Source organism: Candoia aspera, chromosome 2, assembly GCF_035149785.1.
Source record: "Candoia aspera isolate rCanAsp1 chromosome 2, rCanAsp1.hap2, whole genome shotgun sequence".
Classification (NCBI taxonomy): domain Eukaryota; kingdom Metazoa; phylum Chordata; class Lepidosauria; order Squamata; family Boidae; genus Candoia; species Candoia aspera.
The window spans coordinates 125375105-125447193 of NC_086154.1; the positions used below are offsets into that span (position 1 = coordinate 125375105).

Sequence of the window (72089 nt, forward strand, 5' to 3'; positions counted from 1 at the left end):
AAAGTTCTACAGGAAGATGATTATAATTAGATTTTTAATTATTGTTATTATTAGATCGGACATATTTATTTCATATATTTATATATTTACATTTATTGAATATATTTACTGTATATTATCTAGTAATATATATTTATATATATTTGGCAGTGAACATACCTAATATTCCTGCCTTCTATTTTATATTTAACGTTTATATTATCTTAGGACAATGTTCCTCAACCTTGGTAACTTTGAGAAGTGTGGACTACAACTTCCAGAATTCCCCAGCCAGCATAGCTGGCTGGGGAATTCTGGGAGTTGTAGTCCACACTTCTCAAAGTTGCCAAGGTTGAGGAACACTGTCTTAGGATGAAAGTTCTGACAGCAAGAAATGGCTGCCATCCTCCAAAGCCAGAGATTGCTCCCTGCCTCTTTCCCAGGTGCTCTCTGACCCTCAAATCACCTACCGACTCTCTTAGGTAGAACAACCCAGTTATGGTATTAAGTTACTGGGTTCTTAGGAAGCTGCCTCTAAGACCCAGGTACGGGTAACCAAAACACCTGGTTGAATGAGACAGTCAGTTCTTAGAAAGAGGAAAGAGATGGGGAAGGCGGGGAGGAATAGGAAGAGAGTGGGAGAAAAAGGCATTTCATTTAAAAGAAACGTCGCCTCATCTATAGTGAAAGGAACAAGCTAGAATCCTAAAGAGGAATGCAAGAGACTTCCCATCGGCTCCTGGGCTTGAGCACAATAGCTGTTTTCCAGGCCCAGAATTACTTAACTCGGCGAGAATTCAAACTCCTCGGGTAATAACAGCAAAATCATCAACTTTGCCACAAAGAACTCTTTCAGCAGCTCCACAGGCCCGGGACTGGTGTCAACGCAGGGGGGAAAAGGGCACCGTAGGACGTGTCATAGATGGGACCTTATTGGGTGCCCAATCTTCCCCCTCCCCTTGCTACTCCCACTGGGGGTCCCACAGCACCCAGCAGGCTTCAAACCAAATGGCTGGTTTCTTGCAGTTGACGATGAAAGGCAGGAAAGTAGGAAGCTTCTGAGCTCCTACTGGAAGATGGTGGAATTAGAAGCTGCTCACTGAGGGAAGAGGTGGATGAAATGGGACTGCAATGACTCCTCTGAGCTAGGAGGAGGTTGAGAACCTGTGGCTGAACTACACCTCCCAACAGGCTTCCTCACAAATTCACACTGGTGGGGCTTCTGGGAGTTGTTGTTCAAAAACCACCGGGGGAAGGACGGAGGTCTCTCATCCCCTGCTCTTGATCAGCAGCAACATGTCTAACCATTTGATAGCTAAAAGGTATCACAATCTTTCCTGCCAAAACGTGTACTGTAGCTTTGCATTTTTTAAGCAACCTTTTTTATGATCTACTTCAAAGGAGCACACATTATGAAGTGTATCTAAATTAAGGTTATTTATTCTAGCGGCTCATGCAGCTTCCATATACTGAAAAGGGAATTAACCAACTTCATCCTTGTCTGCTTAAGCCTGCAATCCAAATATTTTAAGGAAACTAAGGAAACTAATTGATCACCACTGTCAATTTTAACAACCACCACCAGTTTAAAACTTTATGTCCTGCTCCCAATGTCTTTGATACTTGTTAGCCAGAACAGCAGGAAGAAAGAACAAGTTTGCTTTTTTACTCTCCAGCCTTCAAAGTAAAAGAACTAGAAACTTAATACACATGTAAATTCAGAAAAAAAAAGATTCAGGAAAATTTCATTAAATATCCATACGAGGGTCAGGTAAGTCCAGCCCCTCACCCTCCAGAGATAAGTTTCCTGCTACAGCTTTTGTCTCAGTGAATACTTGGTGAAAAAATTTTGTACCCACCCTATTGTAAATCATCTCCTGGCAGAGACGGTAATTGCATTTTTTTTTTCTGAATGTCCCTTGAAGAGCATGAGTTAGAACAGGAAAGGAGAGATTTTAAAAGTTCCAGTTTTTGCCTTGGCAGGGCAGTGCTAGTGCAGGAAAGCCACGGCAAGTTTGAAAGAGCAGATTGTTTTGCTTTTTTATAAACATGTAAGTAGCAGTTCAAAGAAACCTTGAAATTATTCTCATATCAGAAGGGCAAAGCAGATAAAAGAGAACTTGGTTCAGCAGGAATTATTGGACAGATCTCACCCTGCCCAAAAGAAGATCGAATTTTTACAAACTGAAATAAAAAGTAAAACAGAAAAAAAGTAATGAAGATTATTACAAAACACATACGTATGGTCTCTGTTGAAACCCACCTTTTTCTCTTTAAACTTAAGCTGCAATTTTGGACATGCTTACCATCCTTACAGAATACAACTGTAGTTACTTCTGCACAGACATATGTAACATCACAGTACTGATGTAGAATGAATCTGAGAGTAGTTGGGACGATTTGTTTCAGGTGTAATGTGAAGGCAATTAAAGGACAGCAACGTAGGATGAAGTGCATGAAAAGAAGAGGAGACAGGAAGAACAGAATATGGAGCCAAGTCAGTTTCAGTAATGGCAACTGGGATACTTCGCATCACAAACCTGAATATATTGAAATTTCTCCCCCTGGCCTCTTCCCTCTCCTCCAAAGCAGGCGAATTTTGAGGGCTGGTGGGCACATTTGGAATTTTTAGGGTATGCTGTGGACACTTTCAAGTACTTGCCACTACTTCACAAAGTCACTACCGTACGATGCTGCACGTAGTTGTGGTTTAGTTGTTTAATTAATTTCTAGGCGGCCTGACTCCATCCTGTCTCTGGGTGGCATATGACCTAAGGCAATTAAAAGTAGAATCCTACGAAGGTTCTATAGAACCAACATCTGGAAGAAGAATCCCAACACCACCCAAATAAACATCCCATAAGGGATCCACCAGCCACTTCCAGTCCCAGGCCTGGGGGAAGAGTCAGATTTTCAGGGCTTGTTTTATATGGGACGCAGTGGTGCTGCGGGTTAAACCGCTGAGCTGCTGAGCCTGCCAATCGGAAGGTCGGCGGTTCGAATCCGTGTGACGGGGTGAGCTCCCGTTGCTAGTCCCAGCTCCTGCCAACCTAGCAGTTCGAAAACATGCAAATGTGAGTATATTAATAGGTACCGATTCGGAGGGCAAGGTAACGGCGTTCCGTTTAGTCATGCCGGCCACATGACCACAGAAGTGTCTACGGACAAACGCCGGCTCTTCGGCTTTGAAACAGAGATGAGCACCGCCCCCTAGAGTTGGACACGACTGGACTTAATGTCAAGGGAAACCTTTACCTTTACCTTTGTGGGGGTACAGATGTCCATGAAACCCTTCTTTGGTCATCAGTGGGCTGGCTTTCTGCTACCAAAGCTTATTTTGGGGAAGGGATGGTGGCAAGGAGGAACAAAGCAATAGGCTGCAGTCACTCACCATCACTGTTAATGAAGAAAGCCTCTGGGTCTCTACGTGGTCCACAGGCCTTCTTCTAAATGGAGGTGACGATAGAGGTTAATGCTTTGTTTTGCGGCTTGTCAATTCCCCATCAATTTAAATATTTTCTTTAGATATACCCAACTACCCACCCCCCACCAATAACAGACATAAGTTAGATCCAGACATGGGGCAGGGAGCCCCAGAGCAGTAGTGGAAGTGTCTTTAGGCAACCTAGTTATTGGCACCAACTTGCCTCCCCCTACCTTATTTAACATGATTACTTTAGCAAAGCACCTCCCCTACCCACCCCGCAAAGCCTTAAAGGCATGAAAACTCAGGGTCTTCATCTGACATGGAGTACAAGGTTATTAGTCAGCTCCTGAGCATGAACAAAGTGCATTCATGGAGTCATTCTAAGGAATATTTATAATGGTGTTTAAGCCCACATCACCCAGCTTCCTGTCTCCACTTAGAGCAGCCTCTAATGCCCCACAGGAGCCACTAAACCTTCCTGTAATTCTTCTCTTTGTTCTCTGTACACCCCCTTAGCTATTCAAAGTTAAATGCCTGCTGCCAACCCACCCTGCCTTCAGATGGCATGCTATGACTCAGCAACAGGAAACTAGAATGAAGTCAGCTTTCTACCCACCAAAAGCAAAATGTCATTGTCCCCAGAGAAAAACATCCCTTCTCTCCCACCTTCAATGTCTTTCTTTCCCTCACCACTTGTTCTGCAATCAGAAGGGTTCAAGCAGCCCTGAAGGACCCTGTCCTGGTCTTTCAAGTAAAGAAATAGCTATTCTTGCTCAAACTTAGGCCACCCTTTGTAGACACACTGTGAATGACCAGTGGACATCTGTAAGATTTAGACACAAAGCAATCCACCTGTTGGTCACCTCTGCTGCTACAATGCTACCAATTCATCTCTGAGCACCTTTGATAGCACTCCTTGGTCCAAGAAGAAGCCTGGGAGCTCGGCACAAAAGTCTCCTCCCCTTCCCAGTTTTACAAGCTACATCCATGTAGAAAATGTTCCTGCCAAATGAAACAAGGTATAACAAAAGTGACATTAAGGATCTGAAAATATTAGCATTTGGTGGTGTTTTCTCTCTTGCTGCCCAGATGAATTTAATCTTTTCTTTTCAGCCCCATTTGGACCCATTTATCTATTTGTTAAATGCATTTCAGTGCTCCTGCCATCCATTTGTATTGGTTTTTTAAATATTTGTCCTTATTTCAAGGGCATACACTATAGCATCTTTTCAAGCAATTCAGACATCATATTTGCTGTATTTGTTGAGCAAGCTAGAATTTTGTGGTTCGCACTTCATGCTTGACTTTCAAATTACAGTGGTGGATTCATTCATGCTAAGCCAAATGTCATTTCAACATCAGATACCACAACTAATTTCCTTTGTCGGAATACCCTTCACATATCTGTTTAAGTTCTTTTGAAGGCATCTTAATTGCTGGCCATCACTGTGTCCTGTAAGTTCATTGTTGCATGGTATGAACAAAAAGTCTACTCGACAATCTAAATGCATTAGTTGCTCTTACTCACTGAGTATAGAGGCAGAATATAAACCAAATGAATGAATTTTATTTGACAGTTCTGGTGGCAGTAAGGAGTGTCATAACCAGACATAAAATATTGAAGGAGATGGATATTGCGTCTCAGTAAAAAAAAAAATGGGGGGTACTTCAGGTACATTCATCTATGAATGTATCTGAGATAAGTGAGAATTCCCCATCCACCCATCCCAATCTCAGCCCCAATCAATTTGACTATTAGAATTAATTAGTTTTTATTCTCCTGTAGGTGGTTATTTCTAGACTTCTTTTGGCTTAGAAGCCCTCCACCTCTTAATACGTCCTCCCTCCTGGGTCCCCTGAAAAAGCCCTGATCATTTCTTGGGAAGCAACCTGGGTCATGAGTCAACCCTCACTAGACAGCAGCCATTTTATCACACCAGAGCAGAGGGAGATGAGATGAGAAGAGGGGAGATGCCATCAGTCTCCAGAAAGACCAGTCGTCTTCCAGAATGATATCAAACTGGCCATGATAGAAGTACTCCTTATTTAATGTTATAATACATGCCTGGACTTGTTCCCTCTTCCCTCCCATACCTTTTCCCTTTCGTATTTTTTTTAATCATAAGCCTGGGAACAAGGACAGGCTCCTTTCAAAAAAGTGTATATACAGAGTAGAATGAAAATGCTTTACAACAATAAACAAAGCAAATACCACTACAGTAGCATGCAGGAGCAGGGAATCTCCAGGGAGAGTACCTCCAACCATACCTTTGACTACATAATGGGAAACACTGAGGCCAAATCCTTCCCAGCTCAAAATAAAAAGATGGGCTATTCTCAAAGAAGGATCCTGGGCATTAGATTGGCTGGGGAGAAGCCAGCTTCATTTGCCAACAGATTCCTCTCTTTCTCTGAGTAACGGCACCCCTAACTTCAACACTCTTTCTACCCATCCATGAATAATTTGCCTTTACTTTTGAGAATTAGCACGGTTGTAGAAATAGCTTGATGTTCTTCCCTTATTTTTAGCTATTGGTTTTGGCCTTGTAGGCACCTTACATAATGCCTTTGAAGTGGGGGAGGAGAATTTTCTCTGTATGTCTCAACATATTATACTGAACTACAAAGCAGCTAACTATGCTTTCTCCTAGCATGTTGTGCAAATCCAGCCCATGTGTTAATTTATGGTTCAGTTTATCACACGAACAGCAAAACCGGGATGAAGAAACCAAGATTAAGTTAATCATCAGTAAGCATGTCATATGAACATGGCCATTGTATAACTGCTTCTGATGACCTGAATCTGAATCTTGGAGACCAGGGTTTCTCAACCTTGGCAACTTTAAGATGTGTGGACTTCAACTCCCAGAATTCCCCAGCCAGCCATGAATTCTGGGAGCTGAAGTCCACACATCTTAAAGTTGTCAAGGTTGAGGAACACTGTTGTAGAATAACAAATGGAGATGGTTTTTGGAGTCAGTTACATTCTTGTCCCACAGGCAGGAGCAGGGAGAACATTATGAGGCCAAAGAGAGAGACAGAGGGGGGAAAAAACTAGTTAAAAGAGAAGGCATATTTAGCAACTGGAAAAACTGAGGCTTGAGTTCCAGGAATACTTTTCCTTTAGAGTAGAGAAGGATCCTTCAACCACCCATGGCTAAAATTGAATTCCTTATAATTTGTGTTTTGTCTTAGATTTGGAGGCAGGCAAAATCAACAACCTTCCTCTGCTTGCATTGCAAGTTAATCAATCATACTAAACGGTGATTGTGATCTCCATTCAGATCCTAGGATGTTCATTTGAGAGTTGGAGGGACTTTGTGAATGCATTGTTCCTGTTTCTGGTACTTCTGAGGTCCTGAAGGTAGAGAAGCACTCCTAATTATTTCTGCTTCTAAATTAGCTTTAGCTTCCTTTTATCACTTCAGGGTTAACATATCACTTGACATACTTTAACTAACTTACCCAGCGCTAGAATGTCTGGGTCACACCTCACTGCTAATCTGCCTTTGGTTAGTTTTGAAGCAATTCTCTCTTTTTCTTCTCCCTCTCCCTCCCAACACACAAGGTGTGTATGTAATTCTTGCACAGTTTTAGTCTCCATACACCTCATGAAGTAGACTGTGATCCAAGAAAGCTGGTAAGATAATACACGTAACTCTTCCACAAGATTCCTCCTGTTTTTGCAGGGTCAGTAAGGGCTGCTTTTCCTCCCCAATGAACACTAAAACAACATGGTTTTCCACACGGAGATTAATTAGACGTATATCACGTTTTTCCATTTTTTTTCCATTTAAAACGCTCAAGACTGCAGAGCATGCCACCACAAAATACGCTAATAATTAAACTACAGGAATAAGAATTCCAACAATGAAATACCCTCAGAAAAGTTAATGTGCACTTGAATAACAAATTAAATCCCAATTGATAATGGTTTGGTCCACTTCAGGGCAAGCATTTTTCTACCAAAGCAAGCACTTGGCCATTTCCCAACAAAATAGTGAAGTATCTTTGAGCCTCTGTGATACTCTGTACCCCAAGTGAATGTTGTAACTGTTCAGCAAACGCAGGAGACATTTTAAAAAGAAATGCTCACGCCAGCCACTGCAGATTTTATAGGTGCCCACACAAGATGGGTCACTGTGGCATCTCTTGCTTGGTATCTAAATACCTCAACAGTACTTTCTCAGAGACTTGAAAAAGCAGAAAGAGGCCATTTGCAGCATGAAGGGGGATGATGGAGTCCTACAGCCCTTTCTCTTTCCCTGATATGTGAAATATTAGCTAGGTGCCATAAGGACATTTGGTAGCCACATTTCTCCTGGGAATAGCACAGAACCTTGCTACTGCTCCTTGTTTGCCAGCCTTGTTCCATCCCCAACCATAAAGACCAAGATAGGAGGGGGTCCAGAGAATTAAGTCCACCAGAGAGCATCTTTGTGAGTGAGTGAGCCCAAACTACAGAAACCTCCTGAAAGTAGCAATACTCCCTGCCATGGCTCTGTCTAGACAAAACAACCGAATTTTAGACCCGAAGATTTAGACTCATTCTGTAATGGCTATTCCCAGATCAAAGGCTAAACAAACCTGGAGTGATAACATTTTATCATTTGAGACCAGCAGCCATTCCTGCAATTGGACTGAGAGAAAGCCTATGGGCTAATACGTATAGAGATGTACTGGGGCCGAATGCTGCTGGGGAGTTAAATCTCTGATCTGTTGGGTGCACTTGCTCAGGTTAGTCAATAGTTAAAGGAGGGGCCGTCATCCCATGCTGAGAGTCACAATCTGCTTTGTTGCTGCTTCAGATGTGCCTGGGCTGAACCAGGCACCCCAACCATGAAGGGCCCTGGGTAGCCAGGCTCCACCCTTGCCCCCCAGGAGCACCCACCTCTGTCATCAACCGGTCTGCACCTGTATTCTCTTCATCCTTAAAGATGATGTCAGGGTTGTAGTTGGGCACCAGGACCCTGAAGCGCTCTGAGCGGCGGCTGATTTTGCCCTCGGCTTTCCCACTGGCCCCCAGGGTCTGTTCCGCCACGTTGGGTACAAACTGCTTGTACTGCAGCGGGGCCAGGCTTCTGCGGCTAGACTGCTTCCGTCCCACTGGCCCCCTGCCTGGGCCACAGCCCTGAGCAGGGGACAGGAGGCAGCTGGCCAAGCAAAGCCCAAGCAGGCTGACCACGGCAAGCCTGCGCCAAGCCATCTCAGCCAGATGCCAACCTAGCCAGCCCTCTCCTCAGGTGCAATTCTCCGCTGGTCTCCAGGAGTGCAGTCAGCTGGGGTGGGCATCACCCTGACCAGGCTGGTGGGAAGGCAATGGGAATCCTCCACACTCCCATATCCTCAGAAGCCCACTGCTGGCAGGAAGGTCCCTCGGTGCCCCACTGGTACGTCTCCTCCTGCAATGCCACTGACTGGCCCCCATACACGATTCTGGCCCCTCCCCGTGCCAATACACAGTGCCCTTTCAAATCAGCCACCGCAGCTCCCTGCACTTTCCAGAGACCAGCCCAGTTATTCCTGCCCCCTGGCGTCTCTCCCTGCCCAAAGCCATCGCGGGGCCTCCTTCCCCAAGGGCAGGCTACCGTGCGACAGAAGCCCCAGACGCAGAGGCGAGCGTTGCCACCCTTTCCATTACAGGCGCAGAGGTGGCGGGCGCGGGGGAACCCGGCTGGGTTGCACCGTCGCTCGTGCGGCCCGGCTCCGCCTTTAAGCCCGGCCCCCATGAGTTGCTGTGCCGGCCACATCCCTCCCGGTGCCGCCTCTCCCTTAGGTGGCAGGAGCCGATTCCCGGAGGGAGGTGCACCCTACGGACACCTAGCGCGCACTCCCGTGGCGAGGACTCGGCCCGCCGCCTCCCTACCCCGTCTCCCGAAAGAGCGAGCCGCCTCTTTGCTGTGCCAGCCTGGATCCTGACGCCCTCTACTGGAGAGGCTGGGAGGCGCGCGGCTGTTAAAATGGTGGCTTTCGGGTTGAGATTTCACATTCAGAGTAGATTTCTCTCTCCCCGCCCCCATTCCAGCATTCCTGGGCACCCTGCATGCCAGCGCACCTCAGACCCTTTGCGTAAAGCCCCCCCCCGTCCCCCCGCCCAGGATTTCCTTCAGGGGAAGTAGGTCTCTAGGTCACCAGGCTGAGAGTCATCGAACAGAGCTGCCGTGGTTTCCTGCACTTTCAGCATTGTTTCCTGCATTCCAGGATATGAGAAAATAAATAACCAGAAGGCAGAGTATACCCTCCTGAAGCTGTCCTTTCTTCTCCTGACCAGAGAGCAGCACTCACTGAGCCTCCTTTCTGGCCAGAGAGAGATGGGGGAGGAGGAGAAATCTCCTTCCCCCTTTCTTGGATGATCGCTGAAGTTGGGCAAGTTGTCAAAATGATTATTTTAAAAGTTGCCTCTTAAGCAGCACTCTCAGATGCCCCTTTCCTTGGCTTTGCCTCGAGCGGTAAGTCAAAGCACGTTAGAGTTAAAGCCCATCATTTCCAGAACCTACTTGTTTCCCAGCTACCAGACTGTGTGTGTGTGGGGGGGGGGGGAGAGAGAGAAAGGAAGAACCTTCATTGCCAAGGCCTCACCCTCAAATATACCACTGCAGAGAAATGAGAAGGGAGGTCAACCTTTGGTACCCCACCAATCCATGATTTCATCAGTTTCTTGAATTAGGCCACTGCTACAAGGCATTCATAACAAGAGCCTAAATGATGATTGCTTCCTTTTCTTTCTAAGTGTCAGCGGGAAAAACCTCCCAGAAGAATTCCAATCCACAAGGTTCGATGATGCAGAGAAAAGAGTTTATTTGTAACGCGTTTGCAAAGGCGGGTCCCTCCGTGCAAGAAGGAACCCTGAATAGAGTTAACACCATACTTTTATACCCTCTCTGCCTGTTCTCCCCCTCCTTTGAAAGTTCAGCTCACATTCTTCCTGTTACCTTGAAGTAGCCACTTTGATTTACAAATTTACAATGCCAGCAGGATGTCAGGATGTTCCTACAATCCTTATCGTTGTTTTTGACTCGGATGGCTCACCAGATCCTAGTTTAATTTACATAAGGTCAGATAACTGTGATTGCCTTTTTGTCAGGAAGAGGAAAAACAGACATGTGATGAAGGTAATCAACACCTCCTTGAGACATGTATGGTTATCGATCACATCCTCAAGAATGTATTTAACTTCATCCTAATTCTAATGTTTGTATATATATATATCAGGGCCTGCATTTCCCCCTTCACACAAAAGTTTACACAATCCTAATAATCCCTCCCCCTTGCGTGACCTTGCTGGCGCCGGCTATTACCCACTATCTCAGCTACAAATTCTAAACCTAATGACTGTTTTAGCACCCATTTTCCTTCCTCCCCCTCCTTCCTTTCAGGCAGTCCTTTTTCTCTTTTAGATGAGTTTAAGGCACATTCAGGGGTTCTGTGAACCCCTCATTTTTCCCCCTCTCACAATCCCCCCTTCTACTACTGACTTATATTTTCTGCCTTAAACTCAAAATGTTTTTAAAAGATGTTTCTCTTCTATGTATTCTTTTGGATCATTGTCTTTTAATCTTTGGTACATAATCTTCTGGGGGGCCATACTTTCAATTGTGCTTTGGACAATATTTTTGATAAGCGGGATGAGACATGGGATACACAATAATCCTACTAGGATCAAAATTCCCATCATGAGAGCTTGCTTCCAGCTCGTGAACAGCCCACCTAAACAACAGCACATCCAATGCCATTCCACTCTCCCAGGCCACCCCACTAGTGGCATCCAACCATTCTGCAATTCCCTTCACAACATCTCCGGTACAGTTCATGAACCCGTTGGCCACAATAGATGATCCAATCCATATCCCCGTCAACCGTCACCTACCAAAACAGAAAGGATTCAAATCCCGCCAAGATTTGGCCTCTTGCCACTGTCCTCATCCGGCACTCCCCTAGGCACTTCCACCCCTTCTTCTTTCCGCCCACCTTGTCTCGATTTCAGATAACATCATTTAAGCCTTGTCAGCGGGAAAAATGTCCCTGAAGAATTCCAATCACCCAGGTTCGATGATACAAAGAAAGGAGTTTATTTGGTAACGCGTTTGCAAAGGCGGGTCCCTCCGTGCAAGAAGGAACCCTGAATGAAGTTAACCCTATACCTTTATACCCTCCTTGCCTGTCATCCCCCTCCTTGGAGGGTTCAGCTCACATTCTTCCTGTTACCTTGAAGTACCCACTTTGATTTACAAATTCACAATGCCAGCAGGATGTCAGGATGTTCTTACAATCCTTATCGTTGTTTTTGACTCTGATGGCTCACCAGATCCTAGTTTAATTTACATAAGGTCAAGATAACCGTGATTGCCTTTTTGTCAGGAAGAGGAAGAACAGACATGTGATGAAAGTAATCAACACATCCTTGAGACACTTATGGATATCGATCACATCCTCAGGAATGTATTTAACTTCATCCTAATTCTAATGTTTGTATACATATATCAGGGCCTGCATTTCCCCCTTCACACAAAAGTTTACACAATCCTAATAATCCCTCCCCCTTGCGTGACCTTGCTGGCGCCGGCTATTACCCACTATCTCAGCTACAAATTCTAAACCTAATGACTGTTTTAGCACCCATTTTCCTCCCCCCCTTGCCTCCTTTCAGGCAGTCCTTTTTTCTTCTAGATGAGTTTAAGGCACATCCAGGGGTTCTGTGAACCCCTCATTTTTCCCCGCTCACAATCCCCCCTTCTTCTACTGACTTATATTTCCTGCCTTAAACTCAAAATGTTTAAAATGTGTTTTTCTTCTATGTATTTTTTTGGATCAATTTCCTCTAATCTTTGGTACATAATCTTTTGGGGGGCCATACTTTCAATTGTGCTTTGAACAATATTTTTGATCAGCGGGATGAGACATGGGATACACAATAATCCTACCAGGATCAAAATTCCCATCATGAGAGCTTGCTTCCAGCTCGTGAACAGCCCACCAACAGCACATCCAATGCCATTTCACTCTTCCAGGCCACCCCACTAGTGGCATCCAACCATTCTGCAATTCCCTTCACAACATCTCCAGTACAGTTCATGAACCCCTGTTGGCCACAATAGATGATCCAATCCATATCCCCGTCAACCGTCACCTACCAAAACAGAAAGGATTCAAATCCCGCCAAGATTTGGCCTCTTGCCACTGTCCTCATCCGGCACTCCCCTAGGCACTTCCACCCCGTCTACACATACTTCACTGTCAAATGATCCTCCCGGTGCATCTCTTTTATTCCTTCTGGGTTTTAAAGCACCCCCTCTTTTGAAAGTTGTTTATCAGTCCACTCGTGACTCAGGCACCAGCCTATAAGGCTAACAGGTAGGCTGGATTTCAGAATTGTATTCTAATCCCTTTTCATATGGAAATATAAATTCCCTATTGTTCTAAATTGAGTGCATCTTCAAAGCTTCCCTTGAACCCTGTGACTCTCTTTTCCAGGTTCAGGGACCCGTATGGTCATCAAAACTGCAAGGTATTAGACAAAAAAAGTTCAGGCGCATTTTTTCTTTTTCTGCACAGTCCAGTGTCCAGCAGTATTTGGCAACACCAGTGTCTTCTTTGGGGTTTCTCCCAACTCAGTTGCCGACTCCCCTCCATCTGGTTTAACTTGATTTCCAGACTTAAAAGGATGCCTGCTTGTTCCAACAGTAGGGCTCTGTGTTCCTGTAGATAGGGGAGACAAGGACAAGACTTGCGCAGATAACTGTTTCAAATGCTGCAGACAAATTTCTTCCCCATGGCATGCATGTCTCCTACTTCTCCACTAAGAATTCCAAGATAGAGTCACCCATCTCAAATGAACTGACTCCTAGTCTTTTCTTAGGAGCAATCCAGAGACTTAGTATTGTCACTAAAAAGGCCTGTGTCCATGTTAATCCTGCCTTTGGTCCTAGCCTCTCCCAGTGTCCTTTTAGCCTATAAAACAATCACCACAAAAAGAAAGCATTGACATAAGAGCCCATCTAGTGTTTGGACTGTTTCCATAACCAAAATTGTCAAAACAAAAACAAAAACAAAAATTCAGATAGATCATACCAGTCCATGAAGGCTCTACTATTGTCCAAATTTTTCCCTCTCCTGTTTTTATCATCATGTGCTGTGTTGAGGAGTGATTAAAATTTAATCCATATAAAATTTATAAAAACACACACTCACTTTCCTAAAACTGGAATGCCAGGGGCAGAGCAGAGTGGAGCTGTGAGAGCAAAGGGGTGCCCCCCCCTTTCTCTGAGTCATTGCCTCTCTGAAACTGCCCACATTCCCCCCTTTTCACAAGAGGAGTAATCATTTCCTTCTTGGAAATGAGAAGGAAAGAGACATCTCTGAAACTTAAAAGATTGCCCCCGGTGTGTGTAAAGGTATTGTAAAAGGAAAAATCCTAAAAAGATGGGGGAGTAAAGGATCTTCTGTAAAGGCATTGCCCCTCCCCTTTGTCACCCTTCTCTCCCCTAATCTGGATTCTCAAGCTTGCAACAAGCAGGCAAGAGGCAGACTGAAGGGAGGAGTTTGGGTGAGATTGGGCAAATAATGAAACACACATACACCACACATACACCTCAAACAATTAAAAAAAGTGGGAAAGGATTGACAAAAACCTTTCAACTTTCCCATCATATGCATTCAAAGCACACAAATCACAACACACACACAAAACCAGAATAAATGGTGGATGCAGGCATGGCTAGAACCTGCAGCCTCCTAAGGAATAAACTCACACCATCTCTCAACTCTCTTTTCACAACTCAAAACAGTTTCTCAACCTTACGTGTACGCACACATTCAGACAAACAAATGCTCCCAAAAAGAAAACCGCACACCAATGCCTCAACAGGCTGTTGCCACATGCAATCCATCACAGCCCTGCAAGAACACAGAAGCTCTTCCTCCCTGCCTCTCAGCCAGGAGAAAGGAATGCTTTATTAGCTCCCATCAAGATGAATCTAGCTGCTCCCATGCCTATTGGAGACAATCCACACTCAAATGCCCTATTGTGATTTAACTCAACTCCCCTCCCCAGAGAGCCTGCGTCTCTCCAGGGCCTTTCCGCGCCTGTCTGTTTCTCGAGCCCTCCATTCCATGGAATACCTCCTCGACCCAATCTTCCGAGAACTCCCCCTGCCTCCCCCTCTTTGGGGCCGCAAACCTTGAGCTAAAAACGAGGCATTTCATCTTTCTTTCTTTTTCTTTCTTTCTTTCTCTCTCTCCTCCTGGGGTTGTTCTGCAAACACCCTGTTCATTTATGGGCTCTGCCAGCACCCCCCTTCTTCTGGCAGCTCAGTCTACCTGTGCCCTTTATGGTTCACATAGTTAAGCACCAAAACCTTCCTTTCACTGCATCTACCAAAGCATCGGTTCCCCAATGCTCCTTCATGCACTTTTTCCAGAATTCCCTTCATAACCTCGGGAGATACTACTTCTCCCCCTCCTTCTATTTGCCATCCTTTCTCCGTCTCTCTGCAACCTTCCTCTTTTAACCTTTTCTTTCCTTACTCAGTGGGTTTCCAGATTGGGCTCTCTGGAGGGTCCAAAATTGGCACCCCCACCATCTGTGATTCCAATTGGCCAGCGGCCTCCTTTGCCCATTATCTGCCCACCGATTTCCCACCACCTCTGAGCTATGGCCTCTCTGATGAGCTGGTATATGAACTACGGCAATTTTATGGGGTCGCATCAGCATCTCCAAAGTTCTTCCACCTGCTGGACATGCTCCACCTGTTTCCCATCAGCTTTTATAAGACCCCTTTCTTGCCAGATTTTCCCAAAAGTGTGTACCACCCCATAGGCATTCTTTCTCTCAAGTCCCCTCACCATCACAAGTTCATTCTTATTTCTTCTCCACTTTATTTAATTCACTTTTACCCAATTCCCTTCCACACAAATTAAATTGGTCACCTACTCACAGTACTGAACACATGGCACAATCGAATCCCATGTCCCTCCATCCACAGCAAATAACAGAAGGGATGGCATAGCCAAAAATTTGGAAGACCCGCAGCCTGGCCAGGACTATGGATTTCCAAAAACCTGAAGCATTCCCCTTCTACTGTGGAGGAGTTCAGTTCCCTAAAGGGACAGGCTCACGTTTAACTCCTTAAGGGACAAGCTCACATAGCTTCTCTCTCCCTTCCTTCCCTCTTCAGACTTTCTCTCCTCAGCTCAGGACAGATGCCCATGCCACACACACACACATGAGCACACACCCACTCTGCACCATTTCCCTCAACAAATATACATACCAATACACAGACAAAGACCTACAAACAGGAAACATTTTTTTTTACATACTCATACAAATTCTGACAGTCCTGAAGGACTCCCAGGATTGGTTTCTACTGGTTCTCTTCTTCCCCGCCATTTCCACACCTATCCTTTCCTCATCTCTGAGTGGCGGCGTCCTGCTGTGTTTCCTTTGTTCCATAACCTCCCTTATTGTTGCTACCCTGATCCTGCCCTTCTGCTTATGTTTTTCTCTGTTTCTTTTGAGAGATCCTCTATACTCTCCTCAGCCCATCTTGCTTACTGCCTTCTCTCACCCTGATCCTTGATCAGCACTAGCCCCCTCTCGACCTTCTGATTGTTTTACACCCAAGGTAGAGTCCTCCAGCCCACGCTGGATTTGCTTTCCAGCAATTTTAAGCCTCTGACTGTCGGGGGCAAAACCGGGCCGGCCTCCCAGCAAGCGCTGGCTAGTTTTAAAGTCCGACCTCAACCTATGGCATTGAGACGAGTTTAAAAAGGCATTCCTCATCGCTGCTGTCCTCTTTACTTACAAAAATGCCTGTGGGCGGGTCTGGCCCTTCCCAAGACACATGTTACCAGACTTCTACATAAGGCACCTGGTCCGTCAGACCATGCCCTTCCACATAATTCTTTAACTGAGTGATCCAATACCCATCGGACATCCCATTGGGATCCCAAAAGTAAGGGCGGTCGGGATCGACCAATGGGTATTTTGGCCACTGTTTTGTGCACAACCTAATCATTCTCACTTTCTCTAAGGCTTTAGTATACCTCCTTAGCCATGGCATGCTCCACTGGTTTATAACCTGTCCTAAGGGCACATCCGGATCTGGCCCTCTGCTCGGGGCTCCAACCCCGGCCTCCAGTCTCCTAGGTGGTTTGCTCTGTGCCTTCCCCATGACTGACCGTTTTCTCACTGCTCTCGCCCCGAGGACTCCAGCCCGCGCTGGATGCGAATTTTAAGCCCTCTCTTTCACGGCAAAATCTTATCAGACTCCCAGCAGACGCTGGCTATTTTTAAAGTCTGACTCCTTCTACACCCGTCCTCGATGGAGCACTACAGCCGACCTGAGGCACCGGACTCTCACGGCTACCTGCAGGAACTGCGACTGTTTAACCACCCACACCAAAGAGTCCCTTGGTCAGTCACGTCCTCCCGCAAGCCTTACAACTCACCTATTCCAGCTCTCGTCAGAGCCCACGACTGGCTTCCCACCAACTGCTTACCTCGCAGCTGGACTTTCCACCAACTGCGCAGCTGGCCTTCCTTCCGCGGGCCGACTGATCACACAGCAGCCGGACTTCCTCTCCTTTCTTTGAACCGTCTCGTTTAATCGGGGCCCTGGGAGTCGCTCCAGGAGGATCGGGCAGAGTCACCTCAGCAATGGGAAGCGGTGGCCACTTACCCCTCCCTGATCCTTCCAGACCGACATCTCCTCAAGGGCTCCTGGCTGGCTCGCCAAATTGTCAGCGGGAAAAATGTCCCTGAAGAATTCCAATCACCCAGGTTCGATGATACAAAGAAAGGAGTTTATTTGGTAACGCGTTTGCAAAGGCGGGTCCCTCCGTGCAAGAAGGAACCCTGAATGAAGTTAACCCTATACCTTTATACCCTCCTTGCCTGTCATCCCCCTCCTTGGAGGGTTCAGCTCACATTCTTCCTGTTACCTTGAAGTACCCACTTTGATTTACAAATTCACAATGCCAGCAGGATGTCAGGATGTTCTTACAATCCTTATCGTTGTTTTTGACTCTGATGGCTCACCAGATCCTAGTTTAATTTACATAAGGTCAAGATAACCGTGATTGCCTTTTTGTCAGGAAGAGGAAGAACAGACATGTGATGAAAGTAATCAACACATCCTTGAGACACTTATGGATATCGATCACATCCTCAGGAATGTATTTAACTTCATCCTAATTCTAATGTTTGTATACATATATCAGGGCCTGCATTTCCCCCTTCACACAAAAGTTTACACAATCCTAATAATCCCTCCCCCTTGCGTGACCTTGCTGGCGCCGGCTATTACCCACTATCTCAGCTACAAATTCTAAACCTAATGACTGTTTTAGCACCCATTTTCCTCCCCCCCTTGCCTCCTTTCAGGCAGTCCTTTTTTCTTCTAGATGAGTTTAAGGCACATCCAGGGGTTCTGTGAACCCCTCATTTTTCCCCGCTCACAGCCTCTTTATCAAAATCACAACATTCTGTTATACAATTCTTTTGTAAAGACATAACGGTGCACATTGAATACAACAGCAGATTAAAATGCAAAAACAAACTATGATTACAACTATAAGCAAAAGCGGTTTTATCCACCCAAACCCTGGTAACCAACTCCATAACCTGCTCTAATCATCATCTTTTCCCAGGTTCTTATATGAAAATATAAATTCCTTATTGTTCTAAATTGAGTACATCTTCAAAGCTTCCCTTGAACCCTGTGACTCTCTTTTCCAGGTTCAGGAACTATTATGGTCATCAAAACTACAAGGTATTAGAAGAAAAGTTCAGGCGCATTTTTCTTTTTCTGCACAGTCCAGTGTCCAGCAGTATTTGGCAACACCAGTGTCTTCCTTAGGGTTTTTCCCAACTCAGTTGCCGACTCCCCTCCGTCTGGTTTAACTTGATTTCCAGACTTAAAAGGATGCCTGCTTGTTCCGACAGTAGGGCTCTGTGTTCCTGTAGATAGGGAGACAAGGACAAGACTTGCGCAGATAACTGTTTCAAATGTTTGCAGACAAATTTCTTTCCCATGGCATACATGTCTCCTACTTCTCCACTAAGTATTCCAAGATAGAGTCACCCATCTCAAATGGACTGACTCCTAGTCTTCTCTTAGGAGCAATCCAGAGACTTCGTATTGTCACTAAAAAGGCTTGTGTCCATGTTAATCCTGCCTTTGGTCCTAGCCTCTCCAAGTTTCTTTTCAGCCTATAAAGAAAGCCTTTCACCTATTCTAAGAAACAGTTCACCCCAGGGCCACCCCCCTTCTGGAGGTTCATTCCCCTGGAGTTGAACCTGGTTGGTCTTTGGGTTGTCCTTTTGGCATATCACACATCTCTCACACACACCTGTTTGGCTTTCAAAAAGATTCCAGGACAAATAAATATTCTAGGCGAACAAATCTCTGAAGCATTTGTCCCATGTGACTAGATTGGTAGGTGTAGGTTTGGATATACTTAAGCACTACTTTGGATAAAACTAATTTTTCTGCCCTAGCAAAATACCACCCTAAATAAGTAGATTGGCCATCTCTTTACCACCTGACCCAATTGCTTAAACAACAAGGCTTTTTCAAAACCCCCAAAATTGTGTCAAGACTTTTAGAGCCAAACCTCTAATTTTAATAACTTCATTTCTCTTTTCTAATAAAACCATATTATATACTTCACTTGCCAATATTTAATTTCCCAATAACTTCCTTAAAATCAAAACTTGTAAAACAATCACCACAAAAAGAAAGCATTGACATAAGAGCCCATCTAGTGTTTGGACTGTTTCCATAGCCAAAATCGTTAAAACAAAAACAAAAACCAAAAGAAAACAAAATTCAGATAGATCATTCCAGTCCATGGAAGCTCTAGTAAAGGTAAAGGTTTCCCTTGACGTAAAGTCCAGTCGAATCCGACTCTAGGGGGCGGTGCTCATCTCCGTTTCTAAGCCTTGGAGCCGGCGTTGTCATAGACACTTCCGGGTCATGTGGCCAGGATGACTCACGGAACGCCGTTACCTTCCCGCCGAAGCGGTACGTATTGATCTACTCACATTTGCATGTTTTCGAACTGCTAGGTGGGCAGGAGCTGGGACGAGCAACGGGAGCTCACCCCGCCGCGCGGTGGGCAGCTCAGCGGTTTAACCCGCAGCGCCACACTAAACCCATATATTGTCCAAATTTTTTTCCCTCTCCTGTTTTTATCATCATGTGCTATGTTGAGGAGTGATTAAAATTTAATCCATATAAAATTTATAAAAACACACACACTTTTCTAAAACTGGAATGCCAGGGGCAGAGCAGAGTACTTCTCTGGAACTGCCCACATTCCCCGCCTTTTCACAAGAGGAGTAATCATTCCCTTCCACAGCAGAAAGAGAAATCTCTGAAACTTAAAAGATTGCCCCCGGAGTGTGTAAAGGTATTGTAAAAGGAAGAATCCTAAAAAGATGGGGGAGTAAAGGATCTTCTGTAAAAGCATTGCCCCTCCCCTCTGTCACCCTTCTCTCCCCTCATCTGGATCCTCAAGCTTGTAACAAGCAGGCAAGAGGCAGACAGTAAGGGGGAGGAGTTTGGGTGAGACTGGGCAAATAATGAAACACACATACACCTCAAACAATTTAAAAAATGGGAAAGGATTGACAAAAACCTTTCAACTTTCCCATCATATGCATTCAAAGCACACCAATCACAACACACACACAAAACCAGAATAAATGGTGGATGCAGGCATGGCCAGAACCTGCAGCCTCCTAAGGAATAGACTCACACAATCTCTCAACTCTCTTTTCACAACTCAAAACAGTTTCTCAACCTTACATGTACGCGCACATTGAGACAAACAAATGCTCTCAAAAAGAAAACTGCACACCAATGCCTCAACAGGCTGTTGCCACGTGCAATCCATCACAGCCCTGCAGGAACACAGAAGCTCTTCCTCCCTGCCTTTCAGCCAGGAGAAAGGAATGCTTTATTAAAAGGGCGATAGCTCCCATCAAGATGAATCTAGCCGCTCCCATGCCTATTGGAGACAATCCACACTCAACTGCCCTATTGTGATTCAACTCAACTCCCTTTCCAGAGAGCCTGCCTCTCTCCAGGTCCTTTTCGTGCCTGTCTGTTTCCCGAGCCCTCCATTCCATGGAATACCTCCTCGACCAATCTTCCGAGAATTCCCCTGCCTCCCCCTCTTTGCTGGCATGCTATATGCCAGCAAATTTGGAAAACACAAGAATGGCCATCAGATTGGAAAAAATCAACTTATATCCCCATACCAAAAAAGGGAAACACTAAAGAATGTTCAAACTATCGAACAGTGGCACTCATTTCACATGCCAGTAAGGTAATGCTCAAGATCCTGCAAGGTAGACTTCAGCAGTTCATGGAGCGAGAATTGCCAGATGTACAGGCTGGGTTTAGAAAAGGCAGAGGAACTAGAGACCAAATTGCCAATATCCGCTGGATAATGGAAAAAGCCAGGGAGTTTCAGAAAAACATCTATTTCTGTTTTATTGACTATTCTAAAGCCTTTGACTGTGTGGACCATAACAAATTGTGGCAAGTTCTTAGTGGTATGGGGATACCAAGTCATCTTGTATGCCTCCTGAAGAATCTGTATAACGATCAAGTAGCAACAGTAAGAACAGACCACGGAACAACGGACTGGTTTAAGATTGGGAAAGGAGTACGGCAGGGCTGTATACTCTCACCCTACCTATTCAACTTGTATGCAGAACACATCATGCGACAAGCTGGTCTTGAGGAATCCAAGGCTGGAGTTAAAATCTCTGGAAGAAACATTAACAATCTCAGATATGCAGATGATACCACTTTGATGGCTGAAAGTGAAGAGGAACTGAGGAGCCTTATGATGAAGGTGAAAGAAGAAAGTGCAAAAGCTGGCTTGCAGCTAAACCTCAAAAAAACCAAGATTATGGCAACCAGCTTGATTGATAACTGGCAAATAGAGGGAGAAAATGTAGAAGCAGTGAAAGACTTTGTATTCCTAGGTGCAAAGATTACTGCAGATGCTGACTGCAGTCAGGAAATCAGAAGACGCTTAATCCTTGGGAGAAGAGCAATGACAAATCTCGATAAAATAGTTAAGAGCAGAGACATCACACTGACAACAAAGGCCCGCATAGTTAAAGCAATGGTGTTCCCTGTAGTAACATATGGCTGCGAGAGCTGGACCATAAGGAAGGCTGAGCGAAGGAAGATCGATGCTTTTGAACTGTGGTGTTGGAGGAAAATTCTGAGAGTGCCTTGGACTGCAAGAAGATCAAACCAGTCCATCCTCCAGGAAATAAAGCCAGACTGCTCACTTGAGGGAATGATATTAAAGGCAAAACTGAAATACTTTGGCCACATAATGAGAAGACAGGACACCCTGGAGAAGATGCTGATGCTAGGGAGAGTGGAAGGCAAAAGGAAGAGGGGCCGACCAAGGGCAAGATGGATGGATGATATTCTAGAGGTGACGGACTCGTCCCTGGGGGAGCTGGGGATGTTGACGACCGACAGGAAGCTCTGGCGTGGGCTGGTCCATGAAGTCACGAAGAGTCGGAAGCGACTAAACGAATAAACAACAACAACCCCCTCTTTGGGGCCGCAAACCTTGAGCTAAAAACAAGGCATTTCATCTTTCTTTCTTTTTATTTCTTTCTTTCTCTCTCTCCTGGGGTTGTTCTGCAAACACCCTGTTCATTTATGGGCTGCCTTTTTGTTGACTTTTAAGCAAATGAAGCATTTCTAACACACACTATGGGCTATGGTCCACATAGTTAAGCACCAAAACTTTCCTTTCACTGCATCTACCAAAGCATCGGTCCCCCAATGCCCTCCTTCATGCACTTATTCCAGAATTCCCTTCATAACCTCGGGAGATACCACTTCTACCCCTCCTTCCATTTGCCATCCTTTCTCTGTCTCTCTGCAACCCTCCTCTCTTAACTTTTTCTTTCCTTGCTCAGTGGGTTTCCAGATTGGGCTCTCTGGAGGGTCCAAAATTGGCACCGCCACCATCTGTAATTCCAATTGGCCAGCGGCCTCCTTTGCCCATTATCTGCCCACCGATTTCCCACCACCTCTGAGCTATGGCCTCTCTGATGAGCTGGTATATAAACTACGGCAATTTTATGGGGTCGCATCAGCATCTCCAAAGTTCTTCCACCTGCTGGACATGCTCCACCTGTTTCCCATCAGCTTTTATAAGACCCCTTTCTTGCCAGATTTTCCCAAAAGTGTGTACCACCCCATAGGCATTCTTTCTCTCAAGTCATCTCACCATCACAAGTTCATTCTTATTTCTCCTTCACTTTATTTAATTCACTTTTACCCAATTCCCTTCCACACAAATTAAAGTGGTCACCTACTCACAGCACTGAACACATGGCACAATCAAATCCCATGTCCCTCCATTCACAGCAAATAACAGAAGGGATTGCATAGCCAAAAATTTGGAAGACCCGCAGCCTGGCCAGGGCTATGGATTTCCGAAAACCTGAAGCATTTCCCCTTTTACTGTGGAGGAGTTCAGTTCCTGAAAGGGACAGACTCACGTTTAACTCCTTAAGGGACAAGCTCACATAGCTTTTCTCTCCCTTCCTTCCCTCTTCAGACTTTCTCTCCTCAGCTCAGGACAGAGGCCCATGCCACACACACACATGAGCACACACACACTCTGCACCATTTCCCTCAACAAATATACATACCACTACACAGACAAACACCTACAATCAGAAAACATCTTCACATACTCATACAAATTCTGACAGTCCTGAAGGACTCCCAGGATTGATTTCTACCGGTTCTCTTCTTCCCCGCCATTTCCACACCTATACTTTCCTCATCTCTGAGTGGCGGCGTCCTGCTGTGTTCCCTTTGTTCCATAACCTCCCTTATTGTTGCTACCCTGATCCTGCCCTCCTGCTTACGTTTTTCTCTGTTTCTTTTGAGAGATCCTCTATACTCTCCTCAGCCCATCTTGCTTACTGCCTTCTCTCACCCTGATCCTTGATCAGCACTAGCCCCTCTCAACCTTCTGATTGTTTTACACCCAAGGTAGAGTCCTCCAGCCCACGCTGGATTTGCTTTCCAGCAATTTCAAGCCTCTGATTGTCGGGGGCAAAACCGGGCCGGCCTCCCAGCAAGCGCTGGCTAGTTTTAAAGTCCGACCTCAACCTATGGCATTGAGACGAGGTTAAAAAGGCATTCCTCATCGCTGCTGTCCTCTTTACTTACAAAAATGCCTGTGGGCGGGTCTGGCCCTTCCCAAGACACATGATACCAGACTTCTACATAAGGCACCTGGTCCGTGAGACCATGTTCCACAATATAGTCCTTTTATTGAGTGATCCAATATCCATCAGTCATTCCCTCTTTGTTCCAGTAGTATGGAGCTTCGGGATTAACCAATGGATAGGTGGGCCACTGCTTCATACACAACCTAATCATTTTTAACTTGCTTAAATCCCTAGTATACTTCTTTAGCCAAGGCATATTCCACTGGTTTATAACCTGTCCTAGGGGCACATCCGGATCTGGCCCCTTGCTGGATGCTCCTCCATTGCCAGCCTCCAGTCTCCTAGGTAGTTTGCTCTGTGCCTTCCCCATGACTGACCGTTTTTCACTGATCTTGCCCCGAGGACTCCAGCCCGCGCTGGATGCGAATTTTAAGCCCTCTCTTTAGCAGCAAGATCTTGTCAGACTCCCAGCAGACGCTGGCTATTTTTAAAGTCTGACTCCTTCTACACCCGTCCTCGATGGAGCACTACAGCTGACCTGAGGCACCGGACTCTCACGGCTACCTGCAGGAACTGCGACTGTTTAACCACCCACACAAAGGGTCCCTTGGTCAGTCACGTTCTCCCACAAGCCTTACAACTCACCTATTCCAGCTCTCGTCAGAGCCTACGACTGGACAATCCTCAACTGATCCTCAATCAGTTGGCCCTCCAACCAGTTGGTCTTCTTCGCCCGCTGCCCCAGCAGCCGGGCTTCACCTCTTTTCTCTGGACCGTCACTCTGTATAGGAACCTGGGTAGACAGTCCCGAGGGGTCTCGAACAGGGACGCTTCGACAATGGGAAGCGGTGGCCACTTACCCTTTTACTGGAACCCCTCCGGACCGGCAACACCTCAGGCTCCTGGCTGGCTCGCCAAATTGTCAGCGGGAAAAACCTCCCAGAAGAATTCCAATCCACAAGGTTCGATGATGCAGAGAAAAGAGTTTATTTGTAACGCGTTTGCAAAGGCGGGTCCCTCCGTGCAAGAAGGAACCCTGAATAGAGTTAACACCATACTTTTATACCCTCTCTGCCTGTTCTCCCCCTCCTTTGAAAGTTCAGCTCACATTCTTCCTGTTACCTTGAAGTAGCCACTTTGATTTACAAATTTACAATGCCAGCAGGATGTCAGGATGTTCCTACAATCCTTATCGTTGTTTTTGACTCGGATGGCTCACCAGATCCTAGTTTAATTTACATAAGGTCAGATAACTGTGATTGCCTTTTTGTCAGGAAGAGGAAAAACAGACATGTGATGAAGGTAATCAACACCTCCTTGAGACATGTATGGTTATCGATCACATCCTCAAGAATGTATTTAACTTCATCCTAATTCTAATGTTTGTATATATATATATCAGGGCCTGCATTTCCCCCTTCACACAAAAGTTTACACAATCCTAATAATCCCTCCCCCTTGCGTGACCTTGCTGGCGCCGGCTATTACCCACTATCTCAGCTACAAATTCTAAACCTAATGACTGTTTTAGCACCCATTTTCCTTCCTCCCCCTCCTTCCTTTCAGGCAGTCCTTTTTCTCTTTTAGATGAGTTTAAGGCACATTCAGGGGTTCTGTGAACCCCTCATTTTTCCCCCTCTCACATAAGGTAATGAAGCAGAACTGAAGGGCTGTGGTGTCAAGGTTGCTTTCTGACACCAAGCACCATGTATGAGTCTAGTTGTTTCAGAAAGAAAATGTTTCCTCCACTCCAAAAATATTAAACTGCCGTTTTGCAACACAAGTTGTTAAAGTTCACAAAAAAAAATAAAAAATAAAAATATAAATCCTGATTGCATCATGTAGCTCAGATGAAAATAGCTTTTACTTAATTTGATTGGCAGGGCAAGAATGCCTCACATCCACATTAAGAGAAGCCATGTAAAAATTTGGAGTGGCTGAAACAGTGGTGTGCAAACCCAGCCATGATTTATGTAACACGAACCCAGCTAATAGCGGCTTGGTCAACAAACCGTGGCCCAGGGCAAAATGTGACCTCAGTCCCTAGTGGGTTTTCTCATTTACAAACTTCAGCAGATAATCTAGTCCTGTTATTTCTATTATCTACTAGCAGAATATCATCTTTCTCCAACCTCCCAAAATGCAAAAGAAACATCCAGAGAAAGGATATTTTTTTAAAAAAAAGACAATTTATTGCTTACACAGCTAGGAGTCCTATGTAATAAGACCAGACATTCACTACATGACAAGAAAGAAAGATGGTCCTGTCTGAGCTGAAGTACAATGTTGTAGTATTTTCCACAACAGACAGATTAATGCACACTTTTTTCCTATCCAAATTTAGGCCAGCTTTACTCGACCTGGCATCCTCTGGTTGGTTGGGACTGCAAGTCCCAGAATTCATAGCCAGCACAACTTTTGAATATGTTGATTGAAAATTCTGGGAGGTGCAGTATGTTCATATCTGAAGGTAACTGTTTGGGCAAGGCTAAACATGGCTCTGTCTGAATGCAGGATTTGAAACACTGAACCTTCTTCAGCTCCAGCTTTAACATCTATGGAGACAAGTGACTTGCTGACATCACAATGTAATCTTCAGTCCTCAGAGTTATGCACAAGGGAATATGCTGCAACGATGGACAGAGCAGCTGTGAGTCTTGCTAACTCTACCTATCCCCCATACAACAGAAGCTTTGATGCTGGAAAAGAGCATGCTTGCAACTCAGACACCCTACATTATTATAAATGACTGTTCTGCTCAACGCTGGCCCCTCTGATAGCCGTCTCCCCATTTGTAGCCCAACTTGCTTGCTGTTCTCCTCCATAAAAATAAACAAAATGAAGGATTAAGCTTTGTGTTATTCCAGTGGAAGCTGAATATAAGGGAGCATCTGGTCAACTATCCAAGGACTGAGAGATTTCCAGTAGAGGCATTCACAGTAGATACAGACATGTGGCTAGAATGCCAGTCATGCAGAGGAAGCTGTAAACCTCTGGAGCAGGGGTGGCATTCCACGGCCCAAATGCCATTGATAAAAAGACCTCAAGCAATTATGAATAGTTGGGGGAGGAAGAATATAGTTCCCGCAATACTATTGCATAAATATTCACATATGCCTAAAACAGCCAATATTTACGGATGATGGGAACTAATCGGCCAGTAGTCGGTGATTATGGGAACTGGACAATGCCTATGGGATGCCTTTCCTACTGTGGCTAGAATCTCAGTGGGAACATTAGGCAAAGTGACTATGAAGTCCACCCAATGGGGAATTTACCACACAAAGCTGACATGGATGAGAAGAAGACAGAAGGGCTGTATGAATATTCTTGAAGTCTGTGCTTAGGACTCAGAATATTGGCTACTCCACAAGGCCATGGCAATGGTTTCTTACCAACTGTGCTTACCCATTCTGAAAAATTCACAAAGAAGAAATTGATTGGACCCAATATTGACACCTATTGCTGTGAAAGAGCAAAGCATAAAACATTACAGAAGACATTCTGAATGACACATACACTCAAAACTCAAACAATCCCCTCCACAGGCATACACACAAACATACCAAGTTGGCTGCTTACTGGAACACATGGCCCAATAGTGCCAACTTATATTGCACTTGAGTGAGGTATGAAACCGAGTTTAAACTACTACTCAGAACTTAAATTGGCCTCTTTGGGCGGCAAGATTTTGTGAGAGAAAGGAGGCCTGAGTAGGTAGGAACTTTAAGACACATGTAAATGGGGGGTGGGGGGGACCCAGATAATAGAGAAATGCAACATCTGTTACGATGAGGGACACCAGGCACTTTCTCTAGCAGGCTGCAGCTTTGCCTTGCTCCCTAAAATTAGTCCAGGGGCTCATTTTGCATCAGTCTCTGTCTTCTCCATAACCTGCTTCTGCTGCCTTGATTCTGCTGGGTTTTTTTTTCTTTTTTCTTTTTGATGAACTGCACATTCTCTTGCCCCTGACAGAAAAGCACCTTAAAAGAAGTCCAAAAAGTCTTTCTTGTGGTTGAAGCCTGTCATTCCTCAAGCTTCTGGGAGGCAGGAACAAGGGGCCATGCATGTGAAGGATGCTGCTTCCTCACCTCGCAGTTCTGTCAGGCTGTCAGTCAAAACCAGGATCAGAACAAGGAAGTTCCTGACCTCCTCCACCTTAACTCATTGGCTCAGAACATGAGCACAAAGCCAGAAAGTCCTATCCCTAGCCAGTGCCAAGCTCCGTCCAGGCACGAACCCTTATTTTAGCTGAGCTTGCTTGGTCGGTAAGACCGTGTCACAGGTAGGGGCAGCTTGTGGAGGCCTAGAGAAGAGGGGAAAAAAAGTAGTTGAACAAGTCAAGCCTGCAGGCTCTTCCCTTGCTATTTAGGCAACAAGAAAGCCAATTCAACACCGTATTTTAACAGCAGTTCCGTTAGTTCTTGCAAGCCACTGTGAAAAGTGACTTTAAGAGGGGACAACACATTTAAAAGAACCAAATAAGCCAGTTTGCAATCAAGGCGAAAAGGTCTTCTTCGTGGAAAGCAGGCCAACTTACAGTGCATGTTCCAAGCCTCTCCCAAAATCAAAAGCTTGGCACATACAAACGTGTACACATACACTAAGCCCGACTGGCTTAACCACAGCTTACTGAATAAACCACAGTTGGCTGGGTTCACATAACACAGTAAGTAAAACAAAGTACATTATGGCTCAATGTGACGGGTGAACCAGCTACTGGCAGTCCTGAAAGAGGAGGCTTACAGCCCAGTGCTACCCGGGAGGTATTCCCTTCCAGGTTGATCAGGCCACTTGCTTTCTGCCTCCAGCCCAGAAGAAGACCCAGATGCACTCACCAACAGCCCTGATGAGTTCCGCCTGCACAGCCCAGGTGAACTTCTTGACCAAGCAAAGAGTGGTGAGTCCGGCAAAGAGCATGTTATAGAGGAAAACAATGTAGAAGTTTCCCAACCAGTTAAACCTCCCGAAGTCTCCCAGCAAGTCAAATCTTGTGATCCCTGAAACAAAGAGTAGAGAGAAAGATGCTGACCGTGGACCAGAACCATACCTGTCTTCCAATTCCACACCCAGTCTTGGCTCTTGCAGGAGATTGGTTTGACAAGCGTGATGTTTGAAATCTGAGGCAGAATTGAGCATCTTTACAACTTTTGCTTTCATTTAAAAAAAAAAAATCTATCCCACCTGACTAATGCTTTCCAGGGGAGCTGAATTTTAATGCCCAGCCATTCCTTGTACCTCTTCAGAAGAACTGGCAGAAGTAAGACATTTATATAAACACACTTGCATTTGCAGTATCTGTCACAGTATTCAGGTTTCATCTGTGCAAGTTTTTTTTTAATTCCTATAGCTCCAGTTTTCACAATGAGGCCAAGAATTTATTGACTGATGTAGATCCAGGAAGCTATAGGTAACTATATGGATAAAAAGAACAAGACTCACCCAATGTACGAGACAAAACAGGGAGTGCAGAACTTAACACCAAGAGGGAGACGCAGTTCCCAATGATCTGCAGAGAAATACAGTTGAAAACAATAGCTTGCATTCTTGCCACTAGCTGCCCTCATCCCACACACTCAGTCCCACACAAGAATATGCCCTTGCTCTTTCTTCATCCGTAGATTCTCTACCTCACTCCAGCTACCAGGTTCAGTTTGCTCCCTCCCAGGAGGCAGGAGAGAATGCAGTCTAACTCTCCTCAGTTTGAGGATCTTCAGCATCTTACAAATCTTTCCTCTTGCATGGAGAGATAGAGACCAAGCCTTTAGCACTGAGCATCTCGCTACTGAGCATCTGCTCCAAAATGCAGGCAGCCGCTCCATCTGTCCCATCTGACAGCTGTACACCAGCAGCATTTGGCTTGTCAAACACCTTGCTCCTTCTACACATGAAGCATGAGAAATTTATTCCATAGTCCAGAACTGGGGCAAACCACAGCCAGCTCCCCACAAGACTATGCTGCCAAATTCAGTGGCCAATTTCCTCCCAATGGCTGTTTTTCAGACTGACTTTGGTATTCTTTGGAGATTTAAAGGGTAGGAAGGAGAGCAGAAAATCTCTGGATGGCAAATCATTCCCATCTTTTACCCCCATGACAACATTCCCGAACAGCTCCAAAATGTTGATATGGGAACATTTTTTGAGGGCTGGTGGAGATTGTAGGATGGATACAGGAACTGTTTGTCTCCAGCTCCTCTTATCACCCTTAGAACTCTGGGGGTGGGGAGAGGGGAGATGACACCACCCATTTCAGTGAATCTCCATATCTTTAAGCCACAGCTAGCAGACCCATGGAAAGTCAGTGTTTTTCAAACACTGCAGATGAGTCGCTGGCTTTTGGCCAGAGAGCATTATTAGGCAAAAAACACAAGGGTTCCTCTTTCAAACTGAGGGCCCTTGCCGGTGTCTACTAAAACGTCCCATTTGTCAACTAGGTCTCTTTGCCACTGCATGTGCCAATCTCTGTCGGAGACTGTCCCACAACCTTGCTTCAAAATTAAAAGCTTTCTAGCCATTACAATCCTGTCACCAGCTTTCCTGGAACAGTCTATTCAGACATTGTAACTGCTGAAAGGATTGTTCCTTTTTGCTGTATTTCTAGCATTCCATAATGCCACAAATTTCAACTAATGGTTTTGGAAGTTGTCAGCAGTGAAAGTATCTAATAATAAAATGTTGTAGGACAAAGACCTACCTTAGTCATGGCTGTGTCATGTTGCTCAGGCAGCAGTTTAATGAAGAGTGGCGAACTATAGAACCCCACAACAGAGGAGATCATTAGATAACTAAGAAATGTTAAGGAAGAACAGGTAAGCGTTGTCTTCAGCTTATGGAAACAATTAAATTTTCTGTTATGGATCATCAAGAAAAGAAACAAACAATAAAACTACCAATGTTATAAACAATTATGCAACCTTGTACAGTAGTAAAATTGAAGCTGAAGGATGGAAGGTTCAGGACAGCTAAAAGGAAAGACTGCTTTGCAAACGATAGTTTTGGTTTCAGCAAGACACCCACCTGGATGGCTTCAGAAAGGGAGTAGACCAACTCATGGAAGAGAAGGCTCTCAGTGGTTGCATGACGCTTCCAGTAACAGAGGCAGGATGAAGCAAGGCCAAAGTAGATTATTAATTACGAGAGGGTCCAACAAAGTGAAAGTAAACATGAAACAAACCAATGGGAAAAAGGGGTGTTTGCTTGTTAAACTTGGATGGCAGTAACTGTATCAAGAACAATGAAGGAGATTCCAGTAAGGATACAATATCAGAATGACCTGCATGGCTGCCCCAAAAGAGCCAAAGACAGAGAAAGAAACTTTTCCCAGGGGTGCATCCTGCAGAACGAGAGAAGTAATTAGGTTAGTTTGGGAAGGGAAACATTACTAAATCTATGCTTTACGTGTATCAAAAGCTCAGTGCTGCAACCCAAACCAAATTCTTGCTGCAGGATCCCCTTCTACAAATGTCCTGCTATTCCTTACCGTCATAAAGTTGGATTTTAAAGTGTGTTGACAAATGCCTGGTGAAATCAGAGCTTAAGTGCCCACATAGCTCTTTGCATTTTCTCATAATCAGGAGAAAGAGAATATGTGGGTTGCATCCCATTAGCCCCTCCCACTGAAGGAAAAGCTTCTATCAACTGGACATAGGGGAGACAGTGACCATCTCTCCCTGAAGTTCCCTAGACAGCTTCAATATCTATTCTGGATGATTGCAGAATTCTGAAACAAAATTAGAAGGTGCAGCAGGATTGCAGGGGAAAGGAAAGGAGGTGAAAGGAACAGACAGTTTCACCCTCAAGGAAACCTGCTTGCTCAGTGCAATATGTACAAGTCATCTACATACTACTAAAACTCTTGTGTCTGTTTGATATTTTGTGACCTTTAATTGGGTGAAACAGTGCATCATAGGCCAACAATTTTTGAACCAAGGTGCCTCAAATGGGCTAACTTACAGAATGTGTCCAAAATCCAGGACCCATGACTCCCATGGAATAGAAATTTGGCAAATTGTATAAAACATTTTATGACATATAAATTATCATAAAACATTTTATGGCATAATACAAAATGTCATAAAACATTTCCTGTTGTCAGGACCGGACCAAGAAATGACGCCGAGTCAGTGTATTCTGCACTCTAGTTCTTTATTGTTCTTACCGCATAGACAGAATCTTGCCAGACTAACTGACCTAAGCACAAGTGACCTGGGAGACTCTAGGGCAGGGCGACTCTGAACCTCCTAGCTTTCTCACAAACACTTTCCGGACTGTGAATCCTCTTATCTCTCTGGCATGCGCTCTCCTCTTCCTGAGAACTAGTGGCAGCGCCAGAATCCACCACACCTGTGGTCAACCCCTGATGTTTGACTGTGCTATACAGTTCAACATGGGCTACTTTTAGGGCAGAGACATCTCTGAATGTCTCCCTGAATTCTTAAGACCTTTTCCAGTACATTAGAAGCTCTGCCACTGTTGAAGGCATTGAGGAATCTGGTAAGGAAATATCTCTGAAACAACGACCCAACAGGTCACGGGTGGTCTAGTAGCATGAAACTGTCTGGAGCACAGGGTTGTTTCTCCACTACTCCTTGGTACAAAGGCTTATAGGATACCAGCTCTCCCCAGGGAAAGGAAGATAGACTCTGCATTCCTGAAATAGTGATTCTGGCCCAAGTTAAAGCAACTGAGTACCCTCTAAATGACCAGTAAGGACATTTTACCAGGTCATCCATGCTGTAGAAGCAAAAACGAAAACCAGGCAAGAGAAAAGCAGAGAGGCTGGCTAAGGAGGTGTCAGGTTCTTTCTGTTCCCTCACCTGAATTCCTCGGGGCATTGCAGCATCATCCAGCAGCAGCTCCAGAACATGGAAGCAGACAACTAGAACCGAGATGCCCTAGGAAATACCGTGCACATGTGTTAGGGGGAAGGCAAGAGAAGAGAGGTTTCCATGCCGCATCACCAGCTTGTACCTTAAACAGCTAAACACAACATTTGAAAATAATATCAGGCACTTTTTAGGCACCTTTGAACCAGGGTCCCAAGGAAAAAAATGTTCCTAGATAAAAACACTGACCAGTCCACAGGAGAAGAATCTCTTCTAGGGACACATCATAAGCTGCCTACAGACTCAGCATGATATAGCGAGTTGTCTTTCTGCCTCCAGTGAATGCTGTTCATGCTCATACCCTGCCCAACACATGACTTGCTTAACCAGGTTTTGTGGCATAAGTCATACAACTGGCTGAATTTAAGCCATAAGCTATGGCTTAGAAATCACAATGGCCAGAAGCACACATCACACTATACCAGGGTTTCCCAAACGGTGAGGGGTCCCACCCCTGGGCAGGAGCAGACAGAGTCCAGGGGTGTGTGAAGAACATTTTAGTTGTACTTTGTTACAATAAATCCACCTTTCCCAAAGTTTCATTGTATTGTTTTCATTGTACATTTGTGTTTGGGTTTTTAGGAGAGGTGTGTATAATTAAGATTACACTAAAGGGAGGTGTGATGGCAAAAAGTTTAGGAACCCCTGCACTAAACCGAAATTAAGCCAAACACTTGGCATGATGGGCTTAGTATGACAGGCAGAGACAACCATTCTAAGGTGCTTCAATGACTTTCTCTGGAGTGGCTCTTTGCTGCCCCCTAGTGGCTACTCCATTCAGGTATGGTACCATTAGAGCAGTTCTATTAGAGCAGTATCTCAGCCTCAGCATCTTTAAGATGTCTGGACTTCAGCTCCCAGAATGCCACCCCCAGCATGCAGAAACACTGTATCAGAGTAACTTAAACACATAAATATATGCACACACCCCTTATTGCTACTTCACAGTTAAACAATACTCTGTTCTTTGGCATAAGGGATAGACGTAAATAGAGTTCTATAAACACATTTAAAAAAAACTTCCAGTGATCATTTTCAGACTATTTTCCTGACTTCAGGAAGTTGACATGAAGACTAGAGATGCGGGGAACTGAAATTCCAAACATCTGGAATGCAAAAGTTGGAGAGGCTGATCTATATGAGGGATAGGCAAGAGGTCACCTTACGAACATTGCATTCTAGCATGGCCATGGTGATGAACAATGGGAATTGCTGTCCAGTATCAGCTGGATGGCTGCATGCTATTGGGGTGATAAGATGTTGTTTAAAAACTGATGCAGACCAAAACAGAAAGTCACAATTAATTTCAGCCCCAGAATTTACCGTCAAAGACAGCAGAGACAGCATAGCCAGTGGATAGCCCAAGTTCCTTTGCCAAGCAGAAGCTTTGCGGCGTGTTTCTGCCAAAGAAGGAGGGACAAAATGCACACTTACAATACATAGAAGTCAAATTGGATGAAGGATAACCATTTTCCATACCCTCTTGAGGCAGTTCTCACTTCCAGGGTGCCCCTTTCAAGCTGCCTTCTCTCCCGAGGAAACCAACCTCACTGTCATACAGCTAGGTCTACCTGCCTCCTGTCGTCAATAAAATCAAACCTAATAAAGAACAGGAGCTGATACTAACATGTGTTTTGTTCATTTCCATCTTCATTATTTTAAAAAAAGAAGAAAAAAATGGATGTGGATCCTGGAAAGAAAAGCCTGAAGGAAAGACCCAGAAGGAAGGAGAAGCAGCCATCATCAAAAGCAAAAAAGCTGTTCAGACAGATAGGTCTCCACACCAGACACTGGATATTACAGCCGCCCAGAGTCCCTCCTTTGGGGGGAGATGGGCAGTGATAAAAAAAACCCAGTCAATTAATTAATTAATTTTCTGCTCAACCTCACTGTGTTTTCTCAAGCCTTTCTCCAAAGCTAAGGGACAGGCATCTGTGTTATGTTAGTTCTCAGTATGCACCTGTGTATGTCAGGAAGGGAAAATAATCTGAGTAGATATACCCCCAGGCTAGCATTGCTATGTTGACTCTATCCATAATTAATCCAAAAAAGAAACGTACTGTTGGTGCAATAATGGACAGGACACAGGGGATGGAAAATAGGACTCTGTTTTGATAGAGCAAATCAGAGAGAGTTTTCAAAAATATTGGTTATGCAGAATCAACAGAGGAGCAACAGAATGGACAAAAGAGTTGGAGCAGCCAGCTTCTTTCCACGTTGCACTTTATCCTTACCCAGTGTTATCCTGTGTGCATGAATGGCTAGGTATTGTTGTCTCAACATTTCCATATCAAAGTTGAGCCAACAGGATGTTTGCCCTGTACAAAAGCAAAAAAAACAACAACAGTAAAGAAGTGGAACCTGGATCAGCCTCAGTGCCCACATACAGCATCTGCTTTTCACAGCACCAGTGTACATCCCTACATACAGGTAGTCCTCGTTGAGTGACTACTCGCTCAGCGACCGTTCAAAGTTACGACGAAGCTGAATGAGGAGGACTAAGTGCAGTTGCGGCCGTCGCAGCATCCCTGAGGTTATGTGATTGCGATTTGGGCACTTGGCAACTGGCTCACAATTATGACGGTCGCAGCTTCCTGCAGTCACACGATCGCCATTTGCGACCTTCCCTGCTGGCTTCCGACAAGCAAAGTCAATGAGGAAGCCAGCAGGAGGTTGCAAATGGCAATCATGTTGTAATGATTGCCTACTCTAATAGACTCAGACTCACAAGCAGGAACTTAATGATATCTGATTTATTAAAGAATAGTATGCAAATACAGAGAAAGCTGAGAATGAGTAAAAGCGCGCCAAATACAAACTAAAAACCCTCGGCTCAAACGTAATCCCTCCCCTCGCCCTGCCGATGCAAACTCCCCCCCCCCAGGTGCTGGTAACTGTTTCTGCTGATGTCCTGGGAAAGGAACCTTGAACACACAAGATAATCCAAACACATTCCAATCCAGCTGCTAACACATTACAATCCCACGAGATGGAATCCTCCTCCCCTCCCAGACGAAACACGCATCAGCCAAATGACATGCGAAATGTTACGATGTACCAGCAACATTGGAACGGTGAACATGACACACGTGGCTGTGGGATGCTGCAACTGTGGGATTCACCTAATGATGGCAACTAGGACTGCCACAGTAAGTCAGTGTGATCACATGACATCACACTTTACAGCCACATGGCTTAGCAACAGAGTTGCTGGACCCAATTACCGTTGTTAAGCGAGAACTACCTGTAATTGCCCTTTGGGGACATGTTAAAAATGGAGCTCTTTTGGAGAGCCCTCGTAGGCTGATGCATGTATGCAATCCATGACGACCACTGTACGTCAGCTCTGTCATTTCTGACTGGACTTTTACACAGAACTAATTACTACCGTAGAGGTCTTAATGATTTATACCGTGGAAATTTTAACTGGTCGGTGGTGCCTTACACCACTGAGAGTCTGATATAGATTACGATGGGATAGAAAATAGGCAAATGAATATATAGTTATTTCAGTTGTATGCTAAATCCAAACACAGGAATTCCCAAGTCTCTGTCCAGCCTTAACTGGGCACCTACCAGAGTTGATCTTGCGAGACACAGCAGCTTCCTCAAATCCCGTGCAGCTCAGTTGCTCATCTAAATCCTCCAGGAGCTGAAGAGACAGGGAAACATGCAATCAGCACCATCCTGGGAATAGAGCTGTTTGCTTTAACCATTCCAGAAAACCATGCCAACACAGTGCAAGCTGGCTGAGCAAGGTTTTTCCCCACCCTTACAGCCAGTGGGGTGGTGATGTTTCTGCTCTTTGCGGCCCCTCCTGCTGAAGCAGCTTTCAAGGCTTCTCCAGACAGAGTACACGCTTCCAAGTTTATTTCCAAAGTCACAGGGCCAAGCACTTTTTTCAAAACTCCTTTCAGCCTTAGCAGTGTATGCAGGACTAAATCTGGTTAAGAGACGCAGGCTTCGTGTATGTCTATGTGTAGGGTGTCTTTTTTCTTTCCTCATACAATAAAAACAATGCTATGATGTAGCATGTTTCAGAAACCCAGTTCAGCATTCCTAGATGCTGAGCATATTCTCCAGAGCAGCACTTGTGCTGAGCAGCACAAAGCACTGCCTTTCTATAGGTAGCGTCCAAGGCACACAAAACTGAACTTCAAGGATGGTCCTGCAACCCTCCTTGGCCTTGGTTCCTTTTAGATGTCCTGAGATCTCCCCTCTCTCTTCCAGGTCCAGGATCAGGGCCTGAGGAACAGGATATAGCCATTTGATGGAAGCTAAGCAAACCAGGTTCAGATTTGTCCCTGGATGGAAAATGTCACACCCCTCAATTTCCAACCCAGAAACAAAACTGGAGAATGGAAAAAATTATCAGAACAGCCTCCAACCACTTACTTCTGAGGCCAGGATTTCATGCCTTCCTAGATATTGCCAAACAACAAATCTCATCATCCCCACCATTGGCCATAGGCTAATGGGAACTGGAGTCTAGACATTTCCAGAGGGGCACGTGACTCCACTCAAGCAGCTTCCTTTATTTCTATAGCCTAGACCTTTTCTCTTTCCCAGCCAACTAGGTAAAGATTCAGGGTAGGTAGTTAAGAGCTGGATTAACTGACAGATCTGTGGGATTTGCAATAATGGCAAGGATTTCTATCTGTCAATTGTTTTAATAGCAGCAACAATAATATATTGCTTAATACAGCTTGTTTGGAGGAATTGGCAGTGGATTTTCAGGCGGAAGGATGTGACCTTCATTCCCTTCTAGCAGTCAGAACAAATTCTGGGCAGCAAGTTGTATAACACACGTCATAATACCTTTTGAACCAGATTTTAAAATCTGGTTCAAAAGATATTTTTTTAATTAAAAAAAAGAAAGAAATAGAAGTAGGTCTTGCAATCCTAATGTGTCCCCACCTCTGCTTTAAATTATTCTTACCTCTGGCTCTGCCTGTTTTACCTCCTTCCCAAATAATGGTTTGACCATTATTAGCTAGAAAGGAGATCATCCCTGCTGCTCGATTTGGTATCACAACTGAGGATGATAATGATGAGCTGTTAAGTTTCCCTACCCCTTTCTTGGAACTGACCCTAGAAAGACTGAAGTTATCTTACCCTGGGCTTTACCAGCAGCGTCCCTGTGACAGTGAACATCCGTGACAGACCAAAGGGTGTACACACTGTAAAGAATTGGAGAGAGAACAGTTGCGACTAGCTCCAGCAAAGAAATCCCTAATGACCTTCTCTTGCCAGAAGGTGGCACTGTTCTCCACAATCTAGGAAAGCTAATAGGACAGCAGACCCCTCTGCTTGTTTTGCTGTTTGACAATGCCAGAACACCATTATTTGTTCAGAGTCCAACACAGAGCGTCTCTGGAAAACTGATGCAACTCTAGGAATCCAGCAGGTCCAAAAAAAGAAATCAGTACCCAAGTCACCTCATTCTATGGTGCAAAAGTTGTTGGGTTGGGGCTCTTCAAGATGTTATCTTCCCATCCCATGTGACTTTTTAAGGTATGCATCTTCAAAAGCATTGTCCTAACAGACCCACTTGTAGTGTGGTAGATGGCCAAAACAGGATTGTCTGAGGCCACACAACTATATATTTGCATTATTTGTACTCATTTATTTCACAAGCAGAGACATACCTAGAAAAGATGAGCCAGGTGTGCCCTGAAATGGGGATGTGTGTTCAGAGATCTCCTTAGGTCAGGCACAACCTAGGGCCCTGATCTTGTGATCCACGGGCCTTCATTCAGCATGTCAGAGGTGTTATTTCTAGACAACCTGAGACTGGATATGTATCAAAACTACTGTATACCTCCCAAACAGAGCTGAACCTAATATCAAGAAAGAAAAATTCCAACCACTCCAACTGAGAAAATCTTGGCTCTGCCTAGTGGTTTGACGCACTCTATCCACTGCAGTCCTCAACCCTCACTCAAATCTAAGAGGTTTCTGGAGACCAAAAAGTTGTCCACTCTGATTTGGAGGAATCTTTTTAATTCCCCTTGTGTCCTTCCTATGGCTGAGCAGTAAGACTGGCTGAGAGTGACTGAAATTTAGTCCAACCCAATTGGAGGCCACCTGAATGAAAAAGTAAAGGTGAAACCCTAACTTTTAGATTCAGTGAGGAAATAGATTAGTCTCAAGGATGATTTAGGACTACTTCGCTCATGGAAGGCATTACAACACTTTTGTTTGACAAGCCCATCAAAATAAGTGGATGCACACCCATCTTATCTACCATTTCCTATAAATGGTTGCCTTATTCAAAGAGGAACTTTTTCTTTCAAGTGGTAAGATGGTGGGAGCCAACACAGCAACCTTCTCCTATGCCTTCCAGGTGCTTTAGAACATCTTTGCAACACTCAGAATTCTGCGCTAGGATAGCTGAACATTGGGGCTCTGACCCATCGGGTGATGATCACGCTGGCTAGGAATTCTGGAATTGTAGTCCACATGTACCCAGAGGGGGTTGGAGAAAGTTGCTGTATTGGGTCTCAGCTGACCAGCTGAAGACCTATGATCTAGGAAACAATAATACTTCTACCACAGAGCATATGCAGTGCACTGCAGAATCAATCATCAGTACTGACAATTCAAAGAACAATGCAGTGGGTGAGGAAAAAACACCTTCTCTGCCCCAAACTGAAGAAACAGACATGACTGAACTAAAAACTTACATAAGAGCAGAAGCACACCGAACAAGGAGATGCAGGAGTAGAGGTAGGGAAGGTAGTACTCCCAGAGATCTGTGGGAGAAGAAGAACAGAAAATAAACAGGTTATGGCCCAGAAAAATGGAAACAGGCCCCCCCAGACCTAGGGAGTATCAAGGATGTTACTGAACCTCAAAACCCAGCAGCCCCCAGTCAGCAAAGCCAAGAACAAGGGGAGGCCAGGAGCTGGAGCTCAGCCACGTCTGGAGGCTCCCAGATTGCCCAGCACTGAGCTGAGGATCCTACTGAGGAGCTAAGTACCCAACAGTGGCTCTCAGGAAAGCAGGAATTAACCTGTTGAACAAGGGGCCTCTACTCCAGTTCTTTCATTTATGTATAAGGTTTGTATGATGACTTTCACTCAGGAGCTGAAGGCGGCATATAGGGCACTCCCTCCTCCTATTCTTCCCCACAACAATCCTGTAAGTTGGGCTGAGAGATAGTGACTGGCCCAAAGCCGCCCACTGAGCTTTTGCGGCTGAGGGGGCCTAGCTCCTGGCTGTCCCTGGTCCTAATACAACTCCTTAACCACCACACCACACTGGTTCTTGCTCTCAAGCGTTTCTGAATTCAGCAAGGAGAGAAAAAGGTCTTTGTTGACCCTGTTAGCCCAGAAACTCTCTTCAGTGTACACAAATCATTCTCAAACATTCTGCCCCAGGGTTTATTGCTCCAACCTCCCAGGCAAGAGGATAAAACCCCACTGCTAGGAAGAACTAGTCCCTCTGAATCTGCAGGTGACCAACCATCCAGTCACGCATTTCACTTCCCCTGCTTAATTTTCACAAGGCATGCCCAAGGGGAGCCGGGCTATCAGAAGCTTGTTTATTCGCTGGAGAGTTCTGTCTACATTCAGAATGTGGGGCTGGAAGCACCCAGTTCCTTCCCAGCTCAGCTCCACCGATGAGATGATGAAATGAAATGCAACAAGACAGTTTATGCTTGCTGCCTGAAGGCCAGGCAACCTATCTCCCAACGCTGTGCCTGCCAACATAGAGTCAAGGGCATCGACCATCCTCACAGCTCCCTGCTCCTGAGGCTCAAATCTCCCCCTGCAGTGGAACATCTATGCCTGGAGTGGGGAAAGAGCCTCCCCACAGTAACTCACCGTAGAGGCTTTCCCTGCTGGCTGCGTCCTGGTCCACAATAGCAGACGCAACCCAGACCATTCCCAGCACCAACAGGGTTAGTAACAGCAGGACTACGAAGGTCTCATATACACGAGCCATGATCCCCTGGGAAGATTGAGAAAAGGGGGACGGTTATTCCCGCTCCAGAGCAGGAAGCAGGATAAGGATTGTCTAAGAGGCAGCTGGTACCTTCTTTGATCCGGCAAAGCCTTCCGACTCTGTGAAGAAGTAGGCAAAGGGCATGAGGAAGACGAGGGAGAGGTTGGAGAAGAGGAAGACAAGATTCCAGAGTCCTAGGAAGAGAAAAGAGGGAGAGCCATTCTCTTATGCCGCTGCTGCAGCTCCTTGAAGACATATCCCAGCTCACTCCCCTCCTGGCCAGCTCCTGCTGGCCCCCTTGACTTGGGCCACTTCTGGGGTAACACACAGGGCCCAGCCCTGCTGGGGAACCCATTCCCTCTCCAAGCCGGATCCCAGACACTCTGCCAAGCAGTTGCCAAAAGCCACAGCGTCACCCTCGAAGTTAAACATCCCAGCCACCTTTACAGAAAATAGCCAGGGCGCATTCACACACACACAGAGTTCAAACAGACGTTCTCTCCGTAAGCAGCCACTGTTCTGAAGTGGCTTCCTTCGGACTGAGCCAATTCCAGACGGACGGGGCGAGAGGGCCCGTCCTGCAGGGTCCCTCATTCCACAGCATAAATCCAGACAAGGCAACTGTGGGATTTTTAAAGGATGATAAACGCTGGGATTGGGGAGACACGGAGTGCTCTGAAGAGGGAAGCCAGGTTTTGGTGTTAATCTTGCTTTCTGTTTCTTAAAAGGGTAATGACTCCCTTGAATTGAGCTCGACTCCTGACTACAACCAGCAGCATTACGCAAGAGCATTGCCACACTCACATCCCAGAGCGCTTTCCTGAGGTCCCGGTCCAGTGCACCCCCCTCAGCCTCCCATCCAAGCACCAACCAGGTCGGCCTTTCGGCCAAGGTCAACTCGGGGCTACCACCAGCTAAGACTTGGTTTTAAAACTTGCCAGAGAGTTCCTCTCCCCCTTTCCGTCCCTCCTGGTACTCAAGTCTTCTCCGTAACGGAAGCCCATAGAAGGGGGCATGTTCCTCCCCCCTCCCCCCAAAGACAGAGAACATCCCTCCCCCGTGCCCCCCCAGGGAGCCCTGCAGGTGCTCACCGTGGATGAGGGAGCCGTTCAGCCACTGGATGTAGTAGTTCTGAGGGAAGGAGAGCAAGACTTCGTTGCTGACGATGGAGAAGGGCAGCAGCAGCACCGCCCCCAGGGACACGGCCAAGGTGAAGGTGCACAGCCACAGCCTGGCAGAGCGGCAGGGAAGAGAAGGGGGGATGGATAAGGCGCTTGCCCGTGTCCGTCTGCCCCCCTCCCCAGCCCTGCTTGCTGCACAGACAGGAAAGCCACGGACCTATCCTCATATTTACGGCTTCCTTCCTTCCTCCAGTCGGAGGAGATGGGTGGTGACAAATTTGATAAATAAATAAGTGAAATGAAATAAAAATAGGGATTGCAAAACATTCTCTCCTCAGTCAACAATGTCTGAAGGATAAGACACTTGGGCACGACAAGGAGAGAGAAGTTGTGTTCACCTCATAGTCTGGTTGACAAGGGGATCTCTCTCTCTCTCATTCTCACACACACACACCTCCCTGTCAGGCACAGTTCTTTAACTTGAGTCTTATCAAAATCCAGAGCAGTTTCAGTTAACAGAAGCCTGAAGTTGTAAGTGAAAGGTGAAAGGTCCCCTGTGCAAGCACCGAGTCATGTCTGACCCTTTTGGGGGGAATGCCGCTTTTGCGACGTTTTCTTGGCAGACTATAGCGGGGTGGTTTGCCATTGCCTTCCCCAGTCGTCGCCTTCCCCAGCAAGCTGGGTGCTCATTTTACCGACCTGGGAAGGGTGGAAGGCTGAGTCGACCTGAGCCGGCTACCCGAGAGAGAATCCAGCTTCCACTGGGATCAAACTCGGATCACGGGGAGAGTTTTGGTTGCAATACTGCCACCTACCCCTCTGCGCCACATGAGGCTCTTGTAAGTAAGGCTTTCAAATTTTAATTTATCCCAAGCAGCAATCCTTTCAGGTTTGGAGGGCAGCTGAAACATAACACTCTGGGTGAGAAACAGCCTATAACAGGGAGGTAAGATGATGCCACATGCTTATCATGCCATGTGAATGCCTTATGTATGTGGATCTGAATAAGCATGCATGCTTTATTTTTCTATAGACACACATACAGGTAGTCCTTGACTTACGACCACAACTGGGACAGGAACAGCCATCGCTAAGTGAGTTTGTTAAGTGAGTCACACCCAATTTTATGACTTATTTTGCTGCAGTCATTAAGCGAATCACCATAGCTGTTAAGTAAATCACATGATCATTAAGCGAATCCAGCTTCCCCCATTTACTTTGCTTGTCGGAAGCCAGCTGGGAAGGTCGCAAATGGTGATCACATGATGCCGGGATGCTGCAACCATCGTAAATACATGCCAGTCACCAAGCACCTGAATTTTGATCACATGACCGTGCCCCCCCCACTGCAACAGTCGTTAAGTGCGAGGACAGGTCGCAAGTCATTTTTTTCAGCCCCATCATAACTTTGATCACTAAATGAATGGTCATAAGTCGAGGACTACCTGTACGCAGAATCATGCCCTTTCTAATGCTTGAAGAAGACAGGGATTCTTGAAAGCCTGAGGGATACTTCATTTTCAGGACTGCCACAATACATTCTCTACCACTAATGTCTGGATCTACAAGAGAAATGCAAAATTCCTCATTTTTCCTCACATATGCAATATTCTGAAAATACCTTTGGTGTTCCTAATTGCACTAATAGAGGGATGAGGAAATCCAGATTGGACTTCTACAGTTTTACTGGATTTATTTCAATTTTTTTTCAAATGTTCCATAAAATGATAAATAGAAAAATATAGCTGTGGGAAGAAAGTAGGGGAAAGGGGTGTTATGAATATCTGTCTCAAGAGCAAGAAGAAAAAGGAGGGAACTTACGCAATCCGGTTGACCGCAGCATCTTCATCAACTGAGAAATAGAAAAAGCTGTCATTATTACAATTATTAAACTAAGTGCCCAAGCTGCCTTTCTGGCAAAGAACTCAAGATAACATCTGTGGTTCTTCTTGCCAAGCTGGTGAGGTGACTAGTCATCAACTCTGAGCTTCTCCTATTACCACCCACTTCCGTGGTGCAGTGGAGATTTGAACCTGTGTCAGCCGGGTTCCAATCTGACAAATGTTCCTCTTTTATTTGCAACTTACAAAGGCTATTCCCAATAGGAAGTACGGCATTTAGACTATACACTATTGCAAGTTTGTCACACGGCATTTTATTGAAGACCTGCTTGAACCCCAGTGAAACAAAGGCAACCTTTAAACCCACCTCAGGACATTTCTGGGCAAAGGCTGCCTTTAACTGGAGGACAAAACTACTCCATTCTGTTGGGCCCACCATTCTGTCAGGCTCTGTTGAAGTTTTGTTGATCGTCATATCCATCTTGGTGGGCAGCAGAATGAGAAATTGAGAGGGAGGGAGGGAAAAAAGGGCTGTGCGCACTTTGCAGGCAAGCCTCTTGTACCCCACAGTGAGTCCTTCCACTCCACCCTTCAGACAGAATGCTCAAAACAGCATTAACATCAGCACTCTGCCTTTTGGTTATACACTCACGCATCACACTAAACCAGGATGCTTAACAACATTCTGTGGAAAAATCCACAATTGGCCAGATTCACACAAAAAAGCTAAGCCATAAACTTTGGTTTACAAGTGCATCAGAACACAGTCAAAATAACTTTTACAATGTTCCACCCACTATAAATTTTGGTTCAATTTCTGGGCCTGGTAAGCCTTTTGCCTCAATCTTGTCTAAACATATAACTTAGAACGTGCAATGTCTCTTGACAACTTTACACAGCCATTGCCATCACAAGGCAGATGGCTGCCTGCTTAAACATGTGTTCAGGGAGCACACACACATTGAGCAAAGCATGTTGCTGAAACTTACAAGAGTACATAAATTCAGCTGAACTCTCCTGATGCTTTTAGTAATAGTAATATAACTTTATTGATTAGTCAGTTGACCATATCAAAACTGATGCTTCTAGATGTGGGGAGAACCCCAAAGTAACAGCTACAGCTTCACAAGGAGAATCAACAGTAGAGAACTTTAACTTGAAACTATTCTGGCATGCTCATATTTAGAGGCAAGCATTGTGAGGGAATCCTGGGGCTGTAACTATCTTGGAAAAATGTTTGTTTCAGTGTAGAGACAAAAGCAGAATGTCTCTGCACATAGATTTTAAAGGTGGCCACTCTCACTGTCTCCCCATATGCCTTATGTCCAGAAAGTTGTCTTCAGCATCAAAGTATAAGCCCAGCACCATAATGCAAAGCTTGGAAAAGAACTATATTCCCTTGTTCCCATGTTGTCGAGGCCAACTGCTGCCAAGGCAACTAAATTAACAGCAGCATAAACAAACTTTAATTTAAAGGATAAAAAGCCCTTCTACAGGGACTGGCTGCAAATACCTCAATGCTGTTGCAAAGCGGCAGGACTCTGGGGAAGAAAGCTTTCCATCAGGGCCCGAAGGGATGTATTGTCTCTGGAAGCTTCATTTGCAGGCATTCTGTTAAGAGTTGAAGCCTGAGGGAATGTCTTTGGATCATAACCAGAGGGAGCCAGCAGACTCCTCTCACCAATTGCTTTGTGAACAATTTATAGGCTCCAAGCAGTTCCAAAGAGACATTTGCCAATCCTGCTAAAATCAGCCTGATTTAACGGCAAGCTTGGGGTAGAGGCTCTGCGGCTCACAAAGAAGGAAGCAGAGAAAAGTTATGGAGCATCGTCAAGTTCAACTCTGGCTGACAAGGATGCTAATGATCAAACAAGCTATCCACTGCTAGAAGGGGAGTACATTAATTAACTGGGTTGGTGCAGAAGCATCCAAAACTTTATTACAGTGCAACCTTCTTCAACCTGATGTCCTCCTGATCTATCAGAATTACAGCTCCCATAGTGCTGACCTGGCACTGGTCTTTCTATTGGGAACTATGGGAGTTGTAATCCCACCCATGTACTTTCTGGTATACATTGAGTTGAGAGAAGCTGGCCTGGAAAGATCAAACCTTTGCCAATGCAAATGTTGCTACAGCAAAGATGTTCACTTTGAACACACACATACCCCAAGGCTGGGTTCCCACAATGTGCTAAGCCACCATGTAATCTGCCTTAGTGTAATATGTGAACTCAGCCACTGTGGTGTTTAAACCTTGGTGTGTGGGCCAAGTTATAGGTTGTTCAGCAAAACCAGGATTAAACAAACCATGATTTGGTGCAATGTGAACTCAGTCAACGTGTTACAATAACATTAGCTGAACAGGACCCAACTCTTGGAAGCCTCAAGATCAAGAGAAACTGCTAGCTTCATTCCCCAACTCTAAAAAGCCACATCCTGCATAATTCTACAACTTCAGTGGTGGTGTGGTATAGTGGTTTAGGTCTTGGAATGACACAGGGAAGATTCAGGTTCAAGCCTATCCTCAGCCATGGAAACTCACTGGGTGATTTTGGCCCAGTCCCTCTCTCTCAGCCCAGCCCACATCACAGGTTCGTTGCTCCTGGGAAAAATGAGAGGGAAGAGTGCTACGTACACTCCTGAAGATAAAGCATCTAACAAATTTGGGAATCCAACAAATAAATCAATCTACCTTCTGAACCCATGCATCCAGAACAGCTTTCCCAAACCTAGACACTTTCCAGATGGGTGACTTTCAGTTCCCAGTAGCTCTGGCCTTTGCTGAGTATTCTTGGCACTGAAGTCCACCCATCCACAGGGCATCCAGGCAGGGGAGAAATGGCCCTCACTTGCCCTCCCACCCAGTTACCTGTGGTGAAGTCAGTGTGCCTTTTGAAGTAGGTTAAGATGAAGTAGCACAGGACATAGAGGCTGCCAAAGAGAAGGGTGCAGATCTGTAGGAGGAGAAAGAAAAACCAGTTAGAGATGCTGGTCATGAGTCATCCCCACCTCTCCCCAGTGACTCTTGAGGATGTGCAGCCTGCTTCATCCAGAGCAAATGGAGCACAATTTGGGAAACTAGGATCATCATCTCCTCTATCCTAGCTACTGTACTCAAGAAAACAGTTCTATTCCCTTCATTGTATTCAATGCTTTCCTTTATCAACATTTCTTTATGAAACTCCTTCAGGCTACAAGCAGCCTGCAGATTTGAGAAAAGCCACATTTCTTCCTCTAATTACATCTGGGTTCCCTAACAAGCACTTTTTAACAATACCTGAGAAGGGGAGATGATTTAAAAGCTGCAGACAGCAAAGCAAAAACAAGGAAATATTAAGGCAGGAAACCGTCAGCCCTTTCTTGCAAACACAGACAACGTGCTGACATACAAGATATAGGTTGGCTCTAAAGATGCAAAAGCAAAGATGGTGGCAGAGATGGTGGCAACAATGTGATAGATCTGAAGGGCACCAAAACTGGAAAACCCGAGAAACCATGTGTGTGGTTGGGAGAAAGATGAGTAGAGCATCAACCTGGGTGACGAGAATTACAGCAGAGAAACTGTTTCAGGAAAGAGGTGAAGATTTCAGTTTCCAAAGAAGGCTTAGAAGCCATCCCATTCCCCCAGGTCAAGCTTACAACTGAAAGAAGGAGTGAAGTGAACGGAAGAAAGGAGTGAATAAGTTTCACCCTTTCTTAGTTCCAGTCTGAATGCTAAATCTCTGATTCTTTATTCTACATCCTAGCTACTCCATTGCCAGCTCATCCTCAACACTCAGGGTATCATAACTATGGGAAAGACGCAAAGCATTTTTTTAAAATGCACCTTTGATTAAAAGATTTGAGGGTGAAAAATGGTGGTTTCACCTATTCAGACATTTTTCCAAGCTACACTGAAGACTGGCTTCTCTAGAAACCTCCAAAGAAAATGTAAAACATACCCTCACAAAATGTGCATTGCTGAGAGCAGTATTCAGGACTTAAAACAAAACTAAGCACAAAATGAAGATCCCATCAGTAAACAAAGCGGGCCTAAATCTGAAAATCGAAGTGTACAAAGTGCTAAGCAAACAAACATTGCATAATAATCCTCCTCCTGCTATTTTTTGTGGGATGAGCATTAAATTGCTCTCAAGCCCCAACAGGCACCAGTTATATAACAAAGAAACACTGATGTGTCATGATCGGTTTGCTGGGCTGCCCAAGGACATTCAGGTGGTGCTCCTGAAACATACCAGGTTTAATTTAAAGGGTCACCTTTTTTTCATTCTTATGTTCCAAAAGCCTGTTCTTTAAGAAAGAAAGCAATCCACTGTGAGACAATTAAATGCTGCAGGCCCCTAGCCCACCTTGCATTAGAGACCTATTTTAAATTGTAGCAAAGGTTGTATACTATCCTTTTTCAATCTGGTGCTATCCAGATATGATGGATGAAAATATGATATATAAATAAGTAAAATAATCCATCAGAATGGCCAATGGAGCTGAACTCACAGAATCCATTCTAGAATATTTGCCCACTCCTGACTAACTATATCAAAGAATTGAGGTTATGAAAAAGAGACTGCTAGCAGGAAATAACCAATCCTTTTTCAACCCCTTCAAATTCTGCCAGCTTGTTTAACTTTCTGCAGCTACTGACTAAAGGTGTAGCATTTGTCAGCAAAACTAAAAATTCTGGCTTGCATCAGACAGCTCCTGCCCTTCCAAGGACCAGAGTAATAAGCACAGTTGGGAACTGCATCAGGGAATTCAACAGTTTAATCCTGTAAGAAAGATGACCATGTAAATGTGGTATCTCAGCTTTACATCGGAAAACAAGGTTCCAGGCTTTAGAAATGCAGAAGTTTTGGAAGCAGGTGAAGAATGAAGTTTGGGAGAAAACGGAGGAGACAGCCAAGCATTTTTTGAAAGCAGGAAGCAATGCCTCCAATTTTGTATCAATCTCTTTCCCATTCCCCTGATCTGCATGGAAAGAGGAACGAATAGCTTGTGGTGTACAGTCTCTTCTCACCAACAAGCAAAACAAAATTGCTCCAAGCCAGCTGGCATCCTGTAGCATGATGTAGTTTGGCATCCCTGCCTGAGAGATGACCTAGCAGAGTGCTATGCAGCCAAGCAGGAAGAAGTGGTTTTTTTCCACCTCCTCTACAATGCCCCGAAATTAACCTTGAAACAGAAAAGGAACATCCTTGGCTCCAAACCACAGGACCTGGGCAGTCTTTTATTTCATTTCCTCACTACCAGATGAGAGAGCCCCTTGCCAAGGAGAAGGCAGTCTTCCTTGACAAAGAATAAGGCTTCCCTTATGGGCTAACTTTAATGTAAACACAGATGGCTCCTGCCTTCCAAGCTTTCTTAAAAGAGAAAGCTGAATGCTGCATGGACAATTCATCAAGAAACCTGGCTGGGTTCAAACCCCTGGAAGAAGCTTGAGACGGGGCCAGAGGAGGATGTGTGCCAGGCATTCCTAACTAGAGCAGTTCACGTAATTACTGTACTAATCCTTGTAATCAGCATTATCATCCCTAGATCACAGGCTGGCTCACACCCTATGCTAACCCATGGTTTGCTCAGCCACAATTTATCAAAAACACTTCAGTTGCAGCATTAAGCCTTTGAGAATTTCTGCAACTGGTTCTACATCTGGTTCATCTCACAGTGTAATCCATTTAAGGGAACAGAGTTATTTCTGATTCTGCTGCAGTGTATCACAGCTGATTTTGTTTAAGGAATAGCCCTGACTCTGTGGGGTTCCCACTGGTGGGAGCCCTTGTTTCACTCCACTTCATGGGTCCTGGGTTCAAGGCAATCATCATCCACTCTATTCTTGCCATGCGTTTAGAGTTCAGTGCCTGGAGCGTGTCTCTTTCTGGAGATACTGGCTCAACACTATCCAGCCAGCCACTATATCAACATACCAACATGGATACCTGCTTGGGAAAAGGCCTAATTGTAGAATGTCATCTTCACAGCTCACAGAGGCTTGTAAACATAACAAAGGAATGGTGGCAACGTGTCCAGAAAAACTTGGGAAGATTGAATACTTTCCTTTGTATAATTTCCCACTCCTTTTTTTTGGAGATCTCCTTGCAAATATACATACTAAAAAAATACGGATAGGGTTGCTAGCCCTTTATTTTATTTCATTTTGTGTACAGTGAGAATTTTTAAAATTCCACATCGGCATAGCTCAGAGTATACGTCTCTCCTGGCTAGCTGGAGGGGAGCACTCTTGGCTCATAGTCCTCTTTGTGTTCCAGGCAGTAGAAAGGAAGACAGCTTTGAGTCAGGATCAAACCATTTACTGACAAAATGGAGTAAAAACACTGTTGATGTAAAGAGCCTCCAAGTGTGTGAGACCAACCTAGTTACAAAAAAGCAGAGAGCAAAAGACCAGAGCTTATTTACGTTTCTTTTAATGAACCTACGTCCAAGATGAAATCTGTAGTTTATAAACTATGATTTATGGCCTTATGTATTGCTTGCACTTACATAATAGACCATATATATTTGTGGATAAGCCAAGAATTTCAGGTGCCAAAATGCTCCCCAAAAATCAGGTTAAGCTTATTTGCTGATGGGCTCAGCTGTATGTATGGGAGTATTTTTTCAAAGTACCCATATTTCCTTTATATACTCGCATATGAGCCCATCCGCAGATAAGCCAACCCTCGAATTTTTAACCAGAATGCCATGAGAAATGCAGGTCAGCTTATCCACGGGTGGTGCGTTTTTCATGGTATTTTGGTTAAAAATTCGAGGGTCGGCTTATCTGCGGATGGGCTTATACGCAGGTATAAATAAGTGAACGAACTGCATTTATTCGGAATGCAATGGTTAATCAAACACAACTTAGGTGATGTGTGAACACAGGCAGGCTGCTGAACCAACTGGCCGGTTCTTTCAAAGGAGAGTGCATGATCTGAATCAGGCTTATCCTATCGCAGGGCCCAGGAAAAGATGGCAATGCCAGCCTCTTCCCAGGCTGACTCCACCAGGCTCCTGCAGCAACTGGGGCCTGATCCCTGTGCCACACATGCAGAGCAACCCTGCTCTCCAGTTTCCAGCTCTCCTTTCAAACCCCACCAGAGCTTATTATGGAAGGTACAAACCTGACGCAAGCATATGCAAAGAATCAGACACGGAAAGTTCAGAATTAGACTCCACGTTGTCTCTGCTGAGGCAAGGAGCTTCTTCTGGGAATTGGGCCAGTTTGGACAGGTGAGGAGGCAACTAACAGCAGCTCAGGGTTTCACCGAAGGAGGGAGAGCAGAGTCCTGCAACTGATGTCTCTCTCCTGCTCCCCTGAGTGAAGCCCAGGTTCAAAGATTCCACTTAAACAGAACTTGGACCTTTAGTGATACTTGCTCAGAACAACGTAGGATTATTTGTCCAGAGAAGGGACACTCATGAAAGAGGGAGAGGGAGGCACCTTGAAGGTTGAAAAAATCACTCTGGACCAGTAGGACTATACGAATTTTTCAGAGCATGGGATCAGGAGAAGAGTTTTCTACAGACAAAAACATTTTTTAAAATTCAAGTGCAGGAGTGATGTGGATGCAGCTTGCTTCCAAGATGTGCTGCCTCAAGGTATGCGTGGAGGGACCCTGAGTTTTGCAAAAATAATGCAAGCAAAGTACCTTTGACCCCTCTCCTGTGTGCTGTCCAATATACGAATCAAGTTGCATAATGACCATCCCCATCCTTGCTAAGAGCACACAATGCAGCTGGTCAAAAGGCAGCCATGCCCATAAAGCTTCAAGCATCATACCTCTTTTCTGGATCGGTACCAGGAGGCAAGAAGATCCCCCAATTCTGCAGCAGTTGCATCAACTGCAAATTGGTTTCTGCGCTGCCAGTTCTGATCTGCAAAGCCACTTACAGCATGGTACCTTCATTGTTTAGATCAGGTCTCCTCATGCAAATCCCCATCTTGGCCCCACTGCTCATTCTTTTGCGCTAGGAAATTAGAACAAGCTAGTGTGAGGAGAAACTAGGGCTGTTGCCCTGAAAGCTAGGCCAAGAAAGGAGCAGCAGAATAAAGCCTTCTCCCAGCATGGCACTTCTAATTAACTGAAAATTAGAGCATGGGAGGATGGAGAATGTAAGCAGCCAGTAAACAAGCACCATGGAAGCTTCCTGGCACAGAGGGGAAGATAACAAAGTTCCTCTCTCTCTTTCAGAGATAAGCTTTTGGCTTTCAAAGCTCTGGTTGGCTAGTGCATTTAATTGGTAGTAAGTTTTTCTACATGTCTCTGCTCTTTTCAAAGACTTCTAATATAAGCAATTCAGAGTCGTTGGTATACCCAGCCTCTGCCCCAGGCCACAAAGTTGGCTGTATCCAAAATTATCCCAGCATATGAACTCCATGGGTACTATTCCCTAGGGAGAAGCAACAGCCAGAGCATTTACTGTTTCAGCTCTTTTTGGGGCACTGCCTTTCTGTTCTATAAAACTAAGTGCACCAGGGATGCAGCAGCAGTCCCCTGAAGAACTGCAGGACTGTTAAATCAGCAACACAGGTGGGACCAGAAACTCTCTGAACATCACTTGTGAGTCAAGGTACCTGGCATAAATGTCTGGAAAATGGGCTATGCAACAGAACAATCTGCAAGTTCTCCAAGAAAGAGTAGCCTGGAAAAACAATTTAGCTTAAGCATGGTAGCTTAACACGATTTCCAGGTGGTTAGCAGGAAAAACCAATTACTGCCCCTCCACCATGAAACTATGATTTGCCTGGACATGGCTTCTATTTATCTCACACACACACACTTTCCATCCTGAGAGCACTAAAGGTAGCCAGCAATCCAAAATATCTTGCGCTGAAGTTGTTGCCTAGTCGGGCAATGAAATGTCTGCAAGAAAACAACCAGGCTCAGAGAGCACCAAGGACTCCACAGTCCAAAATGTAAACCTTTAAAAAACAGAACTAAAATTATTAGGAGATAAGTTGTTGAGAAGTGGGCAGCCTTAGAAATTTATAAATAAAATAAAAATAAAGCCCACTATCAACAATGTAAACTCACTTTGGGCCAGCCATTCTGCCCCAGCCCTACTTATCTCACAGGGATAGTGTGGTGGAGATAAAATAAGGTTCTCATGGAAGTGGTCTTGAGCTCTTGGAGGAAAAAAAAGGATATAAGCCAACCAAACAACCAATAAATAAACAAAAGATCCAACTGAACTGAAAATAACATAACTTCTTTCTTGAAAGCCGAAAGAATGAACGCTGAACACAATTTCCAAGAGACCGCATTCCATCACTTGGGAGCAACTAGCAGTCATGCAGTGTATTAAGCAGTAATGGGATATGCTTGGCTTTGGCTTAACGTGTTGAATAAACTATGCTGGTTGGATTTAGACAAGAAGAAAACAGTTGCTTACCATGATCAGTGAATATACTCTCTCTCTTTTGGGTGGGACTATACTAACCACTATAGATCAGATAAGTGTCAGAACAGCCTTCTAATACTTGGAACTGCAAACCTTCACACCACAGTGAATTCAGAACCCTTGTAGGGTCAAAGCCCATCTCAGATGATTGAGAGGAGCTTTCCCCAATGTTGCTACTCTTCCAGAGACACTGGACTTTTATTTTTATTAATTCCTACATTAACACTTAATAGCAATGCTGACTGGTGATGCTGGGAGCTGTAATCTAACACATCTGGAGGGCTCTAGATAAGGAAGAAATTGTGATAGGGGCAGAGCCAAATAGCTATGCTGCAGACCAGCTTAAATTCACTTTTGGTGTGTTTTTACTCAAGCAGATTAATAGTATTACCATGGGCAGGGGGGGCGGAGGTGAACCTAGCAACATAGGCTTTCACAGTTAGGGTTTCTCAACCAAGGTTCCATGGAGCCCTAGGGTTCGAGAGGTCACTAGGGGATCCCTGGGAGATCAAATTTATTTTAAAAATTATTTCAGAATCGGGGCAACTTCACATTAAAGAGGTAAGTTTCATTCTTTATTTTTAGTTTAAGAGCACTTGTAATGCACATATGCAGGCCTACACATGAAACGAATAAACAATTTTGTACCTTCTGGCCTGTATTTGAGCCTGAATGTGCAGGGGTTCCCTGAGGCTGAAAAATATTTCAAGGGTTCCTGCAGGGTCAAAAGGTTGAGAAAGCCTGCTCTAAGTTAATTACTTGGACTTCTTAGCTTAACTCTCATATTTTAAAATCAGGGAAAAATCTTTTGCACACTTCACTTGCCAGGCTTTTTCTGAAACGTATCAACATGATATAATAAGAACACTGACTCAGTTAACAGATTGCAGAATCATCAGTATATACAACACTTTTTAATAATCAGCATGAATAAAATAGTATACATCAACCATGTATGAATCTGAACTAATGGTATACCTATTAATCTGTATGATTTCCCAGCAAAGATGGAGAATAAAAAAATATGGAATATGAAGTTTACAAATTAGAATATATTTGACATATACAAACAAAATGCTTGTAACAACTTAATTTGTCACGTTTCTGGTGATGCTAAAAATATTCTCATTGCCTATAATGCCTGCTGTTTTATTTAAAGGATTACCTTTAATATTATATATTATATATGAAATATTAAACATTTTACCATTGCATTTTGGGTCATTGGCTACATGCTGATCTGCGATTCTGCTGTCTGCTGAAGATTATTCTAATTATTCTTGCAGAAGGTGCTATCTGCCATGGAACTTTAGAACAACCTCTGAAAAAAACAACCTCTTAAGAAGTCCAAGGTGTTTTGGTTAGCAGTATATGTGTTTCTTGATTAAAACAATCCTCCCATAACCTGGAACCCTCAAAATAGAACAGTATTTAAGAAATTCTTACACAAGAAAAGAGACTGGGGCAAAGGTCAGGATCATTCATAACAACAAAAAGTTCCTACCTGGCTGAACAGACATCTGGCAATAGTCAGACTATAGAACTTGAAAACAGAAAAGCTGTCAGCCATGTAATATGGTATTCAGTTCTAGATGCTCAATTTCACCAAAATCATCTACGAATTGGGACATTTTCCCTATCTCAAAAAAAGCATACATCTGATTTTTTTAGTTTATATGACAAGGATGGCATAGGTGCACACACCCAAATAAGCCATTATGTGGGTTTTGTGGTCTTTGTCTTAGTAGAGTAAGTTTAGTCCCTGCAGCTTGTAAACCTTGATCTGCAGCTTAATGTGCCTTTTTCAAACTAACTATAATCATCCAGTTGTGCCTTTTAAAACAAACTATAATTAAAAGAAGCCATGTCTTAGCACAATGCATGAACCTAGCCAATAAAAGGCTAAATGAGAGACTATAAAAGTTTCCCTCTTCTTTCCGAAACAAAAGAGCTCAGGGGCAATGAAGTCAGCTGGCAAATAATTCAGAAGTATGTCTTTATATGATGCATCACTGATGGAATTAATTTCCACAAGTTACAGGATGGCCACCAAAGAGCATGATTTTCAAAAACTACATATGCATGGAAGATTGGTCTATGAACTTCATTAGTCAAGATAGTAAGGAGCGCCAGGCTCAGAGCAGGATAGCATTGAGTATCAGTTGCTGGGTGAACTGGCAACAGGGGAGGCGACAGCCACCACAGAATCATGTGTGATTCCCAGAATCATCTATAGTACTTGATCTTGAAAAACAAGTTACTGGACTAGGTGGAACTTTAACCTGATCAGCCGGACTCTTTGTTTTTAAATTCTTGGTGCCACTCGTCACATATGCCAGTGATTTAACGTTTCTCCGAGGTTAAGGTAATACCCCAGAAAACTCATTATGCATGCCAGCTGGGCACCAAGGACAAAGTGCTTGTCTTGCATAATTCCAAGTACTGTATACTGCCTACTAAGTAGACACCTGTTACAGAACTCCAAATCCCTACTAATGTGCTGACTCCAGAGATGGAACTCTGGACTAACCTTTGGCACACAAAGCCACGTTTGGAAAGCTAATTCCTCCCCCCTCCCCTCAATCAGAGTTGCCAAGGATTCACAGCATTACAATCCTCTCGCTTAGATCATGCTGAGCTTTGAGTGTGGCTGCTCTGGGAAGAAACAGACCTACGAATAAAGATGCAACAGCCCTCTCTCTAGCACCTAATTTAAAACAGAGTTCTTAGCAAGAACCAGTTAATACTCTGATCCATAAACATGATGGAAGAAATAATAAACTCATGGTTTGCTGAATAAACCACAAATGGCTGGGTTCTCATAACACTAAGTCAAAATTCTACATTTTGTCAATCTTTCATGGAAGTTAAACACAGGATGGTGTATGAAGCCATAATGTACTTTGCAAGTAGACAGCTAAGTGGGTAGTAGAGGAGGAAGGACCACATAATTGGGAAAGACAGGCAAGAAAAACCTTGGCTCTGTTTTCTCTTCCAATTCAGCTCTTCATTATTTTAATGGAGTAGCAATAATCTCCTGTAAGTGGCCCAGAAATTCAGCTTTACCAGGCACAAAGATTAAGCTGCTGTTCACCCTAGAAAGCCATATACCATACAGTAAATGTAAAATCAACATAATTTGGAATAAAGCAAGGTAGGATTTTAAGAAGTCGTATTAATATACCCGTAGCCGATAAAGCTAGAGCTTTTCTGCTTTTGAGAATCACCTGAGGACAGGTATTTAATTTTTTTTAAATTTAAATTATGGCATTTTTTTTCCATCTGAAGCCTCATAATCTCTTACTTAAACTCTCTGGGCATAAATATCTTTTGATTTCTAAAAACATTTATTAAGCAAGCAAAATTAAGCTGCTTATGAAGAGCTAGGTGAATCTTCAAAGTAGTATGTACAGCTCCTCATATCCAACAGACTGGCAAATATAAAACAAAGCAGAACAACAGGACTCTTCAAGGCAAAGGTCTCTCTAGACTTGCATACGTTTCATTGAAGCTTCCCATGGATCACTTGGATGATACAAAAATACTGTATTTACTATTAAAACTCTAAAGCCAAAAATACCAGACCCAAACTCTTCCTCAGCCACCACGGCCTCCAAGCACCTGAGTCCAACCACTACTGGTTACCTTAACATATTTGTTATTTTATCTTATCTACTAATAGAAGACAAATTATTTCCCCAAATTGCCACTGAAGAGTGGTGTGAATGGACTTTTGTTGCCTGAAAAGGATCTGTGAAAAACAAAGGAAAAGGCAGGAGGAACAAATGATTATAGGCCTAGCTACTGAAAACTGGGTGCCTTTGAAAATTAAGTATTGGTAAGAACAGGGGAGGATTGCTTGCCTGCTGGAATTGACCCTTTTTTGTAGATCCCAAACAAGGGTTCTCTCTTTCCAAGCCCTGGTATCTTTCCCTCACCATCTTATTTTCCTCTTCCTCCTCTTTAAAGTTTTTGCTGGAAGGAGGGAGGTGGGGATGTCCTATTCCTCAGGACCATGCAGATTCTGCCATTTTGGAAATACTCTGGTAGTTTTCTGGAAGTTAATCTGCTGAGCCAGGAGTGGTCTGTGGTGTTCTGGATGTGGCCCAGTCCTGAAACAAGCCTGTTTAGTTCAAAAGCCCAAACCACTTCCATTACAGAGAATTTGTTCTGAAAAACTGCTAAGACCACCCCCTTCCTGGGAGGGCCAGAGCAGTGTGGTCCAGAGGAGGGATGGAACATTCCAGAGTTCTCTAGAACATGTCATTCCCAGTTGCACACATATCTAAATGGAGGTATACGTGTACTTGTGTACTTCTATGTGGGAAAACAGATAGTCTGTATGAGAGGAAATGGTTGGTATATACAACTGAGTGACCAAATGCTTTTCAAAAATGAGGTACCTTTAATTTGCAGACAATATTAATCTGTAGTTTTAAACACTCATGCACATATTTCTAGTCCAATCCTCTACCCACATATAAAATGCACTGCATTCACATTTATTGGGCAAGAAATCTGTCTGGGTTCAGGTGGAATGGCTACTGCAGGTTGGCCAAGATGGACATTCCATAGCATTTTTATCTGTCTTGATATGTGTATCTATCATTCTGGTTGCCTTCCTTCCAACTGAAAACAGTATGAAATAGGAAAAAAAATAATTTAAAGAGATGGAAGTTTGTGCAATATAGCTGAAAAGAGCTAGAAAATTATGATTTGTCTTTTTTTAATTACCAGCAAATGAAGTGATTGCCAAGCATACAACTCCTTGAAGAAAGGCTGAATGATAGAAATAGACATTTTAAAAAGTCTTCCCCAATCTCCATAGCACCTTCAGAAAGCTTGTTTGCACAAAATGCCAAACATTAAGCCAAGGCTAATATTCACACAATAAGCTAAGCCAAAAAAACCATATTACTGTATGGAGCAACACGATGACCTGACACATACAATAGGTTAAGATGTCACATGGCTTTTAATGTATAAACATAGTCAATGTGTTGCAATCCAACATACTGTATCCGGAGGGCACCAAGTTGAGCTTTTATGGTCGTAAATAACACTGACTGGCTTTTGTCTCTGGCAGCAACCAACTCAAGTTAGTTCTCAGCTGTAGCTAGCTTTTTAAACTCCTCCCCAATTACCTTGGATGAAAGAGCACAGAAGAATGCAATTTTACCCATCAAGAGAACTGATGGCATTCCTGGCGTCTTTTTCCTTAATGCTTCCACTCTTTCTCGAGAAGACCACCGTCCCCGTAGCTAACCTAGTCAAATCTTTTTGTCTTCATTAACGGGGGAAAAGACGATTTCTTCTCAAATCCTTCCCCTCTTTCAAATGTGTTGAGTACAAGTCCCTATTGGCTGGGGATAATGAAGCTGAAATCCTAGTCATATGGAAGAAACCAGGGTGGGCAAAAATAATTCGCGGATCGTTAACAACCAGCGAGCCTGCTGCGTACTCACAATACATTCCCGGACCCTCTCATGAAATAACTGCTCCCGCGCAGACAGCACGTCGTGATCCCCCAAATCCATTCTTCGGTCAGCATGGCTGAAAGTTTGTAGGGCTGGCAGAGGGGCCGGGGGAAGCAGGGAACGGGGCTCCCAAAACCCCAGCGTAGACGCCACAACGAACCCACAACTCCTTCGTCCTTGCTCGTAAGTATAACTTTTAGAACGTTGCAACACTCAGTCCGCGTCACAATTCATCCGCCACGGAGGAAGCTCCGCGTTCCATCGTTAAAGAGACACTGAAGTACAGATTGACCCAACTAATCTACTACGAGGAAAGGAAAAGGAAGAGCTTACACTTCCCACATCCCCTGCCGAGAAAAACGGCCGATTGGCTAGATAAGGGCATACCCTGCTGCTTTTCATTGGCTATCTCTGGAGACCAAACTTCAATCTGATAGGCTGAGCTGAACGTTCATTATTCCACCGCCCATTGTTGTCCGCGGTGGAGTAGCATCTCCTAGTGCTTGGCTCCGCCTTCTTTGTACCGCTGAGCTTTAATATTTGGGACGTTTGCGATAGGAATCCAGACTTTGGAGTTTGTGTTATATCAAGGAAGGTTTATTTATACCGTAAAACTCGGTACTTGATACAGTCTGGAAAAAAATCCAGATTTTTCCAATAGAAAGTCCGCACTGTTACTTTCTTGGAGCTTGTCAGTCAGTTACATCTCCAGGATTTGTGGGTGCAAGCAGAAATTAGTTTCTTACTCATCAAGAACCCGAATTCTCTTGCTTACACAAACCCAACAACTTAATCTCTTGGCAAAATAGAGCATAACAGAGAATTAAGCAGTCTTCTGGCAAAGAATTCCTCGATGATTGATTAACATTGTGCTAACTGTGGTTTGTTTTAGGTATAGTGATGAATAACTTCAATTGGCACTTTAACCATGGTTTGCAAATACTTTTAGTAGGGTTCACACATCACAGATAAACCAAAACCCAGGCAAACATTCATACCTTAGCAGTACATATGAACAAAGACAGTGTGTGAGAACCATAAGAATGGGATCAAGACCTCATGGTGTTCTTAACTGTGTTTAATTACAATTATGCAATGTTTTTTTGTTTCCAGGATTATGAGTATGCTATATGCATAAAGTCTTACACTAAGCTCAGGAAATAACTGCCTTGCTTTTCCTTGCTTTTGAAACCTGGGAACAATGGCTCAGCTTAACTGGGAAATTGAGAAGGTGAGTGTGTTGTGCAAATTCTTTAACCAGCCCAAATGACAGTATATTCATATTAGTGTATCCTCACCACCCATTCATTGAGTCAGTTCTGGGGCTGTCATTAATGCAGGTGTACCTGTACTCTAAGATATGGCATAAGCGTGTTCTACTCTATGATTCCCCTTCGAACTTCAAATTCCACGCTATTTTCATTGCTCATTTCATAAAAATATCTTCATGCAATAGTCCAGCCTATGGAGTGTTTCATAAGATCAGGTGTCAGCAACTTGATGCCCTCCAAATATGTTGGGACTTCAATTCCAGCAGGAAAACCCTTAGCTAAGCTGATTGGGAATTCTGCGTTATATCAATACTCTTTATCACTGATGGTTCTCAATGTTTCTGTTCACCAACTGTTTCCATTGAGCATCCTGCATGAATTGTTTCTGTCTTTGAACTAATAAACTCTGTCTTTGAACTACAAACCCTAACCATTGTATATAAACAGAGAGCAAACCCCACTCCCTTCTCACACTGAAGATGTTGCCTAGTCTGGCAATGAAACGTCTGCAAGAAAACAACAAGGCTCAGAGAGCACCAAGGACTCCACAACTAACAAACTCAAAATGCTAGGTATAGAAAAGTTGAAATAAAAAACATTCTAAGTTGAACTACCTATTTCTATGATTTAAAATTGTGTGTGAACCAGATCACAAAGGAGCATTTGTTTTATCACCATAGCCTTAAGGGTCCCAGTGTTCCCCATAATTAATTATAGGAAATAAGGGTTCCTTCCTTCCTCCCTCCTCCACATTTCTACTCCGCCACAATCCAGAGATTCTTGGCAACTTACATTAATGTCCAGTTACAAATGACAGAGCCACTCCATTTTATTTAATGAAGTGAGCTGTAGTTCATGAAAACATAAGCCTTTTAATGAAGTTTGTTAGGCAGAAAAGGTGCTACCAGTCTCCTTTTGATAGATGACACAGAAATAGTTTTCTACTGCATAAAGATAACTTTTTGTTAACTTATAACCAACCCCAAGAATACCAGATCTGAGCTGCAAAAATTTAGAGCACCACTAAGATGGTAGCAAATGGTTAGTTATCTTTATCTTGTTGCTGCCATCTAGCTCACCATGCCAGATTTCCCTGCCAATTATATTAGGTAGAATTCCAAGCCTGTTATTCTCCTAGAAGCATTTATGCATATATAGGGTGCCATCTAGAGGCCTTGCAAAGTTAGGAAACATACATAGAGTTCTTGCTGAGAAAACATAACATCATGCCAATAAAAAATCAGGACATAGATATGGAGGCCTATTGAGCAAAACTTGGTTTTATAGCAGGACTTAATTTTAAAGCTTAAAAAAACAGATTATTTTAATTTCTCCAGAGCACATTTTCTTCATCATGAATGGAATCATATCTCACTTTCCTGTTTTTCCATTTTTATTCAATCTCATTATCAATGTATTAGCACAAAGTATTGGGAGGAAGGTCCATGTTCAAGAGCAATGTAAAAATAGAACCTGGTGGATTAAATTTATTTGCAACTGATATGCTTATATTTCTTCCAGATTCTACCAAATATATAACTTAATTAAGTTTTGAATTGAATACCTTTACATGAGGTAGCTGGGGCCAATCACACTTTGTCTACTTAACCCACCTCAGAGAGTTACTGCTGGCATAAAATGGAGTTCCCCATGTAGATTGCGTTGAGATCCTGGAGAGGAGACAGGGTATAAATCTAACAAATAAACAAACAAGCAAATAAATAATACAGGAGCAGTCATTTTAATAATGTATTGGTTATTTTAATCAGTGTGGACAAAGAGCTACAAAACCAGCTTCAAGAAGCTACTAGACTATATTTATTTAGTTGGATTTAGATATTATTGAGCACTTATTACAACAGATTGGCATCAGTCAGAATCTTACTTATGGTTGAAAGATTAAAAACATATGTCATAGCAGCAATCTTCTTTTATTATTGCTTGGTAAGATAGCCATCTTCAGCAAAGGATCATTACCTTGTCATGGTGCTGGAGCTTGAGCACCTCAATGATGCCATGAGCTAAACCGTGAAGGGCCACCCAAGACGGGAAGGTCATGACAGAGAGGTCAGACTAAATGCGATCCCTGGGGAAGGTAATGGCAACCCACTCCAGTATTCTTGCCATGAAAACTAAATGGATCAGTACAACCAGAGATATGTCGGTATACCATCAGAAGATGAGACCCCCAGGTTGGAAGATGGTCAAAATGCTACTGGGGAGGAACAGAGGATGAATTCAACTAGCCCCAGACGTGATGACGCAGCTAGCTCAAAGCCGAAAGGACGGTTAGCGGCCAATGGTGCTGGTGGTGAACGGCGAATCCGATGTTCTAAGGATCAACACGCCATTGGAACCTGGAATGTAAGATCTATGAGCCAGGGCAAATTGGATGTGGTTATTGGTGAGATGTCAAGATTAAAGATAGACATTTTGGGCATCAGCGAACTGAAATGGACTGGAATGGGCCACTTCACATCAAATGACCACCAGATCTACTACTGTGGATAAGAGGACCACAGAAGAAATGGAGTAGCCTTCATAATTAATAGTAAAGTGGCTAAAGCAGTGCTTGGATACAATCCAAAAAACGATAGAATGATCTCAATTCGAATTCAGGGCAAGCCATCTAACATCACAGTGATTCAAATATATGCCCCAACCACAGATGCTGAAGAAGCTGAAGTAGAGCAGTTCTATGAGAATCTGCAGCACCTACTGGACAACACGCCTAAAAGAGATGTTATTTTCATCACGGGAGACTGGAATGCTAAGGTGGGCAGTCAAATGACACCTGGAATTACAGGTAAGCATGGCCTGGGAGAACAAAACGAAGCAGGACATAGGCTGATAGAATTTTGCCAAGACAACTCACTCTGCATAACGAACACTCTCTTCCAACAACCTAAGAGACGGCTTTATACATGGACTTCACCAGATGGACAACACCAAAATCAGATTGACTACATCCTTTGCAGCCAAAGGTGACGGTCATCTATACAGTCGGTAAAAACAAGACCTGGAGCTGACTGTAGTTCTGATCACGAACTTCTTCACAATTTAGGATCAGACTAAAGAGATTAGGGAAGACCCACAGGTCAGCTAGATATGAGCTCACTAATATCCCTCAGGAATATGCAGTGGAGGTGAAGAATCGATTTAAGGGACTGGACTTAGTAGATAGGGTCCCGGAAGAACTCTGGACAGAAGTTCGCAACATTGTTCAGGAGGCGGCAACAAAATACATCCCAAAGAAAGAGAAAACCAAGAAGGCAAAGTGGCTGTCTGCTGAGACACTAGAAGTAGCCCAAGAAAGAAGGAAAGCAAAAGGCGACAGCGATAGGGAGAGATATGCCCAATTAAATGCAAAATTCCAGAGGTTAGCCAGAAGAGATAAGGAATTATTTTTAAACAAGCAATGTATGGAAGTGGAAGAAGACAATAGAATAGGAAGGACAAGAGACCTCTTCCAGAAAATTAGAAACATTGGAGGTAAATTCCAGGCAAAAATGGGTATGATCAAAAACAAAGATGGCAAGGACCTAACAGAAGAAGAAGAGATCAAGAAAAGGTGGCAAGAATATACGGAAGATCTGTATAGGAAGGATAACAATATCGGGGATAGCTTTGACGGTGTGGTCAGTGAGCTAGAGCCAGACATCCTGAAGAGTGAGGTTGAATGGGCCTTAAGAAGCATTGCTAATAACAAGGCAGCAGGAGACGACGGCATCCCAGCTGAACTGTTCAAAATCTTGCAAGATGATGCTGTCAAGGTAATGCATGCTATATGCCAGCAAATTTGGAAAACACAGGAATGGCCATCAGATTGGAAAAAATCAACTTACATCCCCATACCAAAAAAGGGAAACACTAAAGAATGTTCAAACTATCGAACAGTGGCACTCATTTCACATGCCAGTAAGGTAATGCTCAAGGTCCTGCAAGGTAGTCTTCAGCAATTCATGGAGCGAGAATTGCCAGATGTACAAGCTGGGTTTAGAAAAGGCAGAGGAACTAGGGACCAAATTGCCAATATCCGCTGGATAATGGAAAAAGCCAGGGAGTTTCAGAAAAACATCTATTTCTGTTTTATTGACTTTTCTAAAGCCTTTGACTGTGTGGACCATAACAAATTGTGGCAAGTTCTTAGCGGTATGGGGATACCAAGTCATCTTGTCTGCCTCCTGAAGAATCTGTATAACGACCAAGTAGCAACAGTAAGAACAGACCACGGAACAATGGACTGGTTTAAGATTGGGAAAGGAGTACGGCAGGGCTGTATCCTCTCACCCTACCTATTCAACTTGTACGCAGAACACATCATGCGACATGCTGGGCTTGAGGAATCCAAGGCTGGAGTCAAAATCGCTGGAAGAAACATTAACAATCTCAGATATGCAGATACCACTTTGATGTCTGAAAGCAAAGAGGAACTGAGGAGCCTTATGATGAAGGTGAAAGAAGAAAGTGCAAAAGCTGGCTTGCAACTAAACCTCAAAAAAACCAAGATTATGGCAACCAGCTTGATCGATAACTGGCAAATAGAGGGAGAAAATGTAGAAGCAGTGAAAGACTTTGTATTTCTAGGTGCAAAGATTACTGCATATGCTGACTGCAGTCAGGAAATCAGAAGACGCTTAATCCTTGGGAGAAGAGCAATGACAAATCTCGATCAAATAGTTAAGAGCAGAGACATCACACTGACAACAAAGGTCTGCATTGTTAAAGCAATGGTGTTCCCCGTAGTAACATATGGCTGCGAGAGCTGGACCATAAGGAAGGCTGAGAGAAGGAAGATCGATGCTTTTGAGCTGTGGTGTTGGAGGAAAATTCTGAGAGTGCCTTGGACTGCCAGAAGATCAAACCAGTCCATCCTCCAGGAAATAAAGCCAGACTGCTCACTTGAGGGAATGATATTCAAGGCAAAACTGAAATACTTTGGCCGCACAATGAGAAGACAGGACACCCTGGAGAAGATGCTGATGCTGGGAAGAGTGGAGGGCAAAAGGAAGAGGGGCCGACCAAGGGCAAGGTGGATGGATGATATTCTAGAGGTGACGGACTCGTCCCTGGGGGAGCTGGGGGTGTTGATGACCGACAGGAAGCTCTGGCGTGGGCTGGTCCATGAAGTCACAAAGAGTCAGAAGCGACTGAATGAATAAACAACAAGATAGCCATATGCTTAAATGTCACTTCTTCCTAAAATTCTATTTTGGTTTAAAACTTTCAATTAATTTGCTTATTCCTCGCTTTTACTCATGGCAAAATAATTCCTTTCTTAATTAATGTATAGTTTTATTTTAAAAAACGGGATTGGGCGAATCATGCTCCATAAATAAAAGCATGACAAAATTTTACATATATCAGACCTAAAACTTTACTTTGATCCTTTAAAATTAAAACAATTTATATTATTCAAAACTCTAAATATGTTTGGAGCATTGGACTTCATATCAGTTAGAACTATACTATTCTACTCAAATATTTAAAAAATCATATCTACAATTAAAAACATCCTTATTTAAAAATTATTTTTAATATTTGGAAAAAGTAGAAACAATTCATGTCTCCTGATTCTCCCCTTTTCTCCCATTCTTTGATCTCAGGTTTTAAATGTGGATAAATATGATCTGTATAAAGAATGGGAAGACAACAGATTTTATAGAATTAGAGATTTGAATATTGATGGGAAATCTTTTTCTGTTGACCATATCTTGTAGAAGGATTGGCTGAAATTTGATATCAGATGAAACAATGCAGTAATTTCATTTAACACCTAATGGGATCCCAAATCAAGAACATAACATTATTCACACTATTTAAAGTCAGAGGAAACTCAACATCATAGAGAACTCTTAGGCCAACAGACTCTCCTGAAAGTCTTTTTAAAAAGTATGAACAAAGAATTTGGGATTTGAACTGGATGCATTATGGTTTTAAAAAAAAACCTTTCAAAAAGGTACTGCACAAATCCTCCAAAGTTTTTAATAAAAATAATAAATAGATGGCATCATACCACTTTAAAATTATATTATTTTATTTTTTAAGACTGTGTTGGGTGGGTTCTAATTAAATTAATGCATATTATTCTCTCTAGTGGCAATCTCTACATTTATTCATTTCATTTGGAAGCTTTTGAGGAAATTGGTAGTGAATTCTAAGGTCACTATTGTCCATTTTCTTCATGATCTTGGTATCTGCTCAGAGCCTTAACTTTCTGTTTATTTTCCTATTGGAGTTCTTCTAAGATGCTGTTGGGGATCTGAGTAGTCTTGTATTCTTCTTTTCTCCACCATTGCATGAAACTAAAGTTAAAAACTATTTTTTACATTTCTCTTTTTTTCCCTTTTTTAAAAAATATAAAGTTTGGTTCTCTATCTCTGGTGAGATTGATCATTCTCCCTACAAAGGAGGATGGGAACTGATTTCCCTGCCTAGTGACAAAACTCAAAACTGCACAGCCAGGAGGTGGCAAGGCCGTGGGACCCCCATCTCACATACTGGGGTCGGATGCCAAGTACAGTAAAGGCATTCCACTGGGACATTAGTAACAACAAGCCAGCGTGAAGTACCAAGCAAGGACACCAGTAGAGAAGGCAGAACTAGGGTATATAAACCCAGAGGTTTTCTGGGACAGAAGATTGGAGATTTCTAAAGCTTCACTCTACTGGTTCAGCTGCTATCATAGCAATGTGAAAATATGTGTATTATTTGTTAGCTGCCTGACTCACTATAGCAAAATACTGGGGTTTGTTTTGATTGGATCAGTGGTATTTAAAAGTGGGAAATAGCAGGGCTGAAAAATTAATAGGGTAGGATCCTTTAATTATGGTTTTATTTAGGTTTTGTTTTTCATTTTTAGCTATTGGCAAATAATTCCTCATAAATTGCTCTATAAGGCGTTTTTTCAATAGAAATATTGTATTAATTTTTTAAACTGTATCTTGTCTTAAAATTAGAAATAGACTTTTGAATCCTCTCAGGATGTTTTTTTCCTCTCACAAGATACTTTTTCTTTCTCTGTTTATGTACTGCTTATTTAAATAAAAAAAGACACCTTCCCCCCAAAACCCTGATTCTTGGCAGATCATCTTTTAATTGTTGAGCACTGGCTCTAATTTACTTTATCCTTTCTTAACTTGATGTCTCTCATGTACTGGGACTTGTACAAAGGAATTATTGTGAATATCCAGCACAAGAAGATACAAAAGGCAAATAGAAATTTAGCCACAGGGTAGTTTAGTAAAATCTTAAAAACTGGATTTTATCAAATTTAAGGTTTTTATTTCTTTTACTTATCCAGTGTGCTTCCAGGCCACCAAAATCTTTGATGGAGATTGCAATCCTGTATGTACTTAGTTAAAAGTAAAATCTCATTCATAATAAATATGTGTAAGACTGAAAAGTATGTTTGGGGTAGTATGAGATTATTTTACAAAACATAAAAGACAGTGCTACCACTTGTTGGAATTAAAGCTATCTTAAGATTGTCCAAATTATCTTTTCCTACCTCCCCCCCGCAACTAGTCCAGGAATGTGCAATGGCATTTTTCATGTTTGAACAAAAGGTTATTGGCAGTTTTCCATACAGATGAGATTATAACAAGCATAAATTTCAACACTTGGTTATCATAACCAAACTGGCAGAAGTTCCTTTAATTTTCAGAGGATTCCAACTGCCTAATTATTGAGCAAATTGTGGAAGAGCAAAAGGTGCAACAGGGAGAATGTGGCTCTGGGTGGGATTACCCCAGAACCATGTTGGAGTCCCTATTTGTGAGTGCCACATCAGAGGCCACTGCTCTATCTGGCAAAGTGCTGAGACCATTTGGACACTCCCACAATGCCCCAAGGTCACTGGAGCATTATGGCAAATTAAAGTAGCCACTGCTCCCATGGTCACTGCCACTTTGGTTCGTCTGCAGCTCAATGTAGGAAATAGATGTTAGCACAGAAGGGCTCTGCAGAGATCCCAGCATTCAAAAGATGCCAGTTGCTGTGGCTGACACCAGCCTGTGCCAAACTCAGCCTCTTTGGACATGTGGAATTACCAAGAGCAGGCTTACAATCCAGTCTGCCTGTTGGTGGCATGTATCAACTGATTGTAGAGCACAGCACCTCTGGATAAGTACAGTTGAAAACTGCATGCCAGTAAGCAACTTCAAAACATTCTGCAAAACCTAGCAAGTCTCTTGCAGAGTTGGGTGGATACAACCAAAATCGGAGAGAAGCCCAGAAGGAAGTACTTAAGCCACTGTCATCTCAAACATTACTTCCCAAGAGGGCAGGCAATGTAAAAGCCAACTGAAAGTCAGTTCAGACCAATTTTTAAAGCGAATACATTAAGAATACTTGGATTACAAAACCAAGGCACACCCCCAAATCTTGAAATTTGCCCATCCTTATGTTGATGGACTCCAAGTATTTTCATCCTCTTCAGCAATACAGTATAGCAAAATCTTGGATGGCCAACCATTAGAATTGGCCCATTTCTTTCGATGTAGGAAATATTTAATCAAAGGAAGAACCAGCATGGACACCATTTTAGAACCTCAACTCAAAAAGATCATTTTCCAGGCTAAAAATGCCAACTAAGAAACTTGGCTCACGCAGCAGATTAAATCTGCATGGCTTGATTTTACTATTTTTGAACCAGCCAGGGTAGTTAGCATGCCAAAGTTAATGGCCTAAAACAGATTTTACATTTATGTAGCAGAAAAAACTATTTCTGATTTCTTACACTCAAGAGACATTCCTTTAAAATGTATTGAATGGCATATACTCAAATGTTTTATAGCTTTTTATTTCACAGACATGATGATACGTTTACAAAGACATGGAAAATTGACATGATCATGTGGTGGAATGGCAAGATATCCTAGTGTCTGCTGCACTTCTTTGTAGTACCACTGCCCCAAGTAACTAGAGTAAGCTAAATGTGTTAAGTGAAAAAAGGAGATGAGCCATGCAGCAGAGATGTAGCAGAGCAGGTCTAATATTCCTCTCCTTCCTCTTCACCCTCTCCTTCAATAGAATCCACACCCACTTCTTCATAATCCTTCTCCAGAGCAGCCATATCCTCCCGAGCCTCTGAGAACTCCCCTTCTTCCATCCCTTCCCCGACGTACCAGTGGACAAAGGCACGCTTGGCATACATCAGGTCAAACTTATGGTCCAGGCGGGCCCAGGCCTCAGCAATGGCGGTGGTGTTGCTCAGCATGCAGACAGCACGCTGCACTTTGGCCAGGTCGCCTCCGGGGACCACGGTAGGGGGCTGGTAGTTGATACCAACCTTAAAACCGGTGGGGCACCAGTCCACAAACTGGATGCTGCGTTTGGTCTTGATGGTAGCAATAGCAGCATTGACATCTTTGGGAACAACATCACCACGGTATAACAGGCAGCAGGCCATGTATTTACCGTGACGAGGGTCACATTTCACCATCTGATTAGCCGGCTCAAAGCAAGCATTAGTGATCTCTGCTACAGAAAGCTGCTCATGGTAGGCTTTCTCAGCAGAGATGACTGGGGCATAGGTAGCCAGAGGGAAGTGGATTCGGGGATAGGGCACCAGGTTGGTCTGGAATTCTGTCAGATCTACATTCAGGGCACCATCAAATCGCAGGGAAGCTGTGATGGAGGACACAATCTGGCTGATAAGGCGGTTGAGGTTGGTGTAGGTGGGGCGCTCGATGTCAAGGTTCCGTCGGCAAATGTCATAGATGGCTTCGTTGTCTACCATGAAGGCACAGTCGGAGTGCTCCAGGGTGGTGTGGGTGGTCAGGATGGAATTGTAGGGCTCCACGACAGCTGTGGATACTTGGGGAGCCGGGTAGATGGAGAACTCCAGCTTGGACTTCTTGCCATAGTCAACAGACAGGCGCTCCATCAGCAAGGAAGTAAAACCGGAGCCAGTGCCACCACCAAAGCTGTGGAAGACCAGAAAACCCTGGAGACCTGTGCACTGGTCGGCCTGTTGGAAAAACCAAGACAGATTTCATGCAGTAATTTCAGACTTTTTTCTGTGTATGTATCTCTAAATACATTCAATCAACGTAGACATCGTGCCAGTTTTAAGACTATTATTAAGTATAAAGTTATTAACATAGCCTAATTCAGGGGCTTAGCTAATGTTACTGCTTCCAGCTATACTTCACAAGTTGTTTAGATTGTGAAACCAGTGCTTCTGTAATTATTCCTCATGGAGCGATTTTTTTTTTCAGTTGCTGAGATTATTTTTGTCCTTACCTGCCTGCAATAACCAGGCATTCTTCATAGCTGTCTGTGTGGAGCAGGAAGAGATGATATGTACCATGATGCAAACTGCACCCTTTATGTATTTGCATGCAACATGAAAGCTCAATGGATGTCTCTCACTTTGCATCACTGTGGTTAGGAACAGGTACTGATTACATTTTGTCTCTCTGCTTATGCTATTTTTCCCAGCAAAGAAACAAGCTTGGTGAATCCTTCATCTGCTGCTACTTTAATGAAGCCAGTTCATCAAGATTCTGCTCAGGGGATAAGCACCAACAAAGCAGAGCTGGAAGACAGCGTATGCCTCAATCCTTATATTCAGTGCAGATCTTCCAAACCCCAAGATGTCAGCACCTGTATATTCTAAGTAATGAGTTGGAATGGTAGTAATCATATGTGACATGGTTACTAAAAATGGTGCTGTAAATAATAGCCCAATATTAAACCATACAGGAAACAGCTAATCATATTATTAAAGAGGCTGGGTTAAATAATCCAGGGAAAACTATAAAAAAAAAATCTAAGCCAGTATCAAACTGGGATGCTTTGAGGTTCTCTCATCTGTGATCAATTCTTATCAAGCTTCAAGAAAAAATGGTTATGGGCCTAGCAAAAGGATAAAAAGGATTTCTACCCATCCAATCTGGTCCAGCAGGATAGGCATGCTCTGGGTCCTACCAGCTAAGGAATGCCAGTTGACAGGACCCAGAAGGCAAGCCTTTTCTGCTATAACACCTCGCCTATGGGACATTCTCTCTCTGGAGGTCTCACTCTGGAGATGGGTGGTTGTACAAACTGATTAAAAGTATATATAAAGTACCAAAACATAACTTTTTCAAATGTTAAATTTAGTGACACTTTGCTAATTGTTTAGTAGCCAACACAGGACTATAACTATCTATAGACAAAGACAGATTCCAGCGTGTTGGAGGGATCCTGAAGTATACATGTAAAAAGGGGGCCAGACCTCTTGTTACAAGTGTGTCCCAAAAAGTGGTCAGAAAGTGACAACATATTGTAGCTGATTATGGTGAGTCCAATTTCTTCAGTTCATTTAATAGGCTTTCAAAGCCATGTTTTTGGGTTTCAGGTGCCAAGTTTAAAAGTAATCAATAGAGAGTATAAGGAGAAGAGTAAAGAAGAGGATATTACAGAATAAGAGCAGTTGCAGAAAGGAAGAGAGCAACAGAATGTGTGAGAGCAGACACAATACAAACAACAGCAGATACTGGTGCGAGGAAGCAAAAGCCAGAAATCGATTAAGAGAGAAAAGGGAAGCAAAAGATAATATGTGGCATGCTGAGGAGAGTGAAATGTTTACTGCAGGCCCAGCATGCCATAGCGGCAGCCTAACAACATTTATACTTAACTGCCACTTAGCAAATTTGGCCTCAAGTTAACATTTCCTTTTAAATATCCTCAGCTTGCGTTAACTGGCTGTTTAACGTAAGTCTGAAAGGATACCCGTTTCCCAAATATTAGATGGTGCCTACTCAAGGTTTTTTCCTTCTATCAAGATCATCCTAAATGTTCACTTATGCCCATTTCTAAGTTATTTACCAGTTTTCGAATCCTGTCAAGGACCAAGTCAATGATCTCTTTGCCAATGGTGTAATGCCCCCTGGCATAGTTGTTAGCAGCATCCTCTTTGCCAGTGATCAGTTGCTCAGGGTGGAAGAGCTGGCGGTAGGTACCAGTGCGTACTTCATCTGTACGGAGAATAAATGCCCAAAATTAAGATCTCTGAATTCTTTTAAATAAAATATATATATATATATATATATGCATGGGAAAATATAGATGAATTGTCTCACTCACCAATCACAGTTGGCTCCAAATCCACAAACACAGCCCTGGGAACGTGCTTGCCAGCTCCGGTCTCACTGAAGAATGTGTTGAAAGAGTCATCTCCTCCTCCAATGGTCTTGTCACTGGGCATCTGCCCATCTGGCTGGATACCATGTTCAAGACAGTAGAGTTCCCAGCAGGCATTGCCAATCTGGACACCGGCTTGGCCAACATGGATGGAGATGCACTCACGCTGTAGCAAGGACAGAGAAACAGTGAAGGTGTATATTTAATTGTTTTATCTTGTTAGGTTATGTATAGTTGCATTAACCAAATGCATTCAAGATAGCTTCAGGTCCTATGAGTAAATGGCACAGGGAGACCCTTGTCAAAGATGTTGAAATTTCCTTTCACTCTAGCTTTCTCACTCACAGAAGCCCATGCCTAGATTAAATACTTTA

The 72089-nt window shown here is 43.8% G+C and overlaps 3 protein-coding genes across 4 annotated transcripts in view; all 3 read right to left on the reverse strand.

Moving 5' to 3' along the window:
- The window catches only part of DHH (desert hedgehog signaling molecule), a 14054-nt gene extending 4981 nt beyond the window's left edge, over positions 1–9073 (reverse strand). For both annotated transcript variants that reach the window (XM_063293534.1, XM_063293533.1), the window contains exon 1: positions 8298–9073. In XM_063293534.1, the coding sequence (XP_063149604.1) occupies positions 8298–8612 (315 nt within the window). In that variant the 5' untranslated portion in view covers positions 8613–9073. The remainder of the gene's footprint in view (positions 1–8297) is intronic.
- Positions 9074–25802: 16729 nt separating this feature from the next.
- On the reverse strand, positions 25803–58615 carry LMBR1L (limb development membrane protein 1 like). Its single transcript, XM_063293536.1, has 17 exons — positions 58301–58615; positions 46309–46393; positions 43420–43450; positions 41569–41708; positions 40568–40671; positions 40357–40483; positions 39214–39282; positions 37643–37707; positions 36104–36179; positions 34762–34845; positions 33851–33927; positions 32459–32536; positions 30902–30975; positions 30337–30427; positions 29085–29151; positions 28481–28642; positions 25803–27948 (listed from the first exon to the last, which is right to left on the reverse strand). The coding sequence occupies exons 1-17, from the start codon at positions 58370–58372 to the stop codon at positions 27890–27892; spliced, it is 1461 nt and encodes a 486-aa protein (XP_063149606.1). The 5' UTR covers positions 58373–58615; the 3' UTR covers positions 25803–27889.
- Positions 58616–68368: 9753 nt separating this feature from the next.
- Positions 68369–72089, reverse strand: part of TUBA1B (tubulin alpha 1b) — a 9207-nt gene continuing 5486 nt past the window's right edge. Inside the window, exons 2-4 of the mRNA XM_063293537.1 lie at positions 71659–71881; positions 71401–71549; positions 68369–69556 (exon numbers count right to left, since the gene is read on the reverse strand). Coding sequence (XP_063149607.1) covers positions 68576–69556; positions 71401–71549; positions 71659–71881 — 1353 coding nt within the window. The 3' untranslated portion in view covers positions 68369–68575. The remainder of the gene's footprint in view (positions 69557–71400; positions 71550–71658; positions 71882–72089) is intronic.

Coding starts and splice junctions, on each gene's coding strand:
- LMBR1L (XM_063293536.1), bottom strand. CDS start 58,372: ATGGATTTGGGGGATCACGACGTGCTGTCTGCGCGGGAGCAGTTATTT. Junction 41,709..43,419: donor GCTGCGGTCAACCGGATTGC/GTAAGTTCCCTC, acceptor CCGCTCTGCCAG/GCTGTGGCTGTGCACCTTCA. Junction 30,428..30,901: donor ATGCAGGTCATTCTGATATT/GTATCCTTACTG, acceptor AACATTTCTTAG/TTATCTAATGATCTCCTCTG.